Source organism: Pangasianodon hypophthalmus, chromosome 15 (genome assembly GCF_027358585.1).
Source record: "Pangasianodon hypophthalmus isolate fPanHyp1 chromosome 15, fPanHyp1.pri, whole genome shotgun sequence".
Classification (NCBI taxonomy): domain Eukaryota; kingdom Metazoa; phylum Chordata; class Actinopteri; order Siluriformes; family Pangasiidae; genus Pangasianodon; species Pangasianodon hypophthalmus.
The window spans coordinates 20490508-20562596 of record NC_069724.1 but is presented as its reverse complement, the minus strand read 5'-3'; the positions used below and the strand labels follow the sequence as shown (position 1 = coordinate 20562596).

Here is a 72089-nt window from a genome sequence, read left to right as displayed (position 1 = left end):
GGTCAGCAAAGGTCATTGTAAAATTTGTTCATTCAATATTGTATCACAAAATTCCTGATCAGTCAATGAGCTGATATTCTCTAGGACCTGAAAGGAGTCAAGTCAAGTCAGGGTTTATTTAGCACCTGGAACTTTATGCAAGGCTTACACTGAAATGCTTGAGGTGTGGCTCAGGCACAACATATACAAAACACCCACCCACACACACACACACACACACACAAGCAACACAACACAAGAGCATATGATTACAAATAGAGAGATCTTGCCCAAGCAGCCTTCACAAATAGCGTCCCCATTGGCCAGTTCTCGCAAAATTACAGAGAACAGTAAAGGAACCATAGTTGATGAGACTTATGTGCTAAGGTGCAAATTTTGTGATTGTAACTTAATGCTAACTCTCTAAAATGCCTCTAAAAAGCTGATTAGCTAATAAGTTTATCTCCATAAGAAATGCAAATTTTGTATAGTTATAAATTATTAATTATGGCACTTCTCTAAGCTCTTGCTTTATCTTTTATGACCCATTGCTTTTCAATAGTGGTTAAAAAAAGATTAATCTCTGCAGATGACATGACTACATGACACCACGACTGATCTTAGGGAAAATGGGACGTTAAAGGCAGGATTTTCCATGATAGTAGGGATATTGACTAGGAATTTTCCTGAAACAAACAAAAAAAAGAAAATCCAGCTGGCAGTCACAACAACTAAATTGCTATGGTGTCTTACTCCCTATACATGGTCCAGTGTTATAGCACTGATTATAGAAAACATTATAAAACATTATAATAAAACATTTTGGGGCATTCTGGGTAAAACCCAATCCATCAACATTGTTCTTAAAGGGGATTCCAATTACAATTCCTCAAGTTGTTTATTTTATTTAAATTATCCATGTATTTATACTGCATGATGTGTTGTGTAGGAACAGGCAGTGTTTCACTCAATTTTTTGCATAGTTTGCTGACCTGACTTTATTTAGAGCCCAGAGATAAAACAGCAATAGCTAACATTTCCCCTTTACGGCCCCAGTGAAGGGGTATGACTCCCAGAGGATTAAAATGCACTGCCAAGCTATTTGTCTTTGGACAATCTCCAGCTGTCCTTCACTTCTGGCTGTTGGCAGGACTGCTTATTCAAGCATGGCTTTAAATCATTCTCCTCCTCCTCCTCCTTATCTGCCACTGTGGAAACCCTCTAAGCAGGACATAGTGGAATGATGGAGACCAGTCTTTTGAGTCTAAGAGTCTAAGAGCACCCTTTCGTCCTACTTAGGCAATCAGATTTTAGACTTTTGGCTTACATAGCTCTCAGTATGTGTGGCATTTCAAAGAAAAAACATCTGTGGACGGATCTACAGATGTTAGCTTTGTTCCCTTGACAGTGGTCTGTTTTGAAAATCTGACATTGTGCTCAGGGTCAGTGCTCATATAGGCAAGATCAGGTTACATAGCAAGTGCTTGAGAGTTGAACTGACAAGCCACTAGCTCATAATTAGTGTACTGGAAGCAAGCTTTCAAGCCTTCATTTGCATCTTGGCTACATGCCAGTTAAAAATGAACATGATCTATTGGAACCATAAGGATTTGCTACAACTCTATGCACAGTTCACATTGGCAGGTCTGTGTGCCAGGCTATTTGTATGTACGTATTTCAGATTTGAGTGACTGTCAGTTCTAATAGGGTGCATGGTTGACCTTTTGGAATAGTCATTCTGCAGTCTTTGCTGTATTGTATCTGGTTTTACTGCAGAGTCTAATATCAGACTTCATTCTATTTTCTCAGTCTTATATCAACCCTCTTTGAGGAGGTATTACATTTTGGCCTTTGTTTAATCTCCTTGGACCAACAAAACGTATTTAAGAAATCTATCACAAATTTCCCATTTCAGTGTGTGTTCCCAGAGCAGTAAGCACTGCTTGCTTTTGTTTTTCATTCTCAACATGCTCTTTGTTTATGCTATGGCTATGTGCGTTTGTTTTAGTTCCAGTCCATTCCCTGCCCCGTTTTATCATTGGTTTGTTTCCCTAATGTGTGCACCTGTTCTGTGTATCATGCTTGTATGTTTGATTCTGTCTGATGATGATTCTTGGATTGCCCATAATAAAGCAAATCCTGAGCATACATACTTGTATCCTGTCTCATCAAACTGCATGCTACGACTTCCATGAGTGACCTTTATCAAAACAGTTTAGTAGTTGATATTATACTACAGTGCTGTTCTCAAATCTGATTGGCCAGAAGGTGGTTATTAATAATTTACATATTTAAGATTGAATAATATATAAATATATGTTTAATAATCTGTATTATTAATAATAAGAGAGTGGTTTTCATTACAATTGCAGCTGCATTCCTGTAATTGCCATTTCTTCATTAGATCCATGACATTAGAGCTTCAAAAATGTATTTGATTGGCTAGTTAGTGGATTTGTGAAATAATATAGTGGAAAATATTTTGGTAATCTTCATGGCTAATTCTTGCACTCCTAATCAAAGCAACTCTATGTCTTTTCATGTATCTTGTAGGCAGTTCTTATCATCACTGGTGCCTGAAACAACTCATTATGGATCAAGGAAAATTATTTACATGATCATGACCTCAACATATATGCAGTTAATAATTCAAGATGGGATTTTTTTTCTCTTTGATTGCATTTATGTATAGTAGGCTAAATGCTTTTACAGAGTGCTGATAACTCTAAAGTGTGAAAGATAAGAAGCTTTAATTAAAGCATGTGCCTGTGACGTGCAACAGACATTTCCTGATTCATAGATTCTTAGGCTTTAGTGCGTCCTAGCTGCGTACAATCGGCACACCTTCTGTTCAAGTCAAGGTTGTCGCACATATATACAGTTCACAGAACCGCACTCTTTGTGCGGGTTTGAAAACTCATCACTCTGTGATGAAATAAAAGACAACATGCACAAAATGCTGCTTCTTGACGTACTAATGTAGATATTATCCAGTATATAATTTATATTTTCTTTATATGTGCATCTCTCCTGATTTTTACTAAGAATTACAAGCTTTTGTGAACATATGAAAGATTATATCATCTCAGCAACTCTAAAGATATCAATTTATTGCTTTTTCTGGCTAATCTGAGTTTCTCATCAAAGGGAAACAAAGCATTTGAAGTTTGCTAAACCGTATTTTCCACCGTTCGTGATTTGATTTATTGCTTCATGAGAAAAATAATCTGTTACAGTAAAACTCACCAAACTGATCTCATGATAAACTTGAACGCACAAGAGTGTTATGGTTCAAATACAACCCTATTCAGTTGTTAAGAAAACCTGTTTAAAGCCTGATTTTTAATATAGATTGAGTGAATTTGCAAGAGTGAGCAGTGTTGCCAGTTCCACTGCTTTCCTGCAAAATTGGGTTACATTTAATTTTCTGCCAAAGGTTGATTTTTTTTTCCCAGGGGTTCAGAATTTAGGGATTTTGTTTAAAATTGATTCATCTCTATATTTAAGCATGTAGTTGTCTCAACATTTTTAACAAAAAATTATTAAGCAGTTGTATATGAACTCCAAACACCAAACACACACACACACACACACACACACAGCTAGCACTTGCTACAGTATGTATTTAATGTTTAACAGTGTCCTAAATTACATACAGCTGCAGTAAATAGTGTGTCAACGCAAAAAAAGAAAAATGGGAACAATATAAAGGACGTCTTTTCTTTCAGGAAGCCAAGTCTGTCTGTGTGTACAATATAGTTTCACCATAATGTTCCTCTAGTTTCTACAACCTGCGAGTGAGAAATTATTTAAATAATGCGCCAAAATGTATCTTGTAATATCTGATGCTACCTGACATGACCTACAACGCCACGTCTTTCTTATCATGTTTAAATCATAATAAAATAACTCCTACTCTACTTACAATAAAAATGTCATATCAAGTGAAAGTTTAGAACCTGCAGTTTCAATAGTACCTTTCTACTTCTTTTTACAAGCTAGGAGAAAGAACGAATTAATAAATCGTTTAAACATGCATCTTGTTAGCGCGGGTGATACCTTGCAAAAAAAATAAATAAATCCTGCAGTAATTATGTGTACAAAGCATAAAGATTGTATGAGGATGAAGTAGTGGGAGGAAAATGAGGTCACGGTTCACTAGCAACCCAAGATATACATATAAAGGTTAATTAACCATTAATCCAAAACACAGTTTGGATCTAGCTCTGTTAAAGATACTGTAATTCCATTCTGAACTTTGCTCTGCACAGATTTGAGCATAGATTTAAAATTAGCAAGTACAAATTCCCAAAAGATTTCTTAATGATGTTCTGCTGCGCCTGTCCTGCATCAGTTCCTCAGTCTTAGCTGTTTTGGAGTCTTTGATTCTGCTTTTCAATCTTTTCAGATGTCTTCCACTGCATATTTGTTCAAAATATTGCTCGGAACATGAATAATGTCCATAGGCATGCTCATTTGTACTCATAAAAGATACATGTGGCAGATGATTATGACAGTTCCAGGAGAGCTGATATGAGTAAAATATGCACAGACAGTGATGAACGAGCATGCATCATGCACGGCTGGACCTTCAGCTTCTGTCACGCTTTATTAGAAGTGCAATAGCTAAAAACCCAGGGGTTATACTGATTTGTTGTTTTGTGTCATACTTGTGTATCCATGTGGCACCAAATCAGTTCATAATTGGCTTACAGAGTCTGGATTAGGAAACGAATGAGATCCGTAAATCTAATTGCTAAGATAAATAATTGGCATAATAAAGCTTTTATTAGAGAAAACCTCACAGCTTCTCAAACAGCTTTTTGAATTTGGAGCGAGAAACAAGACATTAGTTGTTTCAATATTTGCCCCATAACCAACACTATTTCTTTGCATCCTTTTAGATAGGCTGTTTTATACTCTTAGATACACTGTCAGGTAGTTTTATATGAAAATTGGTTTCTGGGTTATTTCAAGTATCTTGGCGAACTTCTTATCACTCTTTTGGAGACTTTGAGTGTCTCAGCTGCTTCTGTTTCTGCAGGTAATTCCAGACCATTCATTGTGTTTTTATCTGAAAAATGATGTATTACATAATATCCACATTTTTATTTTAATGTTTTTTCCTGTAACGTAACTTTTTTTTTAAATGAATGTTTGTACATCTAAAATTCCGCCTTAGCCAATCAACGTGAACTTGAATTGACATCACCATATGATGTACTTTATAAGCCTTGTTTCTTGAAGACATAAGTAATTACTAATTCGTTTAATTCCTTTTCCTTCCACGTTTCCTGGTGGTAGTCATGGTGGGAACAGAATTAGAAGTTTAGCCCAGACTTCTTTATCCCCAGCCAGATTCCAGATCCTCCAGGAGATCCTGAGATGTTCCAAAGTCAACTGTAAAATACCAGGGGGCATCCATAAAAGAAGAAGAAAGCCTTTATTTGTCACATATACTGTACATCATAGAACAAAGAATTTCTCCTCTTCACATCTCCCAACCTGTTAGGAAGTTGGTGTCAGAGCTGATTTGGCAGACATGATATGGCACTCCGGGAGCAGAAAGAGGGTTAAAGGCATTGCTCAAGGACCCAGCAGTGGAAGCTTGGTGGTGCTGGGGCTTGAACCTCCAACCTTCTGATCATTAACCCAGAGCCTTAAACACTGAGCCACCATTGGCCAAACCAATGCATGTTATTCCTCTCAATTCAGACCACCAGTGGAACTATTCTGAGGCTCTCAAGGATTGCTGAGCTCCTCACTTCAGCACAGTGAGTAAGACCAAAACCTTGTTTCTACCACTTGTTCACTTTCAGCTCACAGCTCGTGACTATACTGTAGGTGAGGTGAGGTTTGGGACATAGACTGAGTGGTAAATAGAGAGATTTGCCTAAACACCTGCTTTCCATGCTGACCCAAACCTTCTCATGCTCTCTTTTTTCATCTTTCTTGAATAAATTTTTGCAACAGGAGCAAGATCTCATCCCTCATCTAAAGGGAGCATCCTGCTCTTTCCTGGCAAAGAACCATAGCCTTGGACTTCTAGGTGATGATTTTCACCTGCCACTTTTTTTTTTTTTACTTGACTCTGTTGTTCATATGTTCACATTACAGTGTTTCTATACCTTTTTGAAAGGCATGTAATCTGTATTTTTTTCTCAACATGCATAGATGGTGTACATAATGGTTTTGAAAATGTATATAATAGTTCAGTATTGACCATCTGGGAATTGACAGTCTCTAATGAAAGAAATTAATCATCACACAGCTGAACTGCAAGCAGTTTTGAATGTAAACATGTCCACCATTTTGAATCTTACAAGGTTTTTTTGATTGTATTCTGTTTTTCCTCCAAGAAATTGCCATTGCTTATGCTCATATTAACAGTATTGATGATATATGACTGTGAAATAATACTTTTTCACTCACTTTACAGATATTCATTCATTTATAATTGTATATTTTATATCTGTATATCGTTTATGTGCTCTATATAATCTGCACTGATTGAGCCGGTGTTGGATGTTATGCTTTAAAAAGAAAAAAAGAAAGAATGAAAGAAACAACACAAGATTACCTACAATGAAGCAGAGCACAATGATGTTTTTTTTTTTTCTTGGTGGAAAATTACCAATATTTTGGGGTACAATCATGTTTAATTACAATTAACAAGTAGTTACATAAATTACATTGTGTGCTATGCCCTGCAGATGGATGCATAATTGAAAAAAGAATTAAGGTAATTCTTGTTCATTTCGCTTCCTTTCAATACACCGTGTTCATTCATGATAAAATGTCAAACACAGCTCCAGTGACTCACAAGGGTCCTGTGAGGGCAACATTTAAATGTAATGACAAAGGTCAGAGAAATGGAAATTCATAATCACTTATGAATGTAAAATCTTCTTTATAATGGACATCATTCTTTGCCTTATGCTTCTGTAGGGCAAATAGCTTGAGAATGAGATAAGACACCTACTAGTCTTGGAATTGTGCAATTTGGAGTCTTTTTATTTTGTGTCTGTTGCTTGTGATTATAAAAATAGCCTCTTTGGTAACTACTACATAAATAGTAATCTGGTGATTATCAGATCATGCATACTTGACAGTGTAATAATATCTTAGCTAATTAGTCATGTAGACTCAAATGTATTTCAACAACCATCTGTCTGTATTATGAAAAGCATTCTAAAAGCTCTAGCAGCATTCATTTTTGTTCATTTTTTAAAAAATAAATCAGAATGTATAATAAGTTGTATATGCACTTTACATGTTAATGTGAAAACAGCATGTTCTGACAGAGAGCATGACCTGGATTCCATTAGTCTTTTTTTTCTCCATTAGCCCATCTAAAATTCATTCCAATTTGTATGAATTAATTCATAGGAAAAGTAAGGTCATGCATATCTCTTTGTATGCATTATGACAGAAGCTTTTTCATAGGACACTTGGTTTTAGATCATTTTTTATATAGTTATTAAAGTTTCTAATAAAGTTAGATTCAGGATGAGCCTTGGGACTAAATATCTAAGTCACTATGTAGGAAATAATTATTATTAATAATTATTATTCTCACTGAGGTGCAGAATGTCATGAAAATGTATGGAATTAAACTCTAACAGTGTGATCTACATGTATATTGAGAGTAGTCAGCCCTTTACAATATTAAACCCCTTTTAAGGAAAAATAGTTTAATTCACTTTTTTACCTAGAATTTTTATTTTGTTCCCTCATATAGTGTGCTATCAAATATTTACAGATTAGACAGATAATTATAGATCATTATTATCAAAACTAAGATGCTAAACTAAACCTTGCCTTATAAAGATTGTTGCATTATGCCAGACATCCAGGCAGAAAAAAGAAAGTATTTGAATTTAGAGGCCTGAAAGGTAGCCCCTGGCTATATTTTACTGACAGAAATTAAAATAGTGAGAAAAAAAAGAATATAGTGAGTGCATAAAATGAGGAAACCCTCAGGAGGGGCTAACACTATAAACAAGTGAATGCTTAAAAAATGTATGCCAGACCCATTTTTTTGACCATGGCTGCAGAAGTAAACGAGCAAAATAGCGATCTATTGAAGCTGCTGGATTCAAGATTTTGGAATTTTTCCTTCTCTGATAGAAATAAATGCTATCGCATGCTACTCAAGACCATTTCATAATGCTGTGTCCTTCTCCAGCACACACGGATATAATTCTCTGCTGCCATTATTGTCAGAGTTACAGACATGTTGTGAGAATAAAACCTTGAGTGGTAGGTGAGAGAGCTAAACCTTTGGCCTTTAAAGGTGCAATAGGTAGGATTTGTGGGGCAAAAAATGTATCTAACAGTTAAATGGGTGGAGATGAATAAGATTTGAACTTACTCATTGAGCCCACCCCATTTCCATTCCTGTATGTACACAAAGCTCCGCCCACAAAATGTATGGTGGTTCAACTAGAGTTAGCATGCTAACTAGAGTTAGAATTAGCAAAGACTGTCAGCGTACTCAAGCACACTCAAGTGCTTGAAAGACAAGTTACAACTCTATAAACATGAAAAATACTCTTCATAATGACTTATGAGGATGTAAAAGGCCATTGGGGGCGTGTCTATAAAATGACTGACAACCGGCCAATCCAAATACAAACAAACATCCCAGACCAGACGTTCAACACTAGTTCTGAGACAATGGCTATTGACTATTGAACCATTACCCAGAGCTTGTTTCTTAGCTAGCACACATACCGTAGCTGATTAGCTTGCTAACATCAGCTGTTTTGCTCTTTATTGTGATCCAACAGTTCGTTTGTTGATCATCTACTGATCTCAGATGCTACGATGCAAGATAAGATCACGCAGTGAACTAACCCGCTAGCTCTAGCTAGCCAGATAAAGCGGAAAGGCTTTATTTGTTATGATTCATCAGCGCTCTGTTCGCACAGACTTGCACAGGAATATCTGACTCAATGATAGGGCCTTGTTAAATAGAAAAGCCTTCTCTTTTATGAAGCCTGCAGTTCTTTGTAAAGCTGTACTGGAGATTCGTGATGGGTCTTTGCCTGTACTTCTTTTGGGTGCAATGATGTTGGACACATCTGGTGTATGTCATATGGGTTTGACAATGCAGGCTTGATAGCTCTCACTGTGAATTATTGTGAGTTACTATTCCAGGATTTCCAGGGGGACTTACAGCAGCTCAGGAACATAGTGTTTTACAGAATTTTTAAATCAAAGTAGATATATCAAGAATGTACATCAGTTTGACTTGAGTTGTGTCACATGACAGTAGCCAGGAAAATGTATTGCCAGTTAAATCTAAATGTGCAGATGCAGAAAGGGCCTATTTAACCTGTCAATCAACTATTCATATGGTGCGACAAACTCTTAATCAAAATGTTTATGATCAATATTGCATATAGACAAACTGCATATTTAGTGTTTTATATTATATAATACTATAGCATGAAATCAATAGCAAAACCTCAGTGATCAATGGCATATTCTGGGTTCGAGCACTGTGTCACAACAGAACAGCATATGTCAAACTGAGCTGAATTGATTTAGTCTCCCAGTTTGGCCTGTTTAAAGTTACAATGTTCATAATTCATCAAAATTAGCATCAGTTAAATCTTTCTGTTTCTCAAAAACTCTTAATTTGTTTTGCCTGCACAGTTTGCTATCGTTCCATCATTACGCCTTGCTTTCCAACAGGAACATGGATATTACAGAAAAATCTTGTTTACGTCTCAGCTTATGTTCTGACCAGATGCTAGCATGATTGTTCTGACATTAGAACACAAAGCATAAAAGATTAATGATGCTGCTGGTTCATTTGTTAATGCAGCTGTTTGCTTTACTCAAGTGTGAAGTTTTCCTATTTACATTTAGATCAGCATCAGATATGAGAAGGCTGACATTTTCATTTGATAGATACATACTAGAAAATTAAGATACTGAAATATTATATTCACAATGATTAATTGCTGAAGTCAGTAAAGGGATATTCAAGTGTAAAATGTAAGCAGATCTTGAAAGAACAGTGAGTACATGGCTGCAATTAATAGAAAACTACAAGCAAAACCTATGCAGATCAGGGGTAGGTTCCCCGCTGGTCCAGACTTGTAATGTATTAATGCTTGCAAAGGCTTGTGCATATCATATATATATATATATATATATATATATATATATATATATATATATATATATATATATACAGTCAGGTCCAAATATGTCAAAATGGAAGTACTTTGCTTAAAATTGCTATAATTCCTAAATGGTAAATGCCATATTTTTGTGGAACCACTTAAAATAAAGCTGAAAGTCTACACTTCGATCACATCTTGATTGTTTTATTTCAGATCCATTGTAGTGGTGTATAAAGGCAAAATCACAAAAACTTTGTCATTGTCCAAATACTTCTGGACCTGACTGTATATATATATATATTCACACACAAACACACGCAGAGGGAGAGATACAGTATTATATCTAGTGCCACCACAATACGTCATGCTGAAATTTATTTGACTGTAAATCCACACAAGGGACTGCCATTTGAGGGCAATATTAAATACATAAATATGACATTATTAATTAATTCATCATATCAGCCCTGTAAAGTTTTTGTCCATGGTGGAGATCAAAGAAACTTATCTCTAGGTACACTATCTGGCCAAATATAGGTGGACAACTGACCATCACACCCATATGTGGGCCTTGCTATAAAGTTAGATGCACTCAATTATATAGGATGACTTTATATGCTGTGGCATACTCGAACTAAGGGACCTAGCCTAAACATGTTCCAGCATGACACATCTCCATAGCCACGTTCCAAAATCTAGTAGAAAGCCTTCTCAAAGAGTGGAGGTTATTATAACAGCAAAGTGGGGACTACATCTGGAATGGGACATTCAACAAGCACATGAGTGTGATGGTCAGGTGTCCACAAACTTTTAGCCATATTCACTACTGTATGTTTGAGACCAAATTTTATGTGATTTATATAATTTATATAATTTATAGTGACCTACCATAGCAGAAGAGTGCTTGGTCAACTTATCTTTTAAACCATCAACATCTGCCCTATTTTATTCATTCGACAATAAAATAGTAAATTAAAACTATGAAAAAATAGACTACATCATGGGTATACATTACAGTTTCATAAGTTTGATTCGTGTTTGTGCCGACATTAAGTTGTGTGCACAACAAAAGCAAAAGATGGATGTGCTGGATCAAGTTCTATTTAATGTGTATGGGTGGAAGCGATATTGTTAAATTAAGACAAATCTACAGTGACTGTTATTCACAAATAACTGTGAATGATAATTATAAATAGCACTACTCATGCAACAACTAACTTGGCAATATAGTAGACTCCTATTACATGTTTATCTCAATACTTGCCATTTTCTCATTTATATATCATCATATTAGTGTTTCTTTTCATTTACTTATTTATCACATAACTCAACAAAAATCTGGCAACCTCTGAGGTTTAATAATTGAACGGGGCAATCCAGAAATTCATGCATAAATATTGATGCATCTTTTGAACATAAGTCAGCAACTCTGAATATGGCTCATAATGTAGAGAGAATATTTGGAAATCTTTGCAGTTTTGACATTTAGCCAATAACTTCAGGCTAATCAAATGTGAACTTTATATATTGGCAAGGCTGCGGAAGACTGGCCCAGTAGCAAGATCGGACAGAAAATTTAACTCGGAGATCAGTACACTCTGAATGTCAAGCAGTGCACTGAGAAATTCTTACTTATTTTTCAAAGCTAGTGCTCTGGAAAATCTTAATAAGCAACATTTCAGTGCAAAGACCACATATATCTCCATCTTTTTAAAAAAAAGCACCACATTACTAAGCTTATTAACAGTCCCTTGCATTATTTAGTTATTTGCTTCCAATTATGTGCATGCCCACACACACACACACACACACACACACACACACACACAAATACACATATATTTTCAGATAAAATACATTACTGCAGATGGAGTAAAAGGTTCTAAATGAAAATTGAGAATGCACGTTCAGCGCTCGATCACAGTCTGAATCCTAGTCAGCAGCCTGTTGTCAATTGAGATGGAGCATCCATTTGATAAGAGAGCGCTTTCAGTCTGGCTTCTTTCCACCTGATTCCCTGATAAGAGTCTGCTTTATTTTTAATTCTCTCTAATAGAAGAGTATCTCCGAGGGACAATGGGTGTCAGGCAATTCACACTCCCTCAACTCGCTCCTATCATGTTAACACAGATAAATGGGTTGGCAGAAACAGTATTATATCCCGAGTCTGAAGTCGTAGGAGATTCAAGGTTCCATTTTCTACATTGATTCTGTATTTTATCTTACTTCCTGAAGTCATAATTCGTTTTCCATGACCCTTTCCATTTTGCGTCTTTAAGATTGCTATATGTAAATGACCTCTCTTCTGATTGGATGGTCGATAGAACTGTTAGCAAGCTTAGCTATACATAGTAGACATATTGTAGATATATTAATAGCTATGATAAGTAACTGTTAATTCAACAGTCATAGTAATTTTGTTGAAATAATTCTCCCAACACTCAGAGTTCAAAAATACAGTATTAGCTAACTTTATGTTACGACATAGCTAGTTACAGCTGCTAAAATGATTTTTAAAATAGGCAAATATTAATTCTACCTTAATTAATATTAATTTGCTAATATGAATTTGCAAATACTGGCATCCCATCCAGAGTGTATTCCCATTTCGCGCCCAGTGGTCCCGGATCCACTGCAGCCCTGACCAGGATAAAGCGTTTCCTTAAGATTTATGAATGAAAAACTATGATTGAAAATAAAACTCATATTAATTTTCATTTAAATTTTCAACAACTCATTCATCAATTATTAGTTAATTTGTTTGGCCTTGATGTAACAGTAAACTACATCATCTATTATAATTCCAAAATACATAGACATTTGCAAACCCACTCAAGGATTCTTTGTATTTTTGGGGAAAAAATGGTGAATAAGTCATTTAATAATGTGATGCAGGCAAACAAACAGAATCCATTTGATGCAGCTGGATTCTGCCAGAATCTTATGTTCTATTGCATATTTTTTACAGTTCTATTGATTTGAGCGAGCAGAAAACATTTATTTGTTACCTACCTCCACACAGATCCACTCATAGAGCAAATTGAAGAGCTCATGTAGTGGAGTGTAGTATGAAATTACGATAAATAGCACACCATCTCTTGAAAATAGAACGGCAGGATTTAGCATTGAGGCAATTTCATAGCAACAGGCATTATTAAATCCTTTATGCCCAGCTACTTTCTCCTTCTCCTCCTTGTGAGGTTGTCTACCTTACCCCTAATTGAGTTCACTCAAACCATACGGACACATGCAATGGCACCCTGCACTAACCTGCTAGACAGACACTCAGCAGAACGACAAACAATACACTAATATTTTCACACTTATTAAACAGGCTGATGCTTATTTAAAGCTGCAGGATATAATCTAAGCATATAGATTAGCAGATAAGGTGTTAAGGGTGCTACCTTGCTACAAGGCACTATGATGAGGGTCCCAGGCTTTCTCAATTCTCCCCTGATAGTTTACAAAACATTATAACAACTGTAAGGTCATTTTCACTTCTTCCACTAGGTAGTACATGTAGTGCAGGGGTTCTCAAATGGTAGACCCAGGAAATATTTCAGTGGACCGAACCAAGCATTTGAAGAATACTGGATGGAAACAAACTGGCCTTACTGTTTTAAAACAGACTTAGTGAAGTGAAGTGAAGTGTGGCCAAGTATGGTGACCCATACTAGGAATTTGTGCTCTGCATTTAACCCATCCAAGTGCACACACACAGTAGTGATCACACACACACACCGTGAACACACACCCGGAGCAGTGGGCAGCCTTTTTTGCTGCGGCGCCCGGGGAGCAGTTGGGGGTTCGGTGCCTTGCTCAAGGGTCTCACCTCAGTCGTGGTATTGAGGGTGGGAGAGAGCGCTGGTCATTCACTCCCCCCACCTACAATCCCTGCCGGACCCGAGACTCGAACCCACAACCTTCAGGTTCACCTTCGGGTTGCAAGTCCGACTCTCTATCCATTAGGCCACGACTCCGTCCCCACTCCGTCCCCACTTCGTCCCCACTTTGCTGTTATAATACCCTCCACTCTTCTGGGAAGGCTTTCCACTAGATTTTGGAGCATGGCTGTGGGGATTTACTCATTCAGCCACAAGAGCATTAGTGAGGTCAGTTACTGATGTTGGTTGAGGAGGTCTGGGGTGCAGTCACATTCTACTTCATCCCAAAGGTGTTCAGTGGAGTTGAGGTCAGGGGTCTGTGCAGGACGCTCAAGTTCTGGAAGTCTTCATGGAGCTCGCTTTGTGCACAACGGCATTGTTATGCTGGAACATGTTTGGGCCTCTTAGTTCCAGTGAAGGGAAAGTGTAATGCTACACCATACAAAGACACCCTATAGAATTGTGTGCTTCCAACGTTATGGCAGTAGTTTGGTGAAGGCTCACATATGGGTCTAATGGTCAGGTGTCCATGAACGTTTGGCTATATAGTGTATTACTAACAGAATAAGTACGCATGTAGACCTCAAGCAGTAAAACCGGTACTTGTCCAGAGAAACAATGGGTAGCATTTCAGTTACCTATTAACAGTTTATTTAGCAGTGTAAATAGCAGGTTAACCATTAATCTATACCAAACGTTGCAGTTGTAATTCCACATCCTCTCTAACCCAGAGTTTGCAAGTAAGGAATAAAACAAGGTGGGATGTGATGTTATAGGACATCCAGAAGTGTTATATCCCTCTTATACCACAGCAATTTATGAACAGTTACAATATTTTATTTATTAGTGAATATCAGGTCATACCTTTTAACCAACTATAGTTGTGTACACAAGACTTTCTTTTATAACTTACCCCAGTTATCACTGACACTAGTGATTCCTTCCATAAAGGTTATTTATGATTATTAATATTAATGATTACACATTTTTCTTTGTTAAATAACAACATTTTTAATGTATATATTATTAGCATTAGATTTATATAGATGTGTTGTGTCTGTGAATGAGGTGTTAGTATAGAGATGATGACATAAGAATGAGTGCATTAAAATAAACCTGTGATTTGAATTACAACCTCTGTTAGAGCTGCTGTTATAGAACAGATCTATAGATCTTCTGACCAATCAGATTCGAGAATTCAACAGCACTGTGGTATACGTTTGAAAATATCTTTTGCCTGCCACCTTATGTCATCATACCCATATTTTTACATAAGTAAAACTGCAGGCTTGGTAAACCATGGTGAAAAACGTATACTTATAGATATAATGTATTATTATTTAGAAAATAAATGATAGCTCACAATAATTATCAGATTGAAGAAAAGGATAAATGTGTTTTTTTGTCTACTTGGGGTTCTTTGATAAGGAAAATTAAGTCTGCTGTTTCCATTTGAATATAATTAGTGGCAAAAAGACACTTAATTAATGATACTACTGTACCCAAATTGAAGTGGAAATAATTTACATTTACATTTAACATTTGCAACCATGTAAATAATATTTATAATCTTTTAACCAGTTGTATTACATTACTACAAATTTTCTGAAGTAGAGACAATTCCCTGTTTATCTAGGATGAATTCCCAAAGAATTCATGCTTATAAATCATTTATTAATGTCTATCTTAAATAATAAAATTAATATATACTGATATGAAATAATATCAGTTATTTACTATGCAAAATGATGACAACATGATGATGGGTTCTTTTTTCTATGAGAACATAGAAGAAGGAACTGAACAACAGTATTTGCAGTAAATCAGAAGTAGTTATTGCAAGTTCTAGATTGTGTGTGTGTGTGTGTGTGTGTTAACAAATGCAATATCATTTTGAAAAATTAAGAGCAGTTTGAGAAAAAATATATTTGAACAGCATAAATTCCTCCCACATTCTTTCAAAAATCTTTACTCCACACAACACATAGGCTAGATTGAAAAACCATTCCCAGTCTTTTATTCAGTGTGTTTAATCAAAAGGTCTTCAAGTACATACAATGAAAAATACATAAATTACAAAACTACAAGTAGTCAAAATGCAAATAATAGACACATATTGCCTCTTATAATATATCGTATAACCAAACCTTTGATATGCTTTATTAAATCTGAAGAAAAAGTGCTCAAAAGTCTTTACAAAATGATTATATATTTTTGAATCCCCAACACATAAACATACATTTAAAATTTTGATTTTTTTTTTGTAACAAGCATTTCATTTGAAATGAATCTGCATTTTATTGAGTTTTATTTATTTAGAGCATGTACTGTATGTAATTTTATTTTATTTTATTTTAACAGGTCTCTACTGAAAACATGTATACAGCATTTCTCACCCACTTACAAAGAAACGATGGATGAATGAACTACAGAAGGAAGGCAGGAATGAAGGAAGAATAAATGATAAATCAGACCAAAACCTGTAACCAGTGAGGTATATTTCCTCTTTCACGGGCTGATCTTATGCATGTTTCTCACTCTCAGTTTGAAGTTCCTTGACATCCCCAGTCTGATCAATTCTTGTTGAAACTGAAAAAAATGTGAATTGTTGAACTGTTCATATAAAATCACCTTATAAATATAATGGAATGAAATGAACTGCAGTGTTCATTATGTTAGACAACTGATACTTCCTTAGGCATTTCTTACAAATATTACTAGATGTTGTCTATAGAGTAAAAATGGCATTAACTGGCTGCATTAGATGAAGAAAAGGCAGAAAAGTTACTCACTTGCATCAACACCAGATCTTTAATCTGAGAGTCCAGCATGTTTCCTCTAACCTTAATTTTCATTTGCAGTCCGATCACAGCACCTGTGAATAAAGTACTGTATTATAGAATGAACACAATCACACCATGATGGACATATGCAGTTTTTTTGCACAATATGCATTGCTTTAAGCTTAAAAGTTATCCATCCATCCATCCATCTTCCATTCCACTTATCCTACACAGGGTCACGGGGGAGCCTGGAGCCTATCCCAGAGAACTCGGGGCATAAGGCAGGGAACACCCTAGACAGGGTGCCAACTCATCGCAGGGTATTATAATCACACACACATTCACACACATTCACACACTGTGGACAATTTGGAAAAGCCAATCAGCCTACACATTCGAACCCCCAACCCCAGAGGTGTGAGGCACCTTTACACTTAAAATTTTCTCAGTTTAATGTTAAACCTACCATGTTAGATTAAAAAAAAAGTAGATATTTATATCAAAGTTTGAAGACATGCTTTTCCTTACCTGGAGTGGATGCTAAAGAGTAGAAAGAAGACATAATAAGCATATGAAGAACATGTGGAACTCTCTCTTCAGTGCAAACATTGCTATGGTAAAATCTTTATAGCAGGTTTGACCATTCAGCTGTTAGTACAGTCAGAAGACTATAATATACAGTATATTCTTACATTAAATAAGAAATATTTTAAATTTGTATTATTTCTCAGAAAAGAGATGAACTCACCACTGTAGCAGAAGAAAGGGAAACTGGCTAAGCAGTTCTCATCAGTCCATTTGCCAGTATAATCCATAGCAGTGCAGTGTTGCTCTTCGTGTTGTCCAAATGAAAGCAAACCATTATCAGGTTCAGATATTGGGTATGCTTGAATCTCTGGTCTCCAGTATGTAAAAGTCGAGTTGCTGTGATCTGACCATAGTCGGCTCCTATATAGACCTATCCATACCTCATAGTCACCATGCATGACGCTCAGTATAATCTGAAGCTCAGTCTCATTCCTCACACTGGCCAGGTCAGTGTGTTTGGCTCTGCAGAAACTCTGAGCTTCTTCCCAGGTCATTCTCTCAGAAATCCACACATATGTGTTGATTGGACCTGAGGTTGAGATTAATGTATTAGTAACATCTCCATTTGCCTGATAAATGCCAAAATGACAGCTGGTTTGTGTTTTCAAACCAATGTTTTCTAATCCTCAAGAATCTCTGATACCTGGATGAGAGCAAAACATTGTGAACTCTACTGTTCACAAAAAAAGTAAAAATTTGTTTTCACTGTTCTCTCAAAGGTAAGGTTTAATGGCAGTAAAATGGCATTGCATCAACTAGCCTTTAAATGAATTTTTATGAAAAATAGTTAAATTCTCTAGTTGTAATTTTACAATATTTGTTGATCATTTAAATAAACATCGATATTATAAAATGCAATTTTGAATATACATTCATCTAAAAAAACATACTGGATTAAGCACTAGCTTTAAGTAATGTTAAGTAATTTTAATATCACTGTCCTAATATGTTTTTTTTTAGCTCAACAGGTGCATTTTCTCATTAAGCCTGACAAGGAAACTAAATTCAAGAAAAACTTCAACATGAAGCATAATATAAACAGAACCATGTGTTAAATGGTAAATATTTTCTGCACTTACCATTATAGCAAACAAATCCCAATGTCTGTGCACACTGCCGATCAAACCATTCCCCCGTGTAGTGCATGGAAACACACAGTTCTTTTCCATTGTAGTTATTAGGTTCTTGGTACCATCCTCTGAACTCTCGCTCACCCTCCTTATAGAAAGCATCATCATCCAGAGACCATCTCCAGCTGTCACTATACAATCCAATCCAGGCTAAACCTGAGTAGCTGCCGTTTACTGTGTTAAGGAGTGCGTTCATTTCTTCCATGTTACCGATGCTGGCCAGGTCCGAGTAATTCTGTCGGCAGTATCTCTGTGCTTCAGTCCAGGTCTTATTTTCATTAACAAAGTGATACTGATGAGAGATTAATGACGTTGCTAGAGAAGCATAACAAAATTAATTATACACTATACAGTTTAGAGTTTAAAAAACAACTTTTTTTATTACAAAACAGAAATCTACTCACTCCTGTAGCAGAAGAATGGAAGGGTTTGACCACAGTTTTCATCCGTCCATGTCCCAGCCTCAGTAGAAACAGCAGTACAGTAAGCACTCTGTCCGTAATTATCTGGCTGTCCTGGAGTCCAATTGCTGAAATAGGAGTTGTTCTTATCTGACCAAGACCTTGTTCTGTATAGGCCAATCCATACATTGCTAAAATGGCCATGTAATAATGATTTTATCCTCTGGTTCTCAATCTTGTTCCTCACACTGATCAGGTCTGTGTAATGCTCTCTGCAGTAGCTCTGAGCTTCAGTCCAGCTCATGTACTGATAAACAGGGATATACCTTTCACTCTCATTTCCCCTTCCTAAAACAAACAGTAATATATAACAATTCAGAGAGATAGTGTACTATACTGATTTGTTTCCAAAGCATTTCATTTAGGATATGTATAACTGCTGTGCTCACCATCAAAGCAAATGAATGGCATTGTGTAATAACAAGGGACCTCCCTCCATACCATATCAAACACTGAATAGTATACACACGAAATATTTCCAAACCAATTGCTCGGTTTGTATAGGTGCCAGTTTCGAAAGCTTCTCTCTCCCTCCTTGTAGAAAAGATCATCATCCAGAGACCATTTCCAACTGTTCAGATCATCATACAGTCCAATCCAGGCTAAACCAGTATAGGTGCCATGTACTGTGTCAAACAGCCTTTCCATGTCCTCCATGTTATCAATGGTGGCCAGATCGATGTAATTCTCTCTGCAATAACTCTGGGCTTCAGTCCAGGTCTTATTCTCAGTGACAAGGTGATACTGACGAGTGGATGTTGATAACATTGCTAAAGAAGAATAGCAATGTTAGTTAGGATGCAGAATGATCCTGTGCAAAATTCTTTCCAAACAATTAACAGAATAGTACTATAATATTTCCAGTGTTTCCAGTACAGTGTATTGCAAATATTTTGCAAATAAAATTTAAAAATGAAACAGTAACCATGATGTTTATTAATATTATATAAGCTTCTTTAAAGAATAATCAGCAGTAAAGGTTAAAAGATTCATGGATGTTATCCATGCATATTTTGCACTGTATCTGTTTTTATTGAATGCAGTTAACTGGTGCGTTAGAGTTTTTGAAATTGATCTCCTTGTGTTCCTTTTATTTGGTATAACTGGAAATTGGTGTACATATAGGAATGATGTTGGTGTATTTTTTAATCCCTGTGTGTGTGTGTGTGTGTGTATGTGTGTGTGTGTATTTATATTACATTAATTAAAATCCCTACGGATTAGCCCACTAATCTTTGTATAAAAGATGTATGAAGACCATGAGGAATTAAGAAATATGATTGAAAATGGCTAAATGATTGCAGTTATCATTGTTAGACATTCTATTTTCTTTTTTTATAATATTGTTTGTTAGACTCAAAGCTTAATGTTTGACAAATAGCAATATTTAAAGGAGCCTTTAGTCTTTGCAAAGAGCCAGTATGACTGCAGATATTTAAACCAACCAAGCAGATGCAACTAATTACATTCGTTTGATTGACTAATCCTGATCTTCAAATTAATATTAGATGTTTCCTATTTTGCCCAAATGAAAATCTGATTACATTGTAGACACCTGTAAAGGATACGAGATAAAATGAACTCACTGCTATAGCAGATAAAAGGGATTGTGGTTAAGCAGTTCTCATCTGTCCACTGCCCTGCATCTCTGAGTGATACAGCAGTGCAGTGCTGATCGCCATGTTCCCAAAGAACATAAAAACCATTGTCTGGTTGTTCAGTAATATAAGAGGTGGCTGGTCTCCAGTTTTCATATGTGGAACTGTGCTGGTCTGACCAGAGTCTGGTCCTGTATAAGCCAATCCATGCTTCAGAGCCACCTGTGAGGTTGAGGATTTTTTTATTATCTGCTTGATTCCTCACACTGGCCAGGTCTTTGTAATGCTGTCTGCAGTAATGCTGAGCTTCTGCCCAGCGCATGCCCTGGTTAACCCAGGTGTAACCTTCTGTTACATTTCTTCCTGTAATAGAGGAAATGTTGTGCTGAATAAAATACACAAAGTAAAATTCACACAGTTCATCCTAGTTAATTCATGATATACTCTCACCACCATAGCAGACAAAAGTCTTATAATCGTTACAATCTCCATCAGACCATTTCCCATCAGAACGGATATAAACACACAGCTCTTTTCCATTGTAGTTATCAGGTTGATGGTACCACCCCCTGAACATTTTCTCCCCTTCCTTGTAGAACCTATCATCATCCAGAGACCATCTCCAGCTGTCCAGATCATCATATAGTCCAATCCAGGCTAAACCTGAGTAGCTGCCATTTACTGTGTTAAGGAGCTCGTTCATTTCCTCCATGTTATCAATGGTAGCCAGGTCAGTGTGATTCTCTCGGCAGTACCTCTGTGCATCCAGCCAGGTCTTACTTTCATTTACAAAGTGGTACACATGGGAAGATGCTGATGATGTTGCTAGAAAAGCAAAATAAAAATGCCAGTTATATTTATCCTTTTTGTTGTACAGGTTGTATATGAAAGGTTTGTTTATAACAAGAATGAAATTTACTCACCATTGTAGCAGAGAAATGGGAAAGTTTGATTGCAGTTTTCATCTAACCATTTCCCAGAATCAGAATGATTAAATGACACAGCAGTACAGTATTCTCTCAGTCCATAATTATCTGGTTGTCCTGGTTTCCAAATGCTGAAAGAGGAGTTGCTTTTATCTGACCAAGACCTGGTTCTGTACAGGCCGATCCAAAAAACATTATAATAATAGTAATAATTGTTATTATATAATAACAATCTTATCTTGTGGTTCTCAGTCTCATTTCTTATACTGGTCAGATCAGTGTAATACTCTCTGCAGTATCTTTGAGCTTCAGTCCAGTTCAAGTACTGAACAACTGGGACGTAGCGTTCAATGGCATTGATTCTCCCTAAAAGATATAGTCACTTTGTATAACATTTTATGGAGAAAGTGTTCTACAATATTAGTTTCTCAAGCATTTGAATACAAAATACATAAATCTGCCATACTCACCATCAAAACAAATGAATGGATGCATCATAGAGCAATCACTCTCCTGCCATACTCTATTAAAACTCGGGAATACTGCACACAAACTTTTTCCATCCTCATTGCTTGGTTTCTGTATATACCAGTTTCTAAAAGTTCTCTCTCCCTCCTGGTAGAAGGCATCATCATCATCCAGAGACCATTTCCAGCTGTTCACATCATCATACAGCCCAAGCCAGATTGGGCTGTTCTTCCTGATGTCTACTGTTTTAATAAGAGCCAGTTCTTCTTCAGCATTATCAACACTGGCTAAGTCAACATAATTCTCTCTGCAGTATCTCTGTGCTTCAGCCCAAGTTTTATTCTCCTTAATGAAGTGATACTGACGAGAGAGACAGACCCCAGTAGTGCAAAACCCTGTTTAAGACACAATGGTAGTTATGCATTCTGAATACTATTTGAAATAGTAATATAATGTATACAGTATACAGTACACAGTATATAACAACATGTGAAGGTTAACTATGTTAAAGTGTATTATTAATATTATTATGATTATCGTTGGTAGTAGTCATCAGTAGTAGTAGTAGTAGCAATGAATAATAATAATGATTTCTTAATGATAAGAAGAAGAAGAATGATGATTTCAAGTTGTTTGGGTTACTGAAGTTCAGATACACATACATATATTTTTTAGTTTACTGACCTAAGAGCAGCGAAAGATGAAACATGACTCTGGAAAAAAAAATAATCAAAGAATTGATGGTTAGCAGAAGTATGAACTATGACAGGAATACATGTAGTAGTAGTAGTAGTAAATGTGTTTTATTGATATCATATGAAGAGCTGGTGAAGAAGATTTTAATCGAAACCTATTTGGGCAAATGAAACTGCATCAATTCCAATATAAATTCCCCATGATCAGATGGTGCATGGCAGCGACATTATAACACTATATGGCCAAAATTTAGTGGACACCTGCTCATCACACCCATATGTAAGCCTTCTCGAAACTGTTTCCACAAAGTTGGAAGCACAAAATTTTCTAAAATGTCTTTGTACACAGTACCATTACAATTGCTCTTCACTGGAACTAAGGGGTCCATACATTTTTCTAGCATGACAGTACCCCTTGCACAAAGCGAGGTCCATGAAGACATGGTTTGCCAAGGTTGGTGTGGAAGGACTCGAGTGGCCTGCACAGAGCCCTGACCTCAACCCCACTGAAGACCTTTGGGATAAATTGGAATGCCGATTGTGCCCCAGGCCTCCTCGCCTGACATCAGTGCCTGACCTCACTTGTGGCTGAATGAGCAAATCCCCACAGCCACGCTCCAAAATCTAGTGGAAGACCTTCCCAGAAGAGTAAAGGTTATTATAACAGCAAAAGGGGGACTAATTCTGGAATGGGATGTTCAACAAGCACATACGAGTGTGATGGTCCAGTGTCCACAAACTTTTGGCCATATCGTGTAGGTCTAGGAAAGAAGAAGAACAAGAGCAAGAACACGAAGAAAAGCAAGAACAACAAGAAGAACAAACAGACAGGACAAGAGGACAGCAAAGAATACTTATTATTGTAATGAATATTGTCTGTAATAGTTGAAGAAGTTGTTGTAAGAGTATTACCAGTATTGATAATATAAATATTCTTCTTTGCATGTTATACATTGCATTGTTTCTGTGTTAGTTTGATGTGGTTTAGGGTTTTGAGCTTGTAATATAATACAGAAAAAACATACTACTGTTGAAAATACAGCAAATCTGAAAGCCTAGTTCTAATGAAATATGACTAAGGTGTTGATAAACATGGCAACAATACATGCTTTCCATAAATTATTAAAATTTAGACTTTTTAGCCTTATTACTGAAAATGGTACAATTATCTCAGTCTCCTTTTTAAAAATTATTTACCTCATAATATTCTGCCCTTGTGCCATGTCCTCTCCTTTCCTTTCCACCAATTGGCTGTATTGCCCTAATAAAACTGAATAAGTATTCTGAAAAAAGCCTGTATAAGTATCTTAGGATGTGGGAGGGATTTTGTGGGACGTGCCCAGCCTAAGTCTTCAAAATTAACATCACAATAAAGGTGTCAAATGAAGAGAAAGAGTCCAAGACCATCAAACTACAAAATATCCAATTCCTCAAAAATATTTGGCAGTAGGGTGGCCTGCATTTACAGGAACAACTGTACTTGAGTGATACTGGGGTCAAGTTCCCCATTTATTATTTTTTTTTCTATTTCAGGTAATACTGACATACTAATTCTGTACAGCTTCTTGATATTTAAAAAAGTCCATTGTTTACTGTTGTTTTGTGCTATTCAAGTAGTAACATAATACACCAACAGAATGTGTAATAGGACACACGTAAAACTAACTGTAAAGCAAAAATAAAACATGGTTCTTGTAAATAAAAAAGAAAGACGGCAAGGAGACCTGACAAGAATACATGCGTTAATACATTATGTATTTTTTTATATAGTTTTATAGCCATATTGCTACTTAAAGACAGAATGAACCTTGGGAAATTGTTGAACGGAATCTCAGACAGAGAACAATGGAAAAAATAAGGCTTGGAATTACAGGAAATAAGCATGAGAAAATACAGGGTACAAAAACTAAAGAGGATGAAACATGAGACAAGTGAATACAATAAGTGACGTGAACCTTAAAAGTACTTAACGTCTTTAGAGTCTTAAAATTAAAGAGGAACTAATACTACAACAAATAGCATGTGGTGCTGTTACCACAGGCAGCACAAAGTGTGTCCAAGAGTCTTCTTCTGTGTACCCAGTATGATAATGTCAGGTAGCATACCACTGGCAAAGCATGAGAAAGCATTTTTTTTTCAGCCTTGCTTGTGATTTGCTTTGGAGACATTCAGAGTGAATGTTCTGGTCAAACTAATGTAGAGAACACAGGCAACCTCAAACATACCACCTTACACATAATGTGTAAAGCCGAGAGCTCCAGTTCCCAGTGGGATTTGGAACGACCCTTGTGTAGAGGGAATGAAGAGATAATGTAAAGGAGCACATGCGTGAGTGAATATATGAGAAACAATGTGTCTTTATTAAATGATGCAAACATAGAAGAATTTTAGAGAGCATTGTAGGTGTTGAGGCTCAGATGGTGCACCAGTATGTGATGCAATGTAAATTTTTATTAAATAATCATTCTTAATTATGCACCCTCATTTGGCATTTTAATTAGGAATTAAGAAAAACATAAGCATTCAAACCTCATATATTAACTGATTTATAATAATAAACAAGGAATTAGATTCTTAATGGTAGAAATGCACATTAAAAAAATAATACATGGATCTACACGTTTAAATTAAGGGCACAATTTCCACTTAAGTAAAATATGTAGCTTTTACATATTGAAATTATGTCCATGGTACATATTACATATTTTTACTTAAGTGTAAAAATCTGACTTTAATTTCCATGAATTATTTGTTTAAGTATAAAATTGTAGTTACAGTGGATGAATTCTGGCAAACAGCCAAAAAAGACCTATAAAATGAAATAAAATACCTTGTCACTTCTACTTTGATATGCTTTATTAACTCATTTTTATTATTTATTATAAAAACAGAACTGGTCGAACATCTTTATAAAGTTGTTTTACAAAATATACATTTTACTTTCAGCATTATTTTATCTCCAACACACACACACACACACACATGTGTACTGTATATCCACAATTTTCATATGTAGACTTTAATAGGTATCTTATGAAAAAATCTATGCAGCAAACTTGACCCAAACGAAACAAATGAATGAAGAAAACAGCACAAAACCTGGAACGGTTCCGAGTTTAGTATTCTGACCCCGAATGCCTTCTGAATGCCTTTCTCATGCTTTTTCATGGGCTGATCTTACGGATGCTTCTCACTCGCAAAGTGAAGTTCCTTGACACCCCCAGTCTGATCAATTCCTGCTGAAGCTGGCAAAAAAGTGAATCATTCATAGAAAAGCAATGTAAAGCTCCTTTATATATAAAGTAAGAGTAAGATAAGAGTAAGATATTCCTTTATTTGTCCCGCAGTGGGGAAATTGCATTTAGCAACAGCAGGGGTACAGTACAGAAAGAGTATGCACACAAGAACAAGGTAGATTAAAAACTATTCTGTACATAAATGGCTTAAATAGTGCTAAAAGCAAAAATCCTAACACAAAACAAAAAAGGAGAGGGGTATATACACATAAGTACAGGTTGGTTGAGAATAGTGTAGCTTGCCAGTGTGACGTGTGACGGTATTGCACATTAAAATATTGCACACTGATATTGCACATAAATGTGAGTGTAAATACTGCACTGAGAGTTTATAAATAAATAAATCAGCACACATAAATATGCCACATCCAGTTCAACTGCAATGTTCATTATATTAGACAACATTAGACAACATTTCCTTAGAGTTTTGTTTCAGTTATTATTAGACATTATCTAAAGACTAAATATGACATTAATTGCCTTATAGGAGACAAGCATGAAAGCAGAAAGGTTACTCACTTCCATCAACACCAGTTCTTTAATCTGAGAGTCCAGCATGTTTCCCCTAACTTTAATTTTCATCTGCAGTCCTATCACAGCATCTGTGATAAAACTACAGTATTATAGAATGAACACAATCACATAATGCTTGACATATGCAATTTCTTGCACAATATGCATTGCTTTAAGCTAAAAAGCTGTTCTTATTTGTTGTATATATAAAAAAAATCTTATTTGTTGTATATATTTGGAAATACATTGTTATTGAGCATTAACTGGTTATTAAAATTATAAACTACAATTTTCTCAGTTGCATGTTAAATCTACTTCAAAAAATTAGATATTTAAGTTTAAGAACATGCTTCTCCTTACCTGGAGTGGATACTGCAAAAGTAAAAGTAAGACATAATTAGAATTTATATGAACATGTGGAACTCTCTTCAGTGTAAACATATGCTTTTAATTCTTATTATTATGCAGAAAAGACTCACCACTGTAGCAGAAGAAAGGGAAACTGGCTAAGCAGTTCTCATCAGTCCATTTGCCAGTATAATCCATAGCAGTGCAGTGTTGATTTCCAGATAGTCCATATGAATACAAACCATTATCAGGTTCAGATATTGGGTATGCTTGAATCTCTGGTCTCCAGTATGCGAAAGTCGAGTTGCTGTGATCTGACCATAATCGGTTCCGATAGAGACCTATCCATACCTCAAAGCCACCTGTGATGCTCAGTATCTGCTGAAGCTCAGTCTCATTCCTCACACTGGCCAGGTCGGTGTGTTTGGCTCTGCAGAAACTCTGAGCTTCTTCCCACGTCATTCTTTCAGAAATCCATACATATGTGTTGTTTTTACCTGAGGTAGTGAGCAATGTAATAGTCATATTTTCATTTTCCTTGGAAACTAATAATACTAGATGTTAACAAGAATAATGTATAGAGTATGCTGTTAAGGTATATGGACCAGTGTTTTCTAATCCTCAGGAATCTCCCATACCAGTCAATGTTTTTTTGTAAAGGTAAAGTTTATGGTAGTAAATTGTATTGCATCAGCTAAAAACTAGCATTTAAATGGATGGTACTTGTAACTTATATATATATATGTGTGTGTGTATATATATATATATATATATATATATATATATATATATATATATATATATATATATACACTGTTTATTTTGATATAGAGATATACCTTATTAAATATTGCTATTTGATTCAATTATGTCAATCACAGAAGAAGAAGTTTAATAGAACTCAAATGAGAAAACTCAAGAAAACACTCCTTTATTTGTAATGAGCACATTATATTGGCTAAGTTTGCTGGCTAATTACAATGGCTATTTATGATTACTGTAGCTAGGTGACTATAGCTACTTATGCTAAGATAAACAAAGTATTCGAGCATTTGTCATCTCTACCTAGGCTTCACCATTCACTAGCTAGTTTTAGCTCAAAACTAATGTCACAAACTTTTGTTTCTGTTTAAAAAGCATGATAGGGTTTTTTTGTTTTTTTTTCCTGACCAGAGATGAATTTTTTTTATCTTTCAAATGCCACAGCGTCATTTTGCCAAAGCCATCCAGTGACAAAGTATGACTAGGCCTCAGACTCTCAGCAGTGTACAGAAATGAATTGTGAGATATGTTAAGGTCTGCAAATGTTAGATATGACTATGTCTGGGCTAATTTCAGGTGTGTATATATCTTTCCTGGGGCTTGGTCTGGATCAAAATGTATGGTCAAAGCTTTTTGTATGCTTCTTGGATGTTTTTTAAATTCTCCACCATTGTTTTCCTGCTGATTGTCATAAATTATGGCCATAAATATGCTGCCTATGAAAAAGTTCATGTGACTGAAACAGGTCAGTAGGTATGTTTTTGTAAGGTGAGAGGTAACCATTGGATCTGGACTAAACCCTCACGGGAGGAACATTCGAAAACTTCACACAGACAGCAACTCAAGCTCAGGATCAAACCAGGAGCCTGGAGCTGTGGGACAGCAACGTTAGCTGGAGCGACACCATGCTGAATGTTTTGTATTAGCATTTCCTTATTCTGATGGTATCAGTTTGAATAAACATTTACAAATCTATGTATTCTTCTTTTAAAATATTGTGCTTCAGACATCTTCAGTTACAGTAAATATTTCAGTAAATATGTGAACCAGTTCTAGGGAAGTAATTTTGACATCATTGTCCTAATATGGATTTTGAAATAAATAATTCAACAGATGCATTTTCCACATTGACACTGACAAGGAAAATAACACTGAGAAAACCGTGAACGTGAAGCAGTCTTCTGTGCAGCCAGTTGTGTGGCTGTAAGTCATTATATTTTCTGGTAACTAATATCTGGCAGGATCGAGAACAAATATTCCCACTTATGCTGCCTACTGAAAAAATATTTTTGGCTTATCTTGTAAATATGGTCATATACCATCAAAAGGAAAAATAAGTAAATAGAACAAAGTGTTAGGTAAGAAATATTTTTTCTGCACTTACTGTTAAAGCACACAAATCCCAGTCTCTGAGTGCACCGCTGATCAAACCATTCCCCTGTGTTGTACATGGAAACACACAGTTCTTTTCCATTGTAGTTATTGGGTTCTTGGTACCATCCTCTGAACTCTCGCTCACCCTCCTTGTAGAAAGCATCATCATCCAGAGACCATCTCCAGTCATCCAGATTATCAAACAATCCAATCCAGGCTAAACCTGAGTAGCTGCCATTTACTGTGTTAAGGAGACTATTCATTTCTTCCATGTTATCAATGGTAGCCAGGTCACTGTAAATCTCTCGGCAGTATCTCTGTGCTTCAGTCCAGGTCTTATTTTCACTGACAAAGTGATACTGATGAGAGATTGATGGCATTGCTACAAAGTGCAACACAATTGTGAGTTATACACTATACACTTTGTAGTTAAATAATGAAAGATATATATATTTTTTTATTTTATTATAAAACAGGAATCTACTCACAACTGTAGCAAAAGAATGGAAAAGCTTGACCGCAGTTTTCATCTGACCATTTCCCAGATTCAGTGGAAACAGCAGTACAGTATTCTCTCTGTCCATAATTATCAGGTTGCCCTGGATACCAGTTGCTGAACGAAGAGTTGCTCTTATCTGACCAAGACTTCGTACTGTACAGACCAATCCATACACTGTTACCGTAATTATAATTATATAATAATGATCTTATCTTCTGGTTCTCAATCTTGTTCCTCACACTGATCAGGTCTGTGTAATGCTCTCTGCAGTAGCTCTGAGCTTCAGTCCAGCTCATGTACTGATTAATAAGGACATAACTTTCACTGGCATTTACTCTCCCTATAATAGACAAATGTAATATTTAACAATTTAGAGGGAAAGTGTACAGTATGAATTCTTTTGTATGTAAGATATGTAGGACTGCTGTACTCACCATCAAAGCAGATGAATGCCATTGGGACATAACAAGAAGCTCCCCACCATATTGCATCAAAACCTGAATAGTATACACACAAACTATTTCCAAACCAGTTCCTCTGTTTGTATTTAAACCAGTTTCGAAAGCTTCTCTCTCCCTCCTTGTAGAAAAGATCATCATCCAGAGACCATTTCCAACTGTTCAGATCATCATACAGTCCAATCCAGGCTAAACCAGAATAGGTGCCATATACTGTGTCAAGCAGCCTTTTCATGTCCTCCATGTTATTAATGGTGGCCAGATCGATGTAATTCTCTCTGCAATAACTCTGGGCTTCAGTCCAGGTCTTATTCCCAGTGACAAAGTGATACTGATGGGTGCATAATGTTCCTGTGCAGAATTCTTTAAACAATTAAAAGAATAGCATCATTATATTTCCTGCAACATCCAATGCATATGAGTATTATTATCCATGCAAAATTTGTATTTTGATATTGTACCTATTTATATTAAATTCAGTTAGCTGGTGTATTAGAATTCTTGAAAATGATTTCCTTAGGTTGTTTTATTGGCATAACTGGAAATCAGTGTGCATATTTTATGGAATTATGTTGGTTTATCTAACAAATCATAACCGTTTTGGACTAATCAAAACTGTTGAATGATTGCACATTCTCAGTGTGTGAGTGTGTGTGTTTCACCAGTAAAAATTTCACCAGTAGAATTTTTTTTTATTGTTTTGACTTTTCACCCCAAAAACTACAAAATATGCCTGAAAAGTTCAATGTTATTACTGAGGAATATGAAAAATGTATTTGATATTTAGTGAGTTAGACTATATATAAAGATTAATGCTTTGAGATGTGCCTCAAATGAAAAGTGTAATATCAGGAAAATGTTATATTATTATTATTATTATTATTATTATTATTATTATTATTATTGGCTGGCATTAATTCCAACTAAGCAGATGCCACAACTATTTATACTTTAATTGACTGGCATTGATCTTCAAATGAATGGCAAGTGTTTCCTATTTTGTGTGAAAAATGATGCCAATCTGGCCATTTATGGATAAGATTTAAGATACTTGGTGTAAGGGAAAAGGTGTAAAAATAAACTCACTGCTATAGCAGATAAAAGGGATTGTGGTTAAGCAGTTCTCATCTGTCCACTGCCCTGCATCTCTGAGTGATACAGCAGTGCAGTGCTGATCGCCATGTTCCCAAAGAACATAAAAACCATTGTCTGGTTGTTCAGTAATATAAGAGGTGGCTGGTCTCCAGTTTTCATATGTGGAACTGTGCTGGTCTGACCAGAGTCTGGTCCTGTATAAGCCAATCCATGCTTCAGAGCCACCTGTGAGGTTGAGGATTTTTTTATTATCTGCTTGATTCCTCACACTGGCCAGGTCTTTGTAATGCTGTCTGCAGTAATGCTGAGCTTCTGCCCAGCGCATGCCCTGGTTAACCCAGGTGTAACCTTCTGTTACATTTCTTCCTGTAATAGAGGAAATGTTGTGCTGAATAAAATACACAAAGTAAAATTCACACAGTTCATCCTAGTTAATTCACGCTATATTCTCACCATCATAGCAGACAAAAGTCTTATAATCGTTACAATCTCCATCAGACCATTTCCCATCAGAACGGATATAAACACACAGCTCTTTTCCATTGTAGTTATCAGGTTGATGGTACCACCCCCTGAACATTTTCTCCCCTTCCTTGTAGAACCTATCATCATCCAGAGACCATCTCCAGCTGTCCAGATCATCATATAGTCCAATCCAGGCTAAACCTGAGTAGCTGCCATTTACTGTGTTAAGGAGCTCGTTCATTTCCTCCATGTTATCAATGGTAGCCAGGTCAGTGTGATTCTCTCGGCAGTACCTCTGTGCATCCAGCCAGGTCTTACTTTCATTTACAAAGTGGTACACATGGGAAGATGCTGATGATGTTGCTAGAAAAGCAAAATAAAAATGTCAGTTATATTTATCCTTTCTGTTGGAAAATGATAGATTACATAGGTGTTTCTAGCATTTTCTAGCATTTTTTTAGATAGGTTTCCATTTTTATATGTAAGTAATACTGATTATCTGTACAGGTTGTATATGAAAGGTTTGTTTATAACAAGAATGAAATTTACTCACCATTGTAGCAGAGAAATGGGAAAGTTTGACTGCAGTTTTCATCTAACCATTTCCCAGAATCAGAATGATTAAATGACACAGCAGTACAGTATTCTCTCAGTCCATAATTATCTGGTTGTCCTGGTTTCCAATTGCTGAAAGAGGAGTTGCTTTTATCTGACCAAGACCTGGTTCTGTACAGGCCGATCCACACAATGTTATAATGAGCAAAATGATGATATAATAATGATCTTATCTTCTGGTTCTCATTCTCGTTCCTCACACTAGTCAGATCTGTGTAATGTTCTCTGCAGTATCTCTGAGCTTCAGTCCAGGTCATGTACTGATTAACCACGACATGTATTTCACTGGCATTTACGCTCCCTAAAAGACATAGTTGCTATGTTTAACAACTAAAGAGAAAGTGCTCTACATTAGTCATTTTTTTTTCTAAAACATTTTAATGAAAAATAGAAATATCTGCCATACTCACCATCAAAGCAAAGGAATGGAAGCATCACAGAGCAATAATTCTCCTGCCAGACTCCATCAAAAATTGAAAAGACTGTACACGATCTATTTTCATACAAGGTCTCGGGTTTCTTTATATACCAGTTTCTAAAGCTTGTCTCTCCCTCCTGGTAGAAGGCATCATCATCATCCAGAGACCATTTCCAGCTGTTCACATCATCATACAGCCCAAGCCAGATTGGGCTGTTGTTCCTGATGTCTACTGTTTTAATAAGAGCCAGTTCTTCTTCAGCATTATCAACACTGGCTAAGTCAACATAATTCTCTCTGCAGTATCTCTGTGCTTCAGCCCAAGTTTTATTCTCCTTAATGAAGTGATACTGACGAGAGAGACAGACCCCAATAGTGCAAAACCCTGTTTAAGACACAATGGTAGTTTTGCATATTAAACACAGTTTGAGATATAATAACACATACATAGTATATAACAACATGTGAAGGTTTTAACTATGTTAAAGTGTATTATTCTTATAGATATTCTTCTTATAATTAAATACATATACTGTACGTTATCATAGGCATATATATGCATATATATATATATATATATATATATATATACATATACACACACATATGTGTGTTCATGAAAACTTTTCACACAATTACTAAATCTACATCATGAACTCTCAAAGAGAAGTTATTTGGGTTACTGAAGTTGTACCATAATACACACATACATATATTTTTAGGTCACTGACCTAAGAGCAGCAAAAGATGAAACATGGCTCTGGCAAAATACAAGAAAAAAAGAATTGATGGTTAACAGAAGTATGGCAGGAATACATGCAGTAGTAATACATGTGCTTTATAGATGGCATGAAGAGCTGGTGCAGAATATTTCACTAACAATCTATTTGGGCAAAAGCAACTGCAACAATCCCAATATAAATTCTGAAGCCAACTTCCCGTGAACGGATGGTACATGACAGCGACATGGGCACTATAGGTGTAAGTCATAATAATAACAAAAAGAAGAAAAGAAGAGCAGCAAGAATAAAGAAAGAAATGGAAGATAGAAAGAAAACAGCAAAGAATTCTTCTTATTGTATTTAATAATGTTAATAATAGTTGATGAGGTTGTTGTAAGAGTAATAGTACTGATAATATAAATATTCCTCTTTGCATGTTATACATTGCATCTATTCTATGTTATTTTGATGTGGTTTAGGCTTTTGAGCTTGTAATATAATATGGAAAAAACATACTACTGTAAAGTACAGCAAATCTGAAAGCCTAGTTCTTATGAATTATGATTATGATTATACAGCAATACATGTTTTACATAAATTATAAACATTTCGACTTTTTAGCCTTATTACTGAAAATAGTACAATTAAGTCTCCTTTTTTTTTAAAATGATATACCTCATAGTCTTTTGCCCTTGTGTCATGTCCTCTCTTTTCCTTTCCACCAATTGATAGCATTGCCCTAATAAAACTGAATAAGTATTCTGAGCAAGCCTGTATAAGTTTCATAGAACGTGGGAGGGATTTGGTGGGAGGTGAACAAACTGGTTCTTCATCTCAGCACACATTAACATCACAATAAAGGTGTCAAATGAAGAGAAAGAGTCCATGACCATTAAAGTACTAAATATCTAATACCTCATAAATACTGGCAGTCAAACAGAGCTGAGGTCATTTATAAGAAAACGGACAAAGATTTAGAAACATTTAGAGAAAAGAAAATATTAAAACCTAAAAAAAAAAAGGTATTTTGAACATATTCAGACATATCACTTACAAAATGAGAGAGGCATGCGGAAGGCAGTCTAGGGTGGCCTGCATTTACAGGAACAACTGTACTTGAGTGACACTGGGGTCACGTTCACCATTTATTATTTTTTTTCTATTTAAGTTAATACTGAGATACTAATTCCTTACAACTTCTTTATATTTAAAAAATTCCACTGTTTACTGTTGTTTTGTGCTATTCAAGTTGTAACATAATACATCAACATAATTCGTAATATGACACACATAGAACTAACTGTAAAGCAAAAATAAATGAATAAATAAAACATGGCTCTTGTAAATAAAAAGAAAGAATGAGACCTGGCAAGAACACATGCATTGCATTAGGTAAAAAACTGAGGTTTTTGTAGCTTTACAGACTAGTGAACCTTAGCTAAACATTAATCAGCATCGGAGAGAACAAGAGAAAAATAAGAGGCAAACACAACAAACAAGAAACCCAGAACTAAAAACCCTATAAAAGGAAACCAAGGCTTGGAATTACAGGAAATAAGTATGAGAAACCACAGGGTACACACACTACAGAGGGTGAAACATGAGACAAGTGAATACAATAAGTAAAGTGAGAAAGTACTTATCTAGTTTAGATGCTTAAAATGAAATATGAACCTATTAAACCTATTATAAACCTATTAAAATATGGACTTAAACCTATAACCTATGGTGCTGTTACCACAGGAGGAACAAAGTGTCTCTAAGTGTGACCGTGAGTCCTTTTCTGTGTACCCAAAATGATAATGGCAGGTAGCAGGCCACTCACAATGCATGAAGACGTGCATTAAGAAATGTTATGTACTAATTTCCCAGTGTGATTTGCAGAATTTTATAGGGGGGAACCTTGAAGAAATGTAGAAATGATATAAAGGAGAAACAGTGTGTGAATAAATGAGACACCATATGAGTTAAATTGCATTTCACATAAGAAAAATAAGACTAAATAGCCTACAGAAGGTTGGATGCTAGTGATGAGAGTAAAGATGTGTGCCTTTTTGATGCTATGACTTAGATGGCACACCGGTATGTAGGTTCTGCACTGTAAATTTCATTAAATAATCAGTATTAATTATGAACCTTAATTTATTTTTAATTATTTTAATTAGGAATGAAAATATTTTTTTAATTAAATTATAAATGAAGGGAAAATTATTCATGCCTTAAGGGCATTATGTGTTTGGGTTTTTGGCCAAAAATTGGGTTTTGGCCAAAATTTGATTTCTGCCTGTAAAATTGCTTGATAGCTCAGCTTTAAGGAACCATGAAAGTATTTCACCAAGATGAAGCAGAATTTTTTTTATTTAGTTTCTAATCTTGCATGCCTGCAAAGATCATGTTATATCTGGAGCCAGTTTAAAAATGCAGTGGCAAAATCAGTCAGTCTTACTAAAACGTAAATCTAATTAAGTTAGCTAAGTCTGATTTCCTCACACAGTGAAGTCCACCATTGATCAAGTTGTATGTGCCATAGCGAAATGGAAATAAGCCAAATAAACTCAATTTGCGATGCTTCTGTGCTACAGTCTAAAAGGAATCATTTCACTTTAGGAAGTAAGCACATTTTAAAAAGCTGTAACATAGATGAGATACATAAAACAGAAAAATATTTCTACAAATCAGCTATTAGCTACAAATTGGGCTATCCTTTTTGGCCCTTTGGCCCTAGAGATGTGAGCACACATATTGGTGGACAGTATATGTGTCCACAATGCTCATGTCCTCTAAGTGATAGAGGAGATATTACTGAAGTTAAGTCTCTTACAGTGTTCATCTCAAATGACCAGACCCAAGTGGATGCACAATTGAGCAGACTTGGTGCCCAGAGGATCTGTCCTTACCATTGTCATTTACATAGAGTACTTCCTTAACATGGCCACAATGATATGGTTGGATAATTATGCATTGGGTCATTAGACACCTGAGTGAATTTACTAAGAATAAGCTACAGTATGTTAAACTTTCCATCAAACCCTCGTACAGTATCTAACCATAACTTTGTTGCTATGGCTGCCATCTCTAGTCAGGAGTAACCTCACTGATTGGTTTATAAGCAAGACCTCTGTGTCTTTTAATGCTGGGAGACACTTGAACCATTTTCTCTCAGGAGCAGCAACCAGTTCGTTGGCACCTGGCATTCAGGTGACTGAGTTTAATTCTGAAGATGTGCTTGACTCTTGCTCTTTTTCCTTATCCTTGTTGTAATGTCTTTGCTGGGAATTGCCTATGCTGCCCAGTCTCCTTGGACTAGTGCTAGCTGTACTTCTTGCTCCATCTTGTTGTTTTCTGAAGAGGTTGTGAAAGGTTGGCCTAGGCTTGATTAGAAAAAAGGCTCTCAGACCCTACCAGGTCTAAGGGGAAACCTGAAGTAATATTTCACCCAGCATGGGTGGGTTACTTTGGCCTGTGAAAAGGGTTATGAGTCTGTAAATATGGATGGAGGTTACATACAAAGAGAGAGCTTCTTCAAGCCCTGCTCCATCCCTACATTGAGACAAACAAAAAAAATTCACTGCATTTATTTAATTGAATTGTTGACATTGCTTCCGTGTGAATTGTTTGATTTTTTTAACAGAGCCATATAAAATTGATTCAACACAAAAAATAAAGTTAATTCGATATAAGTTAAACAAGTAACTCGGGCATGTTTTGAAGAACTCAGCATAATTAAATTATGTTATTTTCACATTATTCTACTTCTATTTCACTACGTTTTGATCATTTTGGTGATGATTTTTGTTTAAGGATATCCAGCATTGTTCAAGGATAAAATCCCACTGAGCAAGATTCATCACATCTAAGTAAACAACAATCTAGGCTTCCTTAAAATAATCATGTGGTTTTAAAAATCAAAGTTGGTTCCACAGAAGTTGCCTCTTGAAATGTTTCAGAAATGCATTGCTGAGAGCTTCTTGCAAGTAGTCCCAGAGCAGACTGCAACCAGGGCAGGATCCAGCTGGTTCTTGCTAGCTAATCCACCTTGATACTAAAAAAATAGTTAGTATAACAACATATCAGACAATATTTCAAATACATGATAAATGTCTATGTTAAAAACATGATAACTATCTACGTGACATTCTATCTTGGTAATTGTTTCATCACTTGATGGATGTGTTTAGAATCCGCCTTCTAGTGAAGGTAAGCTAGGTTCTAGGGTAGCTAATATGAGCTAACCTGACAGGGTGGTATGCTAATTTTTTTTTTTTTTTTTTTTTTTTGGGAAGGGGGGGGCTTTTGACTGCTGAACACAAGCTAACAAGCTAAAAAGTATCTTCATAACTACAAAATCAGTTTATGTAAAGGTCTGTTCATGAGCTAAGCAAAACTAGCCAGTACGATTTTGTGGACATTTTTGCATGCTAGTTAAGTCTTAGCTCATTATTTTAGGTAGCTACCTAACATAAGCCTAGATAGAGAGTTAGGTGTTTCTTATTGAAAATAAATTATTAAAAGGCATTACCCAACATAAGCTTGATTAGGTGATACAAACATACATATAAAGTACAAGTTTTATTGCATGAAAACTTCCTTGTAAACTGGACATAGACTTCAAGTCTCATGGCTGCTTCCTGAATTCAGACCAAAGGCATAAAATTACTGAGTCCTCTCCTATCTAGGTCAAAGCATTTTTATTACAGGTAATCGAATACTCATAGTCAGAGCACATGGCTGGTGTCAAAAATAGGCAGACAAAAACAGAAGTGGGAGTCCATTCTTAAAAACGCAAAACACTAGGTATGGGGAAAACATTATTAAAAGGAAAATAAAACTGAGAAAAACATGGCTCAACATTGCAACAGTTACAATTATAACACAACAGAAAAACAGAACAAGAAAATCAGTTGTGAAAAAAGCTGCAGGTGTTACTAATCAGAAGAGGGGTAACATTGAGGAAGACACTTCCATAGACAGACCCTTGACATTAGCTTGAACAACACATAGGGTACTGAATTAATAATAGTTTGTTTATATTACATAGACAGGTAATAACTGAATTATTTAATGTTGTGTTCACTTCTTTGTTTACATATGTATAAATAATGATACAGGAGACTTGTAGACTTGAGTCGCACATATTGTGAAGGATAGCACAAGTAATAGAAGTAGCTTCATGCCAAATGTGACTAATTTGTAAGATCCATTGTCCAATTAAGTGTAAACTCAGCTATAAAAGCAACAACAGCCATGCAGCTTACTGAAATTATTTTGCCCTGCATATACGCACTTCCGATTTTTATGAAAAGGCCCCAAAGCTTGGCCTCTGTAGGTGATATTTTGCCACTTTAGTACCAGCTGGTGTCAATAACATTAACTTTGGAGTCATAATACGGAGCAAGGAAAATAGCCCCCCTGGTGCCGCATATCTTCATTTATCTGAATGTCAGAGCCATCTGGGACACATAGCATGAGCACTTAAGGCAAAATGATATCTCACATGTCACTGAGCAAAACAGAGGCTGTTAATTCACTGACAAATACACTCACCAGCCACTTAATAAGGACACCAGTGTACCTGCTCATTCATGCAATTATCCAATCATCCAATCATATAGCAGAAGTGCAATGCATAAATCCATGCAGATAAAGGTCAAGAGATTTGGTTAATGCTCACGTATCAGAATGGACATCTCAGCAACTTTGACCATGGTATGGTTGTTGGTGCCAGACTGGCTGGTTTGACTATTTCAGAAACTGCTGATCTCCTGGGATGTTACCGCACAACAGTCTATAGAGTTTACACTGAGTGGTGCGAAAAGCAAAAAACATCCAGTGATTGGTGGTTCTGTGGGTGGATCCAATGCAACAAAGCCTTGTTGATGAAAGAAGGCAGAGGAAAATGGCCAGCACCATGGACACAACCTGCCTTGTAGGAATAGTTCAGGCTGGTGGTGGTGGTGTAATGACGTGGGGAATGTTGTTTTGGCACACATTGAGCCCCTTAATATCAGTTGAGCATGGATTGGCCAAAGAGTAAGAGGTTATTTCCCTGTCGAATCTACAGGATTGCTGTGGCAGAACTTTTGAAAAACTTAAACTGCAAGATATATACTGAGAGAACTTGTCCATTTTAAAGACAAAGAGTGGTCATGCTACATACTTATTATAGATTACATATCGATTCAATTATAGATTATATATGCAGATTATATATGCAGATTATAGATTATATGATTATATACCCTAGGTGAACTGAACTGACGTGAATGAAGTGGATAACAGCATTTAAAGGAAATTCATAATGACTCCCATTTTTTCACATTTTTGCTGATTTTCCAGGAAGCCTACCCTGAGACTTATGACAGCACTTTGTTCCAAGAAAAATCTTGCAAGTCATGTCAGTTGTGTTAATTGACGAGCCCCTGAAGCAGAGCTGAACAGTGAGATTATGAATGCTCATTTTCCCCTTCACTGCTTCTCAAGTCTCCCCATGGCCACAGGGCCTTTTTCATCACATCAGACATTACATTACAGCAGGACACTGCTAAATACCAGTAATAACGCAGCAGCACAGTGCCTGTTCAGTAATAAATGCTAAGCGGGATTTATATATAATTATTATTATTATGCTGATTATTGATGTGTGACATTTGTGCAGCTGGTACACAGGAAACTAAATGCACTTTATGTAATTCTTAGATGATTAATTAGAAATAGAGTACTGAATTATAGGCTGAATTTTGAAAGGGAGAGGGGTGTTGGTTGGAAAGGTCCAAAAATATTAAAAAACATACTTTCAAGCCAAAGGGAAGAAACCTTCTCATTAAGCTAACTACGACATAATTTTCATCTTGTCAAAATCATCCTCCTGGCTAGAACCATGCTAAAAATGAGCAACACTGGATGTCGAGAAATGCTAGCTCAATATCTGGAATGATCCCCATGACGTCAAAGATCTTTCCAGAAGCTGGATACCTAGGGACAGAGCCAGAATGTATGGGATAAGGTTCCATCAGAACCCATAGATCGGTTTCCCTGCGTAGATTCTCCTATATAGTGCAACCTTAGCATAACATTCCGTTGTATAACCTGAAGTATGACATTAATGAAGAATTTATGAATGCTATGCAGACCTTCATTCCATAGCTCATCTCAGAGCTCTGTACCAAGCTCATTCTCCCGAACTGCTTAAGGGGAAACAGTAAAATGAGAAGAAAACATTAAACCATGAAACCAGATGCTTTGCTGCAGATGGTTATGAACCAGGTTATCATTTGGCAGATTCTCATCAAAATCATCTTTGGCTTGAAAGTATGTTTTTTAATATTTTTGGACCTCTCCAACCAACACCCCTCTCCCTTTCAAAAGTCAGTCTATAATTCAGAAGAGGACTTTTTGAAACATGCATGTGTGCATGTTTTGTTTTCTCCTTTCTCTCCTTTTTCTGGTTTTCTTTTAATTTTTTTATGTCCTTTTTCTTTCATTGCCTTTTATCCCACCCTGGTAAATTAATATATTATTAACAAAGTTTTTATTGTCCTCTGAACAGGCATGATGGACAGTAGGGTTTTAAAAAAAAAGCTCTATCTGACATAATTGCAAACCTGAACATAACAGAAAAAAGTGAGAAGAGTGAATTTATTATGTAAATAATTGTATGGCACTTTGAAGAACAAGGACACTGTGCAGCTCTCTTTTTTTTTCTTGTTTTTTTTTTTTACATTAAATTGAAATTGGTTCCCCAAAAATCTTTGTTTCTTGTCAGACTGAATCCTGGAGCGCATGCTACCCCACAAGATCTCAGGATTTTTTAATCATACACAAAGTAAATTACCCATTTTTCAAGACAAAATTACACACTACTGAAAATATACAGTTGTAATATAGAGTTTGGATAAATTCACCATGTGAAGATTATACTTACCTCTCGCTATCTTTCCACTATTTTAATTAGGCAGTGTATGTGACAGGGGCTAATTAGCAGCAACTGACACACAGCTTAACGAAATCAAAATGAGCTCAGTCTCCATAAGCATGAATAACCTTATTTTTTCAATATACAGTAACAAAATGAAAACATTTAGACAGGCTTAGAACCCCCTGTCACATAGAAATAAGCATGCACTGTGTCAAGGATCTTATTTGGTTAATAATGTTCTGACTGAACCATTTCATCTCATATGATGGTGGAACTTTAAGCCTGGAACTGTAAGACTGTTAGCTCTTAAAAAGAAGACCATTTTCCAGTATCGGAGACAAAAAAGAGTTGGGCTCAAAGTTCAAGAATGCAATGCAGCTATACCATGCAGGTGCACTGAGTTACGACAGAGACTCGTCTAGTTAGCGAGCTACGAGATGACAAGCATGAGGATGTTAATGGTGGTATTAGCATGAAAGCTGAAGATTTGGAACTAAATTTGTTTGAGCAGAAAGCACAGATGAGGAGGCGAGAGAGCCGGACAGAATAAAGGACTAATGCACAGTTGCATCGCTCTCTTTAAGTAGAGATGAAGCAAGGGCTAATTCTGTGGCATTATGGGTAATGCAGGAAACCGTTATCCAAAGTGAAGATAGACCAACATGTCGATGTAAGATGTTTAAACTAAAAAGTCAACTCCAATCAATTTCATTAAAAAATAAATCTTAGACCCCACTGAAGCTAATCATGAATATTAATATGATAATATGATAATATGATATATATGAATATGATATATATTTAATATAATATGATTGATAAGATGATAAAAATTTACTGCAAACTTCAGTGTCTTGCTTTGCTCTGGCTCTCTGAATTGTCCATCAGTTTTATTTTATTATTCATCCTTTGTGGCAACCAATTGCAGAAATGGCTTTCATGCAATTCCACAAAGAATATTTCTGCAATTTGAACAATTACGAGGCTGTTTTCTCCTTCTTTCTTGATTACGAACACTCTTCAGTTCTATCAAGGTTTTAGATTTGAGAAGGCCTTCTTAAAGAACTTTTGATTAGACAGAAATGAAACAAATGGAGGGATGAAGGATGAATCTGTGTGATGTTAGAGACTGTGTGAATTAAATAGGAAACACCAGACTGGATGCTTAAAGAGAGTGAATCAAAGTTGGTGAAATGAAGTGTTCTTTCACTAATAAGTCTTCAGTTTTTTTTTTTTTTTTTTTTGATCGGTGGAAATAACCATCTATTTGAGACTATTTCCAGTCTGAGTCACTGTTAAGTGTCTACATGAGACAGTTCCAGAGATATCAACCAGATGTATTGCAATTTATTACAAAATAACACTTCTTTTGGACTATGTATTTACATAGCAACTCCATATCTTAACATCAGTGTATACACTACTACATGTTGTAACTCAAAATTATGTAAAAACAGCAGTCTTCTATTTCCTCAATAGAAAATTACAGATGAATTCATTAACAGGTGTTTTGAACTCTCTGCTGTCATACCCTTGGAAGCCACACCTCCCAGGTGATCACATAACATAATTTTTCTCAAGTTTCTGATTAAACAGACATCATTTGATGATTTTAATGATTTTTGATTGGTGCCATTGATGAGTCTAATTTAAAAATAGATAATAAATTTCCATAAACTGTTCATTTCTGACCAGAACAGCATTTGATCAGATCATAGAACTACAGAAGAAAGAAGGAGAATGCCAGTTTGCCATATCCCAAGTATGTGATTTATTTATCAACTGAGACCTTATCGCTCTGTCTCTCCAAATGAGATGATATCAGGAATGGCTTAATCTGGTGTCCAGGCACACTGTTTAGCCCCCTTGGGAGGTGGGAGCTGTCAGGACTCATTGTTACAGGAGAGGAGACGCGGCAAGGCCACATTTATTGGGGTGGAAAAAGCAAGATAGCAAGAGTGTGAGGGATAGTGGAAAGGAAGTAATGGGTCAAGTGGGGGAAATGAAAGGATTGCCAAGATAAATTTGAAGTGTAAAAGTAAAGAGCAGAAGAAAAAAGGATGAGTGACAGACAGTCAGGAACAGAGTAAATGAATTAATGCCAGAGGGAGTTTTGTATGGATAAGACATGCCTCGAGGGCTGCTTCAGGCCTTACTGTGATCAGTATCTGTCTACAGGTATTAAGCAACCGCAGACGTAGGCTTTTATACAAAATATATACCCTTTCCTTCCCTTACTACAGCATTTCAGGATGTTGATACTATACTATACAATATATAGTGCATTATATATCTTATTATATAATATCTTAAGATATCTATCATCAATATTGAGGAGCAGAACTCAAGTCCTGGAGAGCTGGAGTCCAGCACATATTTAGTACTAACACCATGGTCCTCAAGTTGGCATGCAGGGACTACTAGGGGTCTTTTAAGTATAACCCGGCGGGGCCATGTTGATGGTGGAGTCACTATTAACTCCTATTGATATATGTAGCTGTTAGAGTTATCGTTTAGTTAAAGATATATAATTTAAAAAATAATAATAATAAAATCCTAATAATAATGAAAGGTGCTGGGACTGGTGCTTGGACCCCTAATTACTCAAATACAACAGTCATTGCTATCAATTGAGACTGGAATTCCAATATTTTAATGAGTGAGCATGGGTATTTAGTGGAGAACCTGTGAAATCCCATGGATTTCAGGAAATTTCATGGGTATCCCATGATTGTACGATGGCACCATAGGCCCCCATGAAAATACATGGAATTCCCATGGTGACCTATAAATAACCATTGTAAAAGATCCCCTGAGACCCTGCAGCTTTAAAATATCCCATGAGACCTATCTAGTCTGCTTTTTTTATTATTAATAACTTGCCTGTCTAGTATGAACAGATTTTATTTATTGTAACACCATTTTTAAAATTTGAGATTAACCTATGGCAAGTCTGATGGTAGAGTGGTAAAATTATAAATATATACACTATAAAGTATGTTCTACTTATGTATATATTTATGTATGCTAGAACGTACACTAGAGTTGGACCTTTTTTAAGGTTTATATTTGAATATTTGCAGTAAGTATTTAAAATATGGCTCAATTTAAACGTACCTGAGACATAGCTTCATTACTTTCACTGTCAGAACGTGGCTTTTTGGAGTTCATCACAAGAAATGGGTTTCATGCAAGGAAAATAAATGGGTGGGGAAAAAAATCAATGAGCAATTCTTTCATTATTCAAGGTAGTGGCAAAAGGATGTGACTGGCAAACGTGTGCGGAGATGCCTGAGTGAGCAGACATCTGTGATGATGAAGAAGAAGAAAAATGGGATGAAACTCTGCTCTGTCAAAGCATGTTTCTGAAGAATACAGATGATGCCTTATCAGATACTGATTAGTGAAGTAATGGGCGTAACTTTGTTTTAAAAAGTTCTGGAGACAAGTAATAAAAGAATACAGCACAAAACTTGATTAATGACAGTTCCACTAGCTTGGTGTAAATTAAATCTGCATATGCAGTTGAATTTTTAAGCCACAAATACTTTCTCATCACAGAGCTGATCACTGATCACGTTCAGGAGACAGCACTTTTAATTCTTTCTCCATAACATTTACCCTAAGAGGCCAATTTACTGATAAAACGTGTTTTCAAGTGCTTTTTAGTCAATATCAGTTGCCAGGAGCAATCTTGTTTATAAATCCAGTAACTTCATGTCTTCTGTCTGCAATAAAGCTCTTTGGCAACCCTGTGAAATTTTAAAAAGTAGCCCAGAAGTCCACACACTGTGAGTTTTCTTCTCCAGGGAATAACTCAGGTTTCAAACCACGCCCAGACAACAAATGTACACCAAATGTAGCTCTACATTTGTTCAGGATCCACATAAGAGAGCAGGCCAGTGATCCAATAGAGAAAGAAAAATAAATAGAGGCAATCTATAAGAGGCAAACCTATATAGAACTGGCCCAGGTTAACAAAAAAAGTTAACATCTACCACAATTCTGTGCCAAATTTGGGCCAGATTTAACAAACTGAACCAAAACATTGGTGATAATAGTGAAAAAATGGTTTAATTTACTAATATATATTAGATTCAGCTTTATCTAACTTTCTCTAATTTCTGTAATACAATTTGATTTGTTGTTTAATAGATGTGTCCAATATGTGCAGTGTATGCACAGTACCTTCCGTAAATATTCATCCCACTTGAACTATAGTTACAACCAGGAATTGAAATGGATTTAATTTTTTTTTTTTTTTTTTTACCATTTGAACATTTGAAAGTGCAAAATATGTATATATTGTGACACAAAGATTGTGCAGGACACTGCATGCCATTAACAGCTGTTCGCTGTACTTGGTACAGGTTTACATTCCTGATGCAACAGCCAGGCCAATTTCATGTCTCCAATGGTCATCCAGTCCAGTGTCAGGCGGAAGAGACGGTGACAGTTGCAGGTTCAGAGTTTTATTCAAACAACACGCGAATTACAAATCCAAAATGTAAGGCAAGATCAAAGTCAGGATACAGGCAGTAGTCAGGCTATATGCAATCAGAGTAAACAGGGCAAAAGGCGAAGACATAAACCAAATCACCAGAAACCACTATGGCAAGAGAAAGGCTTGGTATCGCCAACCAAGCCATACTGTTGGCATGATTGTGTAAGTGATTCCAGGTGTGTATAATCAGTAGGATGGTGAACGTGAACGTGATAGATTTTGTGATGGCTGTTGGATGTTGTAATCTTCAGCAGCCGTGTTTGTAGGCCGCTGTGGGTTCTGGGAGTTGTAGTTGGCGGTCATGTTTGTACTCCACTCTGTGTGAAGCAACGCCGACTCCGGCATTGACGTAACAACCCGATATGTTTGCCATCAAGGACACCAGCTCTCTGAACAACACAATTTTTTAACACTTCCAGTAAACCTAGAATGATGGATTCTCTGTAAGTGTCTTTAAAAAGCAGTTGCTATATGTCTTCACTAGGATAAGAAATCATTTGGAAGGTATTATATAAGTTTAAAAGAAGATATGATATTAAAAAAGAATGTGACTGAGTGCATTGTCAAAAAAAAAAAAAAAAGGGATGGGAGCATAATCAGGCAATTTAAAAACTACTGAGGGCCACAACATCTTCATCATAAACAACACTCATGAGCTTACAGTATAAGTGAATCACATCAGTATTAAATCTTGATAGAAATACAAAAGGCTTTTCCACTCCTGATCCTGAAGTGCCCCTTTAGGGTATGAAGTGTGAACACCCAGATTAAAGTCATGTAGTGACATTAGAGTTGAGAAAAATGTACATTTTTGCATATTTGAGAGCCGAGATTATAGCAAATGATTTAGTAAAACAAAAATGATATATTGAGGAGTAAGCAAGCACGTGTGGCATGCAGAGTTAGCAGGGTTTGTTTGGCTTAAAGAATATATTTTGCTACTAATAACTTGATTATAACTGTACTCTTCAACAAGATATATTATCCAGTTTCTGCAATCAGGATAGTTTGTATAATTTGCTGCTAGGTTTGAAATACAGTGGGGTCCAAAAGTATGGGAACACTAGTGAAATGCTTCTATTTTGCATTCTTTTCTAATTTAATACAACAATTTTCATTACAAATTATAAATTTTGACAACAATTTGACTGAAAATTAGAATCATTGAAATATTTACAGGTATTTCAGAGTTTCTTAGTATTTGGTATGTCCCCTTTTTGCTTTGATGACAGTGTGCACTCGAGCTGATACAGACTCCACAAGTTTGTGCAAAACCTTATGATCCATTTGAGATGAAATCCATCGGAGTGTCAGCTGAACACATGCTTCAATACAAGAGATTAGACATGAGGAAATCTGAACTTTTGTACAAAGCACTGAAGACAGTCAATATCACAAATTGCTTACATTTAAATACAGACCTAGAAATAGTGCAGAATCATGAATATTAAATATTCAAGATATTAAACATTTACTTTCTTTGTTTTACGTATTTCAAAATTCTAAAACCTTCTCTTTATTTCCAATTTTAAATGAAAGAAAATCCCAGATTTTCAATGTGTTCGCAGACTTTTGGACCCCACTGTATGTACATGTGTATATATCTTCCAAGATTTCCATGATGCATCATTAATGTGCTGGCTGTGTTTTCAGATTTTCTGTTTTAAGGGGTTGTAAGATTGAACCTGCCTTATAGCTTAGTATGTGAAGGAATGGCGTTTTGTCATGTTTATCTGATTTTCATCCCAGGGTTAGCTGCGCAGGTGTAGCCAAACTTAAAAGATGAAACTGACTGGTTCTCACACCTCTCGCTGAGCACCTACCAGGTTTCAGATTATTGATGCAAGCCTACTGACCACTGGATACACACGTACACACACACTCACTCACACACACACTTCTTCTTTTGGTTCATTGTTATATGGAATATACTGTATAAGGAGAATAATTTCAGACCCCTTTTCTTAGCCATTTTTCTTAATGTATTCTACACGTATGCTGGCTTTTGGGTTCTTTGTAACCTGGTTTTCTCTCTTTGGACTGTGTATCATCACTTTACTTTAACTTTTATTTAGTTAATTTACTCTTACATCATTAGTTAATTGCTTTACTTTACTTATCTTGCTTTTACATGTTTTACTTTTCTTTACTTAATTTACTGAATTGCCAGTTTATCACTTGTTTGGATTGTTCTTACTTTACATTCTTACTTACTTTACTTTTACTTACTTACTTGCCTTAATAACATTACTTTTATTTACTTACTCTAGTTTTCTTTAGTTAAATTACTTTTACTTACTTACTTGTTTACTTTTATTTTATTTAATTTAATTAATTTACTAAATTTCCTGTTGTTTTGTTATTCTGCTTGTTTTTACCTTTCACTTCACTTTTGCTTACTTTACTTCCTTACTTAATTACCACTTGTTTGGATTGTTTTTTCCTTCTGTAATACATTCTCTTTTATCGTATTGTTTTTGTCGACTTTATGCTGTGCAAGTTAATATAATCAAGAAGCTGTTTTAACTCAGAAACAGTCCAAAGAGTTTTAAAGCTGTCATGCTGTGTGTGTGTGTGTTAATGAGTCCAGTAGAACAAGTGAAAAAATTATAAGCCATAAATTTTGTGCTTAATGTATTAAACACAATTTGAAGATCTACAACTGATGGATCACATTCATTCTATAGTCTCTTGCAAGATGATTCCACCTTCAAACACAGGCCATGAGGGTCACTGAATAGTTTGATGATGATGAAAGTGATGTAAATCATACACTATGGCCTTCACAGTCACCAGATCTCCACCGTCATCATCAAAACTCCAACTGGGAGAAAATCTGGTGTTCATTGCTCAAGTATAGTTCTGGTTCTCATTCTGGCCCATGACCTTACTAAGACACTATCAGTTGCTTTTATTCTGTATCTGTATATACAGTATGTAGACTGGTTAAATCCAGAACTCCTAGAGGATCTTCAGGTGACCCTCTTGGGACCCCTTAAAGATTCACAACAATAGTAATATGAGTATTAACAGGGATTTCCTTTCAGTTGACACATTATAAGCATTAGCTTGAAGACTTTGATACCCATCATAGCTTATATTTAAGTAAATAGCATCATTTGATTGACAAGGGTCAAGAGAAGGAAAGTAAAGAGAGGGAATCACTGTCTCTTGTTTCACAGTATTTGCAAATTATATTCCAAATTGTATTGCAGTAATGAGCTTTCTCCATGTCTAATAAAAGGTCTGTGCCAACTGGGCCTGATTCAAAAGCATTAACAATATGGAGTAAGCAGCAGACTTTATCTGAGGCGAATCTAGACTTAATAAAGCCAGCTGGATCAATGTGCTCTAAAAAAGACATGCAGTGCTCTAGGCAAGACACAATAACCCTTGCAAACAATTTAATTTTCCAATTTAACAGACTAAGCGGGATATTGCTGGAGCATTCAGTCTCTGGTTTAAGTGTCTTCAAGAGAGGGGAAAGGGATAAAGCTATAATAGAGTTGGAAGATAGCCTAATGTTATAAATAAAAAAAAATTGAGTATGTAAGAATAAAGGGTTTGTCAGAGGCCACAAAGTTAAGCACAGTTCAGTGGAAATAGCATTCAGCTCTGGAGATTTGCCTTTATTCATTGATTGCATATTCCATTAATGCATTAGGGAGAGAGGAGCATCAAAGAGGCTTGTGTTTCTAGGTAATCTGGATAACTAATTCTGCAGCTATTTATTAAACAGTCAACATTTTCATGGTTTTGAATCATCCAAATCGGATTAAGTCTTGGCTGTGGAGGTTGTAGGAAAAAGCTCTACCCCTCTACTGTAGTTTTCATTATTCTAGGTACTGATAACAGGTATGGAGGATCACAATAGACCAAAACTTCATTCAGGTACTGCGGAGTGAGAGTACTTGCAGTACTAGCTACTATTTTATGATAAATGTGAAATTTGACTGGGATTAAACAGGGTAATATGGTTCTAATTATGGAATAATTCATGGAATAAATAATACCTAATTAATGGAATAAATAATACCTACTGGAAATATCCAGACAGCAAGACGTAACAATAGTCCAACCTAGACAAAACGCAAGCTTTTCAACAAATGTTCAGATACGCCAAGTTTTTTCAGCATCATGGAATTACATTACATTTCTTAGCCTGGAAATGTTTCTTAGATTAAAAAAAGGTTTTCCTAGTAATATTATTGTATCTAGAATAAAATTATGAGCTATGGTATCAAAAGCTGTTAAAATCAAGCAACACAAGTAAGGCCAGTAGTAAGGCATTTGCTACTTTAACCAGTGCTGTTTCAATGCTGTGATGAGGCTTAAATTCTGACTGAAATGTTTAATGAATATTATTCCTGTACAAGTATGAGCTTAACTGCTGAGCTACAGCCTTTTCTCTGATCTTGGTGATAAAGGGGTTTGATATTGGTTTGTAGTTTGACAGTTGACAAGGGTCAAGGATGTTTCTATGCCTCTGACACTGAGTGTGGGAGGCATTATGGTTTTGGGTTGTTCATCCATCTGTCTCTCTGAGATTCTCATTAGCGTGTAGGATTTATACGGATCCAATATATCATTGTAACCAGCAGATGAACTGATTAGATTTTGGAAGTGATCCAAACAAGGTCACAGCAAGGTCAAATGTCTGAAATAGTTTTTCTTCAGTAGCACTTTAAGGGTGTTTCTGGTACACCAATTAGTGACAAGAAGGACTAGACTTGTTGGTAGTGGAAGCATCCCCGTCGACGCTGTTGCCATCGAGTTTAACTTTTTTTTTTTTTAATGGTTTGATTGATAACTGCTAGCTTAAAAGATTTATTATATAGCCAATGCTAAGAGAGGAGTTTATTGTTTTTAACAGAGGGTTGATTGATTCTGGTGGTATTTCTTTAAGAAAATTGAATCCAACAGGATTGTGTGGAACCTGTGACAAAAAACAAAAAACAAACAAAGAAAAAAAAAATCAACTTTTAATAATAATGGACAAAGATTTTCATACTCTCTGCATTCTGGCTTAGATGAACCTCAGTGCAAAGAAAGAAAGGAAGGATGGAATTAAGGAAAAAATGAAGAAAAGGGTATTATTATTATTATTATTATTATTATTATTATTATTGTTGTTGTTGTTGTTGTCTTGGTAAATGCTTATTTTTTATTTATTATGTATCTGTTCATTTATTTATGATAATGAAAAATCCATGTAAACTCTACTGAATACTGTACAAATGTTATGTATTTATTTATTTATGTGTTTATTTATTTATTTTCATATTGGCAGTTGGTACTTAGGGTGGGGAGGGAAAAGAATACAAAGGGGGGAGCATACATGTTTATATATTTGCCATTACTAATAACAATTATATATATATTTTTTAATATTTAATAGAAAAGAAGAAAACCTGACCCTTTCTTTTATGCTGGTGTGTTATTAGGATGAAACTGTTACCTACTTTAAAGACAAGCATAAATACAAACAATAGACTTGCAGCTTTTATAATAATAATAATAATAATAATAATAATAATAATAATAACATTATTATTATTATTATTATTATTATTATTATCATATACTCTATGACATGTTTTAAAGTCTTGCTCCTCCTGCCAATTATCCCGGAAATGCTGCATGGATTCATGAAAATCTCCTGTTTAATTTAACATTAGCACTTTCGACACGCTCATGCGTCTGAATACTTTAAACTCTTGTAATTACTGTTTGAAATGACGGCTAACCTTAATATCTTGTCATGCATATAATATATTTTATTTTTCAAATAAAACATTTCACAAATAACACAAGGGTGTATGAGAGGAAAATAACGAAACTGCGAGGGAGCTAAACAACCTAAATATGCTCAAGCCGAGAGGGCGACAAGTGTAGTGTTTTGAAAATAACCCCAACGCAAGCTGGCTAATTCTTGCTAGTCGTTTGTTTAAAACGGCATAGTTTGTAGCCCGGTGTATTTATGAGTTGTTCGGGTAGGTGTCTGGGTTTGAACTTCAGTCGGAATGTATCGGAGAGGAGCGAGTAAGATGGACAAGCCGCCGAAGGAGGAGAGCGCTAGCAGCAAGTACGCCGAGCTGCTGGTGTTCGGCTACGCGTGCAAGCTCTTTCGGGACGATGAGAGGGCCATGTACCACGAGCAGGGCAAACACCTGATCCCGTGGATGGGAGACAACAAGCTCATGATCGATAGGTCGGTTGAACAAACCTTAAAAGGGAATGCTTACTTTAACCCCAGTTTAAATGTCTTCCGAAGACTCTCGGATCTTGCTTTTTGCAGCTGGAGGCCTCCCGTTCAAGTGACATGCATCCGAATAAAAATAAACAAACAACTGATCGAGATAACTTGGCTTTTTTTTCTTTTTGTTATTGTTCTTCTTCTTATTATTTCTTAAAGTCGACGATGCTGTTCTATGAGAGAAGTTCCAAAATGCCCATTTGCTGATATTATAGCATCATGATGCAGAGATGCACAGCCCTCCCTCAACAGATCCCTAGATCCCAAAGATCTGTGATGGATCTGAAATGTTTTTTTTTTCTCTCAATATGAGTTACATCTGATATTTCTTTAGCTTTTAGATCTGTTAGATCTGACCTGAGGGAAGCCTGTGCGTCTCAGTGCATGTGGAATTTGCTTTGGAGAAACTGATCTCACTCATTTTTCCCAAAAGCACTGCGGCGTTTAATATCATCTTCTATATCATCCATTACGATGGATCCACTTCCTGGTCCTGGAGTACCGCCCCTGTCCTGCATATTTTCTCCTCCATAGAGTAACGAGAGAAAGCACTAATCAAGAATTTCCCTCATGGGATCAATAAAGTATATCAATCTATCTATCTATCTATCTAATAGAGGCCCACTGGGGCAGGTATCACGCTGCCCCATGCTCGCTTTATGAACATCGAACTAGACAGTTAATTACAGGCTTACCAAATTGGGCTAGTTTAAAAACTCTTCATAGTTCCCAAGATCTTGTTTTATAGCAAATAATCAGAATGAAATCTAATAAAGATTTCTGCAAACTGTAAGTGCAGACAGTGTGTCTGTGATGTACAGAAGCATTTTTATTGTAAAATATATTGCAAAGATTAGAAAAGGGAAATGCGTGTGCACCACGGTGACCTTGTTTAGCATGCAAAGGCTGACAAAAGAAGAAAAATGTGTTTGTTTTCCTCAGTTTTTTGATCTAGATTCAGGTCTTTCATGTGGTTTTTGAGATGCAGTTGGGCTACACACCTGCTGTATCAGATCCGTCTCAAAACGAGCTGCTAGACTGTAGGTCGCATTTCTGTATGGTGTCAACTCTCAACCTCGTGTTACAGGGTTACTCTAAAAATTCATTAGATACTAGGATAAAGGATAATTCGAGTGTAGTAGCCTCTTGATTTAATCTTGTTTGGGATTATGTCCTTATTAATCTCGTCGTTAATGTCGTCCTGCCTACAGTCACGAATAGCTGCTAGGGAAAACACTAAATCATGCAGGATGGTGGTAGGTACTTCAGGACAAGGGTTGGGAACCTGTGTCCTGTACCCTCGCCAGGTAGAAAGAGACATTTCAACGTGACGCACGTTCCACAATTTGTCAACAAAATGCGATGCTTTTGGGGAAACTTTTGGGAACGAGCAAAAATGCAGTTTTCATTCCTTCAGAATTGTAGTTTCCATATTGTATGTGGGAATTTATTATGAAATAATATACAGAAGTGGATTTAAGTGCAAGCCACAGCAAATTCCTCTGCTGTAGCTGCAACTTTGTCAAATCAGTCTGTCTATTAAGGTGGTTCTCATAAAATGATTGATTTTCTTCAAAAAAATAAATAAATAAATAAAAATACAGCAGTGACACTTTTCCCAGTCCAGCATCTCTTATCTCTTACCCCTTTTTTCTGTCTCTCTGTATTGGTTCAGCGTCAGTTTCATTTTATGATCCTGAAATGCATATACGGTTATGTATATGTTCACTAAAAGTACTCGTAAGGAGCCACCTTAATATACGTGGATCTGTTCCCTGTTTCCAATGTGTATGTGTGTGTCTCTCTATCACGTAACCCAGACCTTATTTTCTCAGCAATTAAGGCTAAGGGGTCCTGCCAGGCCCCGATTGCCACCTCACCGCCCACTTCTCTCTTTCGACGAAGAGACTGGAACTGAGAAGTGGAATAGAGGAGCAAGCGCAGGAAAAAATCGTCCATATGGGTTCTTGCGGATAGGTATTTATGTGCTCGGGCTTGTGTGGATGTACCATTTTACGATAGAAGTAAGAATGATGACGTGAGATATCATTTAAAAAAATTGAGTGACGTGGGTACAAGCTGTCTTTTTTATGAAACCGTGTAAGGTAAGAGGAAAGTTGCTCTTTTGTTTCATTACGTTTGACTCCAGGGCTTTTGAAACTTTTAAATGCTTAGTCGAGAATTGGATTGTACGTCTATAGTAAGAAAAATGACTGTTTTTTTTTTTTTTTTTTTTTCCTTTTTTTTTTTTCGGTCTATACACCTAAAGTGTTGCAGTAGCGATGCTTATTTCTTTTGCCTCCAAGGGAATGTGCAGTTGCCTTGTAAGAGAAATAGTTTTGGTTTTAAAAGCCTTTTACCTTAAGGCTCTCCCAATGTGGTGAGTATTTCTTCTGTGTGTGTGTCTTGGCCGATTTCCTGTGTAATCAAGCTATTTATTTTGCAGATACGATGGCCGCGGTCATTTACATGACCTTTCGGAGTATGATGCAGGCTCGTGGAACCAGAACTACCAACTCTCTGAAGAAGAAGCGAGGATTGAAGCACTGTGTGATGAGGAGAGATACCTGGCCTTGCACACTGACCTGCTGGAAGAGGAGGCCAGGCAAGGTACAGAGTCCCGGCAACGGAAATGAGTTTCGCCAATTTGGATAAAAATGATCACAGGCTAGATCAGTTCTAAAACCTTTTCTGTGCACGATTTTGATACTACTCAAAAATACTATTCAGCCATTTTTAAAACGATGATATGAAACCATTTAGCTTTTATTTGCAGTAGTAGGTGTGGATGTGCAGATTGCTAGGCTGTGTAAAATACTCCGAATCTCACTACTTGTCAGCGCAAACCATCACGTTAAAGCAGAATTTTAATTTCGCACCATGTTTGCGAGGTGGCGAGTTCACTTCCTACTGCACAGCCACAAGGTTAGTAGGTGACATACAGGCAATGAGCAATAAAGACACAGAGAACAGTTTCACTTTTCTTTTTTGTTTAAACTTAAAATTGCCGCACAATTCTATTTGCCTATTATGCTTAATAAGGTAGACAACATTTGTAGGAATTTGGGGGTGGTTACGACCACTGGTCGTACAGTGGCACTGGATTTGATACTGCTTCCTGCATGAGTCAGTATTGCACAAAAAGGACGTTTAATTCAAAGCCTTATTAGCAGAAAACTGAGACATGCCTCCCACTTGCACTGCATAAGCACAGCTTGAGTCCCGGTAATTCTAAAGTTTGAATACGAATGTGCGTAATTGCAGTATTATCTCCTCACTACATGCTCTTAACTCTGAATATGGGTCTATTTGACACAAAACAGACCACATAGTTTAGTTATGTAGACCATTGTTGGAATTTCCAGCCCTGACTTCAGAATTGTTTATGTTTAAGATGTAACGCAGGTGTTTTTTTTTTTTTTTTGTACTGTTTGCTTTTCTGTGATGTGCAGAAGAGGAATATAAAAGGCTAAGTGAGGCTTTGGCTGATGAAGGTTCCTACAACGCAGTGGCTTTCCGCTACAGTGCTGATTACTACGACCCCTCGCAGCCCACCGAGGAAGAGGACGGCAGCAAAGATAACGGTGGGCAAACACACACACACACACACGAACTAGGGTTTTCAGAGTCTGTTGGACTAACACATTCACTGTCTGTGCGGGGGAAAAGCTTACACCGTGGAATAATGAATTCTGTCATGGCCAACACTGTTCACAAGAGTGTGTCCCTTGCCACAGGCTATACATCACTATCCAATCACAGTCAGCTAGTTTAGAGCCAGTGACAGAGCTATAAGGAGGGCTCTGTTGACGGACATGAGCTTCCCTGCTGCGCGCTCTCAGTGCCAGAATCAATGATTTCACCGCCAGGTTGTCATGTGATATGATACAGGATTGGAGCTGAAAATATAGTTTGTAGCCTGTGTATTGCTGATGACTGAAATGCAGTTTAACGTGTTGTTGTTCATCAGCATTTAATTATTTTTGCTTTAATTCATCATCATTTAATTATTTTTGCTTTAACTATGGTGTCTAGTTGACCTGTTTTTTTTTTTTTTGTTTTGTTTTTTTAAATTAGTGGTTGACTAGTGAAAATTATAGTCCCAATGAAAGAGCTATGATCTGATTCCGTATGTTGACACATTTCCTTTTGAAACAGGAAGTCCAAGTGACGGAATATAGAAGTGTTAAATTGATTTACACGACAGCCAGTAGAGCTTGAGATAAGCCACATCCACGCAGAATCAAAACAAATTAACAGTAACATAGTGAACTAGCTAAATGTTTAGGAACAGCGAAGTGTTTTTCAACTGTAGATTTGTAGGATTTCTCAAAGGATTTTCGCTGCCTAAAATGATCTTACTTAATCTTACTGATAGAGAAGCCCAAACAGTGTATAAAATCGAGTTCTCGATCAGTTTGGGCAAGATATTTTGGCATTTGAGCAGCTCTTAGTTGATAAAACACACCTCCGGAAAGGTCCCGTTACATAACCACAACCGTGCACAAATTCCCCGCCAGCCATTTTTTTCTCAACCAAGGGATGTCTGGAAAAGGGAATAGTGTGCACCAACAAAAACACACCTACACACATGATTGCTGCTGATGAGCTGCTGCAGTAGAGCAAGACACGCCTCTGGGGGCTGGACATATGGCCAGAAGTATGTGGACACCTGACCTTCACACCCATATGTGGTTCTTCCCCAAACTGTTGCCACAAAACTGGAAGCACATGATTGTCTAGAATTTGTACTGTAGAATTTCGATTGTCTTTGCATGCTATAGCTTTACAATTTTCCTTCAGTGGAAGTAAAGGTCCTAAACATGCTCCAGCATGACAGTGCCCCTGTGCACAAAGCAAGGTCCATGAAGACATGGTTTGCCAAAGTTGGAGTGGAAGAACTTGAGTGGTCTGCACAGAGCCCTAACCCCCTCAACCCCACTGAACACCTTTGGAATGAACTGGAACACCGTTTGCACACCAGGCCTCCTCACCCAGCATCAGTGCCTGACCTGCTCTTGTGGCTGAATGGACAAATCCCCACAGACACAATCCAAAATCTAGTGGAAAGCCTTCCCAGAAGAGTGGAGGTTATTAGAACAGCAAAGCGAGGATGGGATGCTCAAAAAGCACATAAAAACTGTATGAAGTAGAAACTAGCACAGGATGACTCACCCAAAAATTTGAATCGTTCTCCTGGAAGTGATGAGCTACAAAATTAAAGCAAGAATATCTCCAAAACTGTTTTTGGAGCTCTGAAACAACCATTCTGATTTCAGGGGCACTTTAATAGTCATGCAAGCACTAGCACAAACTCTTCAAACTAGTCTCGAGGTCATTGCTCAGTAGATAAATAGTTACCAGCCCTTGAAAACATGCAAATTTCTCCATGCATACACACAGACCTTGATGATGAATTATTCAGATGCTCTAAAGTCAAATGAGGTGTCATTTCGAAGGTTTAAAAAATCGGCTGAGGTTTTCAGTGGCACAAGTTAAACAGGACAGCTGTACGCAATGGCCGTTCATCACCAGCATGCAGAGCTGTAGCACATTAATGGTCTGCTTGTTGAATAAATAGTGAGGGCTGGGCTTTTCATATCCCTTCTTACACTCCCATGATCTCAGAGATATTAGGTTCTGAGTCAAATAAATATGGCCTTAATATTTATACAAATTCAATAGTTCTCAATAGTTTTTTTTTTTCTCTAAATTTACTCCACATCCAGCACCTTGCAGGTATACCAGCTCTGTTTGCCATGGCACCGGTTGTATTCTTGGTGTTGCACAGAAATCGAAGCATCTGTTTTTCTTCATAAGCCAGTGTGACCGCGCTTTTTATTTTCTAAACGAAAGCCTTGGCAAAGGTTTGAGGACAGGTCTGTTCATCTGCATCGATTTCACACTAGCAATGCTCGCAGTATTGTGCCAGCTCCATCCTAAACAGAGGTTGGATTTTTTTTTTTTTTTATTTATTTTGGCAGAAATGGCGATGGCAGAGAGCACTTCCTTTTCTGTGGTCTTAAATTATAGATTGAGGGAAAGAAAATTTGGCCGGACTGAATCACTGCTTCGCCAGTGAATTGAATGTTCCCCAGCAGATGGCTAGACAGTTGGGTCATCTCATCACTAAATGTTATTTATTTATTTATTGCATATTTCTAGCGTCCGGAGCTTTGGCTTATTTTGTTTTTGCTCTTCAAGTTGTTAGAAATAATAGCAAGTAGTTACACAACTCCATGTGGGCTGCAATTAATGTATTGATTTCTTTGTTTTTTTTTTTTAAATTGAATGATTAGTTGGAACACACACACATTTTATATATATATATATATATATATATATATATATATATATATATATATATATTTTTTTTTTTTTCTACCATTTCAATTTCAGCCATAGTTCTATAATACTGCTTCTATGCTACAACAGAACTAACTGCAATACAATATTGCTAACATTCTGACGATATCAGACGATCTCCCATGATATGAGAATACTGTCACATGCTTATATTGATGACTAGCATAAGATCACTGTGTTTCACCTGTTCTGCACACTTTTTTGCAACAATTTCAGTGGAACCAATAGACCAGTAATCTGAAAACTGGATTTCATGCTCTGGTTTGTTCAATTCTGACCAGTAAAATTTTTAAAATGAAGGCCAATATCCGCAGGCTATTTCGATAACTGAAAGACTTAAATTAACAATACTAAGAGAAATCCAATTTAATTTTGTTTGCCATGTTTGCACAAGGTGAATCATTGTCTCTCTGTGGAATCGACGCTGGGCTTGAATTCTTTTACTCTTTGGAATCAGTGAAGTTAGCTTGAACTGGTGCAGTTAGCTTTCTTACCTGTAGTGATGCTACTACCCAACACTGCATAATTCACATTCTGATAATAAGTGATTAATACAGGACACTAATTCTATAATTATATAATTAAATAAAATATTTCCCTTCATGGCATGAGAAAATGTTCGTCTTGTAGACTAATCATTCATATGACACCATCTGATATCTAAATCTGATAGAACTGATAGTTTGAGTAATTAAAGGTGAAACTTAAAGTTGCTCTAGTGCTTCAGGCAACTCCTGCTTTGTATTCTCATTCTCTTAGTCTCTCTCTCTCTCTCTCTCAACTTCATATCCTCTCATCCCTTCAGAGCCCGAGCCTCAGGAAGAAGATGGTGAAGAGCCGTTCATAGCACCCCCTGGATTGATCATACCCTCCGACGTAGAGCTGGTAAGATTTTACAATGAGTCACAAGAATGGGAACAGCTGCAGGGCCTGAATATTAACTATTAACATCATAATTCAGATAGAGAAGTCATTTTATGGTGTGCTGGAAGCCTGTCATTTGTTGGAGTTATTTTTTTGCTTTTTTTTTTTTTTTTTTAAATTTAATTATGTGAAAATGAATCAAAATATTTTGTTCTACTAAGTATGGATAGCGATATGTGGTGGAGAAATTTTTTTCCCTTTTTTTTTTAATTAATAATTTGTTGCTGCCATGCGCTGACTCCTCGTGCTGAGTTTTATGTTTAAGATGTTATGGAGCTTAAACAGTAATGGAGTGCTAGGGCAGCCGATCTGAGCGCACAGAACAGCATCAGAAAAAGCGTGGTCATTAATATTAAAACAAGGCGACTTGAACCTTGACTCGTGAGCGATGTGTAGATCTTACTGAGCTTGGATGGCTCAGTGCTCGCAGAGGTGAAGTGCTCTCTAATGGCATATGACAGTACCAGTTTGTAGACAGTTTCAATTGAAATAATTGCACTCTGGTATAGCAACTAAGGCTTGTTAGTAAAATATATGAAGTTTTATATAAGAATTAGACACTAATGCATTCGAGGCGAGGTTGCAACTTATTTCCTGCTTACAGCCGGTAAAAGACAATTTCTACTCATCAACATGTGGGGTAGTCTGCTCAACTACCAGTTCCTTCCCTGTTTACGGAGTGACGTCAAATCAACGTGGCCGCACACACTGTGAACAGTGTAAACTACCCCTTCTCTACTTTTTAATTCAGTTTATATACGTGAAATCAACATGGCCGCACACACTGTGAGTTTTGACTGTATATTAGTTAATATTCACACAGTACATGGTAAAATCCATAATATACACACAGTACTTGGTAATCTCTATACATTAGCCATACTAATCACTGTTTTGAGAAGGTAATCATCAACATTAGAGTTATAACTACGTTAGCTGGCTAGCTCATTGCTATCACTACTCGCAATTTCAGTCCAAAATGTTGCATGAATGTTTGAAGTGCACTACAGTAGAGCAGAACCAATAGCTTCTCAGGCATGTAACTGTAAAAGTTAAAGTAGCATTTTATGAGCTGGATGTGCTCTTACAGAGCAAACAAAAGACACGCTTTTGTGGAGGCATCCATGTTTTTTTTCCCCCCACTTCACACGTTGAACGTGCCGAGGTGGAAAATGACATCATTACAACTTGTAAATCACCTCTCGCTAGAAACCTCAAACACGGCATACGTTTTTTATTTTGTTAAAACATCTATTCTTTTTAAGAGGTTGTTTATGAGTGAGTGTTCAGTACATTTCTACTAAACACACACAATGACAATGTGACAATGAGTGACAAGGGCACTCCTGGTAAATAATTAACCTTGGGAATAGTGTGTGTAGCCATATCAAATGTGTGTACTGTATAAATACAGTAGAGACTTCAATAAATGCTTGTTCAGGTAAGTGCTGTTGTCGTCAAGTGAAGTGCACTAACATATGGCACTGCATAATAGCACTCCACACTCATGTTTTTTATAGTGCAGGCCACATGTTATGATGCATTATATTAATCTTATACCACAGAGCTGTTGAAGTTACAGTCTGGTTGAAGGTGTAAATTATTTTTCTATTACAATAGCTCTGACAGGAGTTCGGGGCTGCAAGGCAAATCACAGATTTATGTTAATGCACTCGCTCTAATATGTTATCGTTTCTATAGTAACAGCTTATTCACACTCTACATATTAAACAACATGTTATTTATATAAGAAAAACCTATGATCACTGATACGGTGAAGCTTTTAAGGAGATTTTTTTTTAGCATTTATGGAACGAGCCACCAGTGTCAGTGCTTTGTAACAGTCAGTAGGTTTTCCACCATGGGAAAGTCTTCAATGCGTTCCACTTTCTCAGTGACATGACATGCTGCAATTGTTTTGTTTTGCACTGCCTGTATATAGCTGCTGTAACTTAAGTCAGGGGTGTCCAAACTTTTTTCACAGAGGGCGAGATTTGACAGTTAAGGACTCTTTCAATAATTCATCTTTTTTAATTCCATGCTTAGTGCTTTCTAGCTCTTTGGAAATCGCCCCTTTTCACTGTTAATTTTGCGCTTTTTGTCTGTAGCCGTGACTAAACATCATTCTGTAAATTAATTTGCAGGTGTAGTGAGAGATAAAATGGGGCTTACTTTTTACCTAACTGCGTTAAAACAGTCTGCTGCCACCATCAGGTGAAAGGAAAAATCGCAGCACGTTGGCCGGTGAGCCAACTGTCGTACGAAGAGAGAGAGAGGCCATGGCCACAAAAAGAGAGGCATTTGGCCCTGGGGCCCGACTTTGTTATTCTGTTTTAATTAATAAATAATGTAAATGCAGGCAAACACTCCAGGACATGCTGTTCTAGGAAAATAATCAACTTCGGGTTGGTACCAGTATCTCCTCTCAGAATTTTGGGAATTCAACAGTGCCGTGGTATAATGCGAATTTGACTAGATATTGCTTCATTATTACAGATGTTTAGATATTATTAGTCAAAGAAATATTATTTTAATATAATATAAATTGGAATTTTATTCCATTTGCCTCTAAAAGCGTCTTCTGCTGTTTGCTTTGGACTTTTGTGAATCTCTTAGGCATTTTTTTCTCTCCTTAGTTATTTTTTTTTTCTGCTTTTCATGTCCATTTCTTCCATGAATTATGGTTTTCACTCGGAACATTATCATATCTTTTAATATCCTTCCACAGCTCTCGGAAAGGTCAAAATTTTCTATTTTGGGACTGATAAAAGCTGTTTTTCTGATCCCACTTCTCCCAAAGCAAACTGTTTGAGAGTTTAAGTGTGTTTGAACTTTTCATGCGTGAATAAGATTTCCAGTAAACATCTAATGAGTGTTTTAAGGCGCTCGGAGAAAGCTCATTCAAATAAATTAACTCGAGCATCCGAACAGAGATTCAGACTTATGCGCAAATGAAGATAATTCATCACAACACAATCTTAAGTTTTTTTCATCACAAGCATGTATTCTGTTTATGGGTAAACTATGAAGTATAGGTACTTTTCTACATTTTTACACCTAGCAGCCAAGTAGGATGCAAACTCTCACACTCAGCTGTGTGTTATATAGGTAATCCATCTGGCGAATTTAAACAGTTAAGAAATTCCTTACGGAAACCGAATCTGTGCTGAATAGCTCACATCACATCCACTTAAATGATGAATATTTAATCTCTCAAACGGTCTGAAAAATCTACAGATGTAAATTAATTGGCAAAATTTCAAAGCTATACCATTACAGCTAAAGCTTTGACATTTTGCCAGTGGATTTACATTTTTCCATGCTAGAGTTTAAATATTCATCTTTAAAGTGGATGAGATGTGAGCTATTCAAAAATTGTGCTTGGTTGTCCAAAAACCTCGTATCGCTTGCAAAATGAAATGGAGCGGCTGCCATTTTTCACAAAACCCCAGGCTGCACAGTGCAAACTCCTCATGAGAGCTGATTTGTTCAATGTCTGAAGGTCATTTTTGTTGACCTTTTGAGTGGCTGTGTTTGTCAAGGCTTAGCATGGAAAGAAGGGAGCATTCCACTCATAACGACAGGTTGCAGTCGACGGGTTGCTTTCTCCTCAGCGTGTTCCTTTGGAAACAGCACATGAGCTCTGAGGTTGATTATTATTATGCAAATGATCTGATCCCCTAACGCATCTCTCTTCAAGTGCCCCGAAATCAAAACTGGTGTTTCAGAGCTTTTTTGTAACTGGATATGATTGTATATCTTGGAGGAAAAAACATAGTTTTGGGGATATTCTTCTTTTAATTTGATAGTTCGTCACTACTAGGAAAACGATTAAAGTTTTTTTAGTGAGTCATCCTATACTAGTCTTGTATTTGTCCAATTATTATTTTTAAATTTCCCCCATTTCTCATGAATTTTAGTCTTGGCCAATTCACACCCACCAGCCAGCTCTCCCTTAGCATGGAACTGCTTCTGAAAGGGGATTGTGAAGGCTGCGAAGTGCTTCCTCTGAGACACATGAAGCATCCCAGCTGCACCATCACAGGGCAGTGTAACACACTTGGAGGAAAGCGCAATCTGCCCTCTTCCGCATACATCAACTCACAGACACCCATGAGTGGCTAGTGTTGCTGTGATTGAAAGGCGAGAGGGGAGATCCACACCTCCCATCTAGAGAGCATGGCCAATTTTGCTGTCTTGGACTCCCAGACACAGATGACTCTGGCATCATTGGAATTCAAACTAATGATCTATGGACGATAGGGCAAACCCATTTCTGTTGCAGTATTTGGGAGCTGTGTTTGTCCAATTAAAAACTCTCCGGAATGTAAATGTTCCACTCCCAGGGCAGGTCTTGCTCTACGGTCGCAGCTTGTTGGCAACAAATGTGGTTCATTGGTACATTTTTGTCTGCACGTCTTCCCTCACACTATTCCCTTTTTCCAACTATCCCTTGGTTGAGAAAAAAAAAATGACTGGAGTTTGAAAATGATGAAATAAGTGCGCTGGAGTTTGTGGTTATATGCCAGGTGCTTTTTGGAGGGGTGATTTACCAGCTTGGTGCTTTCCAGCACCTGAATGTCTTGCTGCTTCAGACTTATTGAGAACCCGATTCCGTCTTTATAGACCGCCTAAGCTTCTCTAGCAATAATATCTAGCATTCAGATGTGTCAGATGCCTCTTGGTGATGACCTTGTGGTTCTCTGTCACCATCTGCGCCACTGGTGGTTGAGCTCGGCTCAAAATTGTACAACATAATTCCAAAAACACACAGCTTTTCGTTGTCTAGGATATCATCTTTATTAAAGTCAACAGGAGTCTGTGCAGGTGGCAGTGAGAAATCCTCCACAATAGACAAAAGGCTCTCATTGAACTCTTCACTGCTCTCCATTTTTCGTTAGTTTGCTGTCAAGATCGTTTAAATTCAGTGGGGGTGCAGTATATCTTGAATGCGATTTCCTGCTGTATAAATCGGCCAAGCACTTGAACATGGCATCAGTTAGACTTTCACAGGAAATGTGCCAGCATATGGAATTAAATCAACAGCTCTCAAGCCATGGGGACTTTAAGCACAGATATCCTAATCACTCTATCTCACATTTGCAGTTATTGATCCCATCGAAACTCCCAGGCCTTTGCTTCCATCCAGACCCGAGTGTTTTTCTCAAGCGCTCTCTCCTAATGCAACCTTGATGAGTACCACAACGAAACCTTCAGTCCCTCCAGCTTGAAACTCCCAATTAGTTTTAAGCCAGTGAGGCAGTCCTTTGAACAGTTCTGCTGAATTATTAATCTGCTCTGCTCTCTTCACCCTCTTTATTTTGTGTCAGACTACCCAGCCTCTCCACAACAACTGCCAGGAAAAATGGTTCTTTCTTTGCATGAGGAAACATGTTTGTTTTTCACCTTTGTAATTCAAGGTTATTTGCTACGGAGTAGAATGTGTCTCTTTTGGCCTCCCAGCTCTGGAAAGCAATAAGTTGATCGTTTTTTTAACAGGTCACTGTGGGTTGCAAGTGCAGACATTTTGATGAATACCTTTGGTTTTTTGTTTATGCTTCATTCTGAAAAGTAGTTCTAGCATTGTTTATTTATGTGAAAGATTAATGCTTTAAAAAAAAAAAAAAGCTACAATCAGTGAATTGTATCACACCCAATTTTAGCAATTGATGATTTTATTTGCATTATGGATTGTTTGTGAAATTTATCACACACAAATCGAGTTCTGGTCAATATGTGTTATTAAATGTATGCATTTTTTTTTTTGTGAGATGAGTGAATTGTTTAAATCTCCACTCAGCGTTGTTGCAATGTGATGTCTTTCAGCCTGCGACCATTAAGACCCATGCCATCATTGAGCGCACTGCTAACTTTGTGTGCAAGCAAGGAGCCCAGTTCGAGATCGTGCTGAAGGCGAAGCAGGCCGGGAACTCTCAGTTCGACTTCCTGCGTTTCGACCATTACCTAAACCCCTACTACAAACACATCCTGCGAGCCATGAAGGAGGGACGATACACACCTGCCTCTGAAAGCAAGCAGGACCAGAATCGAGGCAAGTTCCAGCAAAAACTCACTGCACGAATACTAGTAACACAAAATTTTCACTGAACACATCATAAGAAAAATTGCTTTTTTTTTTTGAGAAAGTGATTTTGTAACTTATAGAATCTAAATCAGGAAATTCCAATGAGGATGAAGACGACGATGATGACGACGATAATGAAGACGGGAGTTACCTCCATCCCAGTTTGTTTGCAACGAAGAAGAGCTCACGTCTAGAGGAGATAATGAAGGTACAACTCCAGCTGTGTCATGCACCACTTGTGCGTTTTTTTGGGATCGTAGCAGTCATAGAGTAGTCCAGGGATCCAGCTGATTGAGCAAGGTGGTTGCTGTGGTATTCTAGGTGGTTTCTAGTGTGTTGAGTAAGAGAAGTGGCCCCCAACAGTGTGCACCGGTGCTGTGTGTTATGTTCTGTATGTCCTGTGCTAAGGGCTTCTGTCTCTGTGTTGTTGTATATGGTTGTTAGGGTGTTGTTAGTCAGTTGCTATGGTATTTCAGGTGGTTGCTAAGGTTTCGAGAGAGAGAGAGAAGGGGACGCTTACAGTACAGATAGCACCAGTGTCTTGTGTTATGTTCTGTATGTACTGTGCTATGGTATCTCAGTGGTTGCAACGGGTTGCTTTGTTGTTTCTGATGGTGAGTAGACTGTTTGTACATGATTGCTAGGGTATTCCAGGTGGTTGCTAGGGCATTGAGCAAGTGAGAGAAGAGGGTCCCTAACCTGTGCTATGGTATCTCAGGCAGTTGCAAGGGGTTGCTATGTTGTTACAGATGGTAACTATGTATATATGTAGATAGTGGCTAGGGTATTCCAGGTGGTTGCTACAGTGTTCAGTAAGTGTGAGAGGGGACCCGTAACTTGTCCACCTGTACTGTGTATCCTATGCTATGGTATCTCAGGCAAAGGGTTGCTATGTTGTTACAGACTTAGATTGGGTGTTTGTAGGTGTTTGCTAGGGTATTCCAGGGGGGTGTTAAGGTATTTGTAGGTGTTGCTATGTTATCCCAGGTTGCTGATAGGTCACTTGAAAAATATTGTAAAGCTCAAGGTATCGGAGAGAAAAAAAAAAAAAAACTCAGCAGATCCTCTGTTGTGGCCAATCAGATGCATTTATGTAAATTACTTAACTGTAGGCAGTTCATCAAGAAAGTAATTAGCTTTCACAGAATGTTATAATTTTTTAAAATCTCATTTAGCCTTTTTTTGGCTTGCAGAGATGTGTGTGTTTATTCAAAACAGACGTCTCATCAGATCCATGGCTCTAGTCAAAGGTGGTAACGTGACCCACCACTACGAGACGAAACATAACCACTTCAAACTGTCTTATTTATAGCCATAAACTAAGCATTAATTGGTTAAGCATTAAAGGAAAACCATTTTCACCATTCAGTCATGTTACTTTCTTATCCGAACCTTACTAAACAAAAAATTTTTATGAAACTAGATCTTGATAAATTTTAGTTGAATACCCCTGTTGTATGCTGTCTCCTGTTGCCAAAATAATACCTTTTTTATATTTTTTCTGTTAATCACTTTTCATACATTCTAATGCAATACAGTATGTTTTAGAAATTATACAAGGCATGATAATGGGCTATATAGATGCTTTCAAAATAAGGCACTAATGCACTCATTCAGTGAGCGTGTTCGTCTCCACATGAGTCCTAATATTTAAACCTACCTCTGTTCCAGCATTTAAAAGCCACCCACTTTAGAATGATTTGAAAATACATGTTAAGATGTTACAGTTTCTGACATAATTGGGCCTGCTATGAAGGCATCTGACATCAAAGTGCTTTAGAGGTTTTTTTCCAGTAGTTATATATGACAGCAAGTCATTTTGAACTCACTTACTTGATTTAATATTCTGTATGTTTTGTGGTCTGTGTTGCAGGGAAGCATTTAAAGTGAACATATAAATGAAAGATTTATATGAAAGATAAATAGGACAATATCTTATCAGGTTTACTGTCATAATTCAAATGACTTCAACTTTCGAACATACTTGTGAAGTCTTCTTAACACTTTTATTGAGCACATGGCAATTATATACACCGATCAGCCATAACATTAAAACCACTGACAGGGGAAAGTGAATAACATTGATTATATCGTAACAGCGGCACCTGTCAGGGGGTGGGATATATTTGGCAGCAAGTGAACAGTCAGTTCTTAAAGTTGGAAGCAGGAAAAATGGGTAAGTGGAAGGATCTGAGTGACTTTGACAAGTGCCAAATGGCTAGACAACTGGGTCAGGGCATCTCCAAAACAGCAGGTCTTATGGGGGTGTTCCCAGTATGCAGTGGTTAGTACCAAAAGTCGTCCAAGGAAGGACAACCGGTGAACTGGTGACAGGGTCATGGGCGCCCAAGGCTCATTGATGTGCGTGGGGACCGAAGGCTAGCCCATCTGGTCCAATCCCATAGAGATACTGTAGTACAAATTGCTGAAAAAGTAAATGCTGGCTCTGATAGAAAGGTTTCAGAACACCATCGCAGGTTGCTGCGTATGGTACCACGTAGCCTCAGACCGGTTAGAGTGCCCATGCTCACCTCCTTCATGGCTGTGGTATTCCATAATGGCAGTGGCCTCTTTCAGCAGGATAATGCGCCCTGCCACACTGCAAAAATTCTTCAGGAATGGTTTGAGGAATATGAAAAAGTGTTCAAGGTGTTGATTTGGCCTCCAGATTCCCCAGGTCTCAATCTGATTGAGCATCTGTAGGATGTGCTGGACAAACAAGTCTGATCCATGGAGGCCCAGCCTCACAACTTATTAAAGGATCTGCTTGGTGCCAGCTACCACAGTACACCTTCAGATGTCTTGTGGAGTCCATGCCTCGATGAGGTGGAGCTGTTTTAGGGGCACTGGGTACCAAACAAAATTAGGCAGGTGGTTTTTATGCTTTGGCTGATCCGTGTACTTTTGAGAACCCAGCGTTCAGAGTAATCCGTTTGTTAATAAAGACAACCCGTTAGCTCCTAAAAACAAAAGTTTTCTCAATCATCATTTTCTGTGATGTTCAACAGCATATTCATGAGAAATCCAACATAGAAGTAGCGGAAGCAGCAAATGTCATAAAGTTCCAGAATACCATGTAGTCATATGACGCAAACTCTTAAAAGCCTAAAACTCTGCTGTCTCATGCTCTTTTAGTTAGTTGACACCACTCTAAGCAGGTTCAAGGTTCAGTCCACTCCTTCAAGGTGGATTTTCCTTTAATTCTGCAATATCTTGTATCTCATAAGCAGCTTTTGCTTGCCTGGTCTTTGCCTCTATGAGAATGCAAGTTTCACCTATGTCAGCTGTGGTATTTTAAATGCTGTTAGCAGCAATATAATAGTAGTGTACTTGACAGCCTTCTCATTACTGTAGGAGTTGCACCTCTTACCGTAGAAACTAACAAATGGGCAAATTCCATTTCAGATAATACAAAAAATTATACTTGCCTCGCTATGCTGCAGAAAGTTGCACCACCTGCTAGAGGGCAAAAAAATTAATTGCCTCATAGCTCAGCATATTCGCAAGATATTCTGTTACTCGAAGTTTATGGGTCTTGAGGGCCTCTTTCTATTCCGTATGCCTGCTGTGTTTCAGCTCCCAGAACAGCAGAGCTTAATAATCAAGCTGTAGAATGCTGATAACCGGGCTTACATTTGTTAGGAACTTGTGCTGCTGGAGGAAATAGACTTGTAGGCTGTACATTAGGGAACATACTGTCCATATAGTACGGTTTTATCTTTGTACATTCTTTAAGTCACAGTATACTGAGTAAGGTTAAGATCTTATGTGGCAGCCTGACAAAACTCCAAAAAAAAAAAAAAAAAACCATGTAAACTTAAATTTACAGCTTTACCGCTTCTGTAAAGATTCTGACCAATCAAAATCAAGAATCCAAAAGCACTGCAGTATATAAAGTGCTTAAGTGTGCACCTCTTCTGTTAGCTAATCATTTTTTCTCTAAGTCTTGTTTGGGATCTTGCCCCAACCCCAGTACTTACTGATACCCTTCCTTGATCAAGCAATCAGTGTATACATCTCACATATTGCGTAGCTGAGGTTTTCAAGGTATGCACGTTAGCCTCTCTGAGCTACACTTCTGCATCTCAACAGGGATATGTCTGCATGCATCATTGAAGAAATATAAGTCAGTCCTTTCTTTTGATATATGGTGGAGTTGGAGGCAGTAGCTGGGCTTTGAACATGTACTCTTTTTGTACTCTAGCCCTTGCAGGTCATGGACCCAGACCATCCACTGGCTGCACTAGTTCGCAAAGCCCAGCAGGAGAAGAATGGAAATGTAGCCATCACCACCAAGCCTGAGGAAGAGGTGGCAGCTCAAGCACCGCCAGCAGAGTACACCACTGATCGTAAGTATGATGCCTAACCTTTTGCAGCCAGAGACTCCTTTAATTGTGAAATAAATGCCAAGGACCCCTCGCTACAGATTTCATTTTTTTAATGAATGTAATCCAACCATTTAAATATCAGGCTCATTTAAATGTGCATAGTAATATTTTGGATATTTATTTGCACCACTAAACTTTTCATTTCTGAACCTTTCATTGATAGCGCACATTAGGTCCAAGTTGGCGTTATTTATAGGCTTTCTTGTTTTTGAGTTATTGAACATAGTAAATACTGTATAATAGCTTTGGTAATGGTGGGTTGTAAGTTATACCACTGTAACAAAATTCAGAAAAACAAACAAAAAAAAAACCTTTGAGAACCACTGGTCTAACTAACACACTGTAATGATTTATAATCCCACTGTGTCATCCAGAGGAGCATGGGTTCCCCTTTGAGTCTAGTTCCTCTAAAGGTTTCTTCCTTATGAGTTTTGCCTTGCCTTCCTTAATTATATCTACGTCCAGATTTCTGTGACCATGTCCATGGTTAAAAGAGCTCTACAAATAAAATTGACTTGAACAATGTGGGGCTGATAAAGTTGAAACTAAAGCGTCCAATTAAAACCTGAGCCGGAAGGGGTTTCCTATTGTGACGTTACCGCAAAATTGCATTGGCTTGTTAGAAATATGACTTTAGTTCTTTGTTATTGCAGTACAAGTTATTTAAAGCTGTAGTAAGTTGTTGACTAATTAAGACCAATGTTTGAGGATGGTCTTAAAGAGAGTGACAGTGGTGTACAGTGAATATAAAAAATTTACACACTCCTGTTAAAATGTCAAAAAATTCAATTAAGATAGTCATGTCAGAACATTCCCCACCTTTAATGTGAAATTATGGTGCATGTTTGCAATTTTTAGGGAAAAAAAAGTAAAACCTTACAATAACCTAGTTGCATAAGTGTGCAAGCCCCTAAACTAATACTTTGCCGAAGCACCTTTTCATTTTATTATACCACTTTTTGATAAGAGTCTATCAGCGTGGCACATCTTACATAGCAATATTTTCCCACCATTTCTTCCAAAAACATTCTAGATTGCATCACCTGTTCACAGCTTGCTTAAGGTCGCCCCACAGATTTTTAGTTGGATTCAGGTCTGGGCTCTGGCTAGGCCATTCAATAACATTGATCTGCTTTTGGTTAAGCCATTCCTTTGTTGAATTGGATGTGTGCTTTGGGTCATTGCCGTGCTGAAAGGTGAAATTCCTTTCAATATTTTATTACTAGCAGATTTTGCACTAAAATCAACTGGTATTTGTAGCTATTCATGACTCCCTTCACCTTGATAAAAGCCGCAGTTCTGGCTGAAGAAAAGCAGCCATAAAGCATGATGCTGCCACCACCATGCTTCACCTTGGGTATGGTGTTCATCTGGTGATGTGCTTTTTTTTGGCGGCAAACGTATCTTTAGGCATTATGGAATTATTATTCCTTTTGGAATTGTTCCATATTTTGCCACATGGTTTAAGGTGATTTAGTTGGGCTTGGATGTTTTTTGTGAGAAAGGGCTTCAGCCCAGACATGTGAAGACTATGAGAGATTGTTGTCAAATGCAGAGAGTAATCAGTTTTATCAGTCAAATTCAGGAAAACCTGCTGTTTTAACAGGGGTGTGTAGATTTTTATATCTGAACATAGCTGACGATTCTGAGCATACTGGTTCAATCAAACCACTTAAGTGCCAAGTCTGGTGTGCTGCATCATTGCCTCTGTGCTCTGCTTCTTAACGATTTTCAGTGCTACCACTTACCCCCTAGGAATATCTTATTGTTGCCCAGGAAGCTTGAGCCTCTGAATGACTGGTATTGCACTCGAACTGAGGGTCCAACAGAAGCTGTGGTATTCAGTAGTAAATTGAGTTCAACAATGAGTATAATTATGGGGTTCTCAATAATGTGCCACTTGATTGTAACGCTGTAGTGGTGGCAGAATTTGAATAATTGTTCAAACATAGAAAATAACTGTGGCAACAGGTTAAATAGGTTCACTCCGTTTAAGACACACATTTATTACTAAGAAGAGTAAATAGTAATTAAGATCCTGTGAAAATCTGTAAAAGACGCAATATACATTACATACATATTTTGGAGAGGTTGTTTAAAACCAGATGCAGGATGATGCAGGGTGAATGAAAGATGATTGTGATATGTTTTTGTTAATCAATGTTGAGGGGAGTGGTGGCTCAATGGTTAAGGCTCTGGGTTACTGATCAGAAGGTCAGGGTTCAAGCCCCAGCACTGCTAAGCTGTTGGGCCCTTGAGCAAGGCCCTTAACCCTCTCTGCTCTGGGGGCGCTGTATCATAGCTGACCTTGTGCTCTGACCCCAACTTCCTAACAAGCTGGGATATGCAAACAAAAGAATTTCACTGTGCTGTAATGTATAAAGTTTGCTCTCAGTGTGGTTAAGCTAGCTGGAAAGTTGTGAGTTATATAC

At 36.9% G+C, this 72089-nt stretch overlaps 3 protein-coding genes across 5 annotated transcripts in view; 1 reads left to right on the top strand and 2 right to left on the bottom strand.

Annotated features, from left to right (window-relative positions):
* Positions 1 to 15995: 15995 nt before the first annotated feature.
* Positions 15996 to 23907, bottom strand: LOC113535735 (macrophage mannose receptor 1). The gene is made up of 13 exons (XM_034311321.2): positions 23852 to 23907; positions 22644 to 22672; positions 21962 to 22354; positions 21489 to 21857; positions 21016 to 21390; positions 20554 to 20928; positions 19357 to 19737; positions 18911 to 19255; positions 18456 to 18821; positions 17537 to 17905; positions 17317 to 17328; positions 16798 to 16880; positions 15996 to 16594 (listed from the first exon to the last, which is right to left on the bottom strand). The coding sequence occupies exons 1-13, from the start codon at positions 23875 to 23877 to the stop codon at positions 16514 to 16516; spliced, it is 3204 nt and encodes a 1067-aa protein (XP_034167212.2). The 5' UTR covers positions 23878 to 23907; the 3' UTR covers positions 15996 to 16513.
* A 1655-nt stretch (positions 23908 to 25562) lies between these two features.
* On the bottom strand, positions 25563 to 33938 carry si:dkey-11o15.4 (C-type mannose receptor 2). The gene is made up of 12 exons (XM_053239993.1): positions 33895 to 33938; positions 33229 to 33257; positions 32490 to 32882; positions 32018 to 32380; positions 31453 to 31827; positions 30991 to 31365; positions 29881 to 30267; positions 29436 to 29786; positions 28958 to 29329; positions 26939 to 27308; positions 26470 to 26563; positions 25563 to 25899 (listed from the first exon to the last, which is right to left on the bottom strand). The coding sequence occupies exons 1-12, from the start codon at positions 33918 to 33920 to the stop codon at positions 25819 to 25821; spliced, it is 3216 nt and encodes a 1071-aa protein (XP_053095968.1). The 5' UTR covers positions 33921 to 33938; the 3' UTR covers positions 25563 to 25818.
* A 17558-nt stretch (positions 33939 to 51496) lies between these two features.
* The window catches only part of sfswap (splicing factor SWAP), a 104568-nt gene continuing 83975 nt past the window's right edge, over positions 51497 to 72089 (top strand). For 2 of the 3 annotated variants that reach the window (XM_026928788.3, XM_026928786.3), the window contains exons 1-7: positions 51497 to 51849; positions 54341 to 54504; positions 55347 to 55478; positions 59066 to 59145; positions 65011 to 65236; positions 65350 to 65477; positions 69474 to 69618. In XM_026928788.3, the coding sequence (XP_026784589.1) occupies positions 51662 to 51849; positions 54341 to 54504; positions 55347 to 55478; positions 59066 to 59145; positions 65011 to 65236; positions 65350 to 65477; positions 69474 to 69618 (1063 nt within the window). In that variant the 5' untranslated portion in view covers positions 51497 to 51661. The remainder of the gene's footprint in view (positions 51850 to 54340; positions 54505 to 55346; positions 55479 to 59065; positions 59146 to 65010; positions 65237 to 65349; positions 65478 to 69473; positions 69619 to 72089) is intronic. The other variant, XM_026928787.3, reaches the window with a different exon arrangement.

Bases quoted from the DNA above. Each gene is read 5' to 3' on its own strand.
- LOC113535735 (XM_034311321.2), bottom strand. From the start codon at position 23,877: ATGGCACAAGGGCAGAATATTATGAG. The intron at 22,355-22,643 runs GTCAGTAAACTA...TGTCTTAAACAG, and splicing joins TCATCTTTCGCTGCTCTTAG to GGTTTTGCACTACTGGGGTC. The intron at 19,738-20,553 runs GTGAGTTCATTT...ATTCTTCTTTAG, and splicing joins CCCTTTTATCTGCTATAGCA to CAATGTTATCAACATCCACT.
- si:dkey-11o15.4 (XM_053239993.1), bottom strand. From the start codon at position 33,920: ATGACACAAGGGCAAAAGACTATGAG. The intron at 32,381-32,489 runs GTGAGTATGGCA...TATGTCTTTTAG, and splicing joins TCCATTCCTTTGCTTTGATG to GGAGCGTAAATGCCAGTGAA. The intron at 27,309-28,957 runs GTAAGTGCAGAA...TCACTACCTCAG, and splicing joins GGGATTTGTGTGCTTTAACA to GTAAAAACAACACATATGTA.